At 34.9% G+C, this 72,089-nt stretch overlaps 1 protein-coding gene and 1 non-coding gene across 2 annotated transcripts; one reads left to right on the forward strand and one right to left on the reverse strand.

Annotated features, from left to right (window-relative positions):
* Positions 1 to 47,714: 47,714 nt before the first annotated feature.
* On the forward strand, positions 47,715 to 49,517 carry LOC107949241 (uncharacterized protein At3g28850). Its single transcript, XM_016883982.2, has 2 exons — positions 47,715 to 47,883; positions 48,422 to 49,517. Exon 2 carries the CDS (start codon positions 48,438 to 48,440, stop codon positions 49,284 to 49,286), a length of 849 nt encoding a protein of 282 aa, XP_016739471.1. The 5' UTR covers positions 47,715 to 47,883; positions 48,422 to 48,437; the 3' UTR covers positions 49,287 to 49,517.
* A 21,945-nt stretch (positions 49,518 to 71,462) lies between these two features.
* LOC121228463 (small nucleolar RNA R71) lies at positions 71,463 to 71,569 on the reverse strand. The gene has a single exon (XR_005926039.1). It is a non-coding gene; the product is annotated as a small nucleolar RNA R71 (small nucleolar RNA).
* Between the last annotated feature and the right edge of the window lie 520 nt (positions 71,570 to 72,089).

The raw sequence follows: 72,089 nt of genomic DNA on the forward strand, positions 1-72,089 counted from the left end.
ATTTTTGGTCGAGGAAATTAGTACAGTTTATTAGTTAAAGTCTCCCCTGTTTCAGGGTTCGACTACACTGACCTCCATGTATTACGACTTGGATATCTCCCTGTACATGGCTTCAATACTGATTCCATTTGTTTCTATAGAAACTAGACTCGAAAATGAATCTGTACATATATGGCATGACTTCTAATTACCTCTGGTTAATTTATAATGAATTTCCAAAGTCGGAACAGGGAATCCAGAAACCGTTCTGGCCCTGTTTCGCGAAAACTTAAATATCTCATATTATACTGTTCATATGATCATTTCGTTACTTTCCTATGAAAATAAATTCATCAAGGTTCGATTACATAATTTATTCACTATTTAATTCCATTCCTACTATTTTTAGTGATTTTTCACATTCACGTCACTGCTGCTATCAGCATCTATTTTTAAGGTAGACTTTACCGATTACATAGTTTCCTTGATTCAACTAGCCCTTTAGCATATATAGCACAAAATATGATCATGATGAACCATTCTAATGGCTAATCGTTGCCAAACATTTCCATGCCTCTTAATGAACATATTCATTCAAGATGACTATAACATTATGCTCAAAACATATATAAGCCATTTTCGCATGGCTATCCAAAGTTTTACAAATCCAAAGGGGTCCATGACCCACAACAAAAAGGGTAGTCCTATACATGCCATTTCAAAGTTCAACCAAAAGTGTACCAAAAAGGGGGCTTTGATAGTGTGGGCGACTTCGACACTTCAACAATCTCAAGTCCGATAGCTGACAAACCAAAATCTATAAAACAGAGAATCAAAGAAACGGAGTAAGCATTTAATGCTTAGTAAGTTTGAGCCATGAATTTAGACACAACCAAAGTATAGCATTCATGTAGCTAAACAGATAATTTCATATGCACAAATTCTCAATATCATACTTACTTCACATTACCAACCCTTATATTCATACACAAAGATCAACTTAGCCAAAGGCCGGTAGCTCATTTATCAACTGAGCGAATACTTATTTGTAAGGGCTCAACTAATTCAAAGCACATACGAAACATACCTCATCGCTGGGATTTTACGAGCGTATTAATTGAAATTATTACAGCAGATCGCTCATTCCCAAATCACATACCTTCAGAATTTAACCGGATATAACTACTCGCTCAGATGCCTTCGGGACATAGCCCGGTTAGAGTAACTCGCACAATTGCCTTCGGGACTTAGCCCGAATTTAGTAACTCGCACAAATGCCTTCGGGACTTAGCCCGGATTTAGTAATTCGCACAAATGCCTTCGGGACTTAGCCCGGGTTTAGTAACTCGCCCAGATGCCTTTGGGACTTAGCCCGGATTAGTCACTAGTGCAGATGCCTTCGGGACTTAGCCCGGTTTTCATCCAAATATTCATACACATATCAATAAATCATGACACGTCTATATTTCATTTTCATAATTGGAGTTCAATCACACGTCACGTATTAAGCAATCCCATTTTCGGCTCACTAGCCACATACAAACAGCATGGTTTAGTTTGCTTTATGACACGATCTCTATGCACATACGGCTACCCGTCACACGTATAGACAAATTAACTCAACATAAAATTCAAGTAGAATTATCATATCACCATATATTTGTTACGCTCATACGTCATGACTTAATCAAATCGTAAACTAAGTCTCGTTACTCGAAAACTTACCTCGGATGTTGTCGAATGATTTCGATGGCTATTCGACCACTTTTTCCTTCCCTTTATCGGATTTAGATCCCCTTTGCTCTTGAGCTTAATTTAACAAATAAATTGATTTAATCATTTGAGCATCGAAAAGAGGAACACAAGGTACTTAGCCCATATTTATACATTAGACATTAAAGTCACATACATGTGAAAGCATGCATCAACTCAACATATTAACCCACACTCCCTTTTAGCCGATTGTCTAAACCAAGATAAAGGCATCAATATGCTTGCCTCTAACCGAATACATGCAACACTAATCTTCTCATGTGGCCGAGTATGCATGTATATGTTGAGGCCAATTATATGCTTAATACTTCCTACAAGTATGGTTACTTGTATTGATTATATATCGTTTTGTTTCAAATTCAAAACTCGGCTAATATGCATTTATACACTAGTAATCAAATACTAACATTTTGCATTTCATCTTACTACCATTTCACATCTACTTTCTACCATGGCCGAATGCATCAAGACACCATTTACCCTTACAAGGCATAAATTTCACCATCAAAACTAACAAGCTTATAATCCCATGACCGAAACCTCTAACAACACCAATTAAAAATACTTCATGGGTTTGAGGTAAAACCAAGAAAGAAACTCATGAATATCGAGATATAAGCACTAACATTGTTCATCTAGATTTAGCATGACACAACATCCATCACCCTTATATTTACCATAGCCGAAAACCTTACTCATTCCAAAATTCAAATCTCAACTTGGGTCACAAAAATAACTTGATATCTCACCAACACAACATCAACACCAAGAAAGAATGATGCATCCATGGCCGAGTGTCATTTCCATCACATAGCAAGATTTAGACCATGGGCTAGGTAGAACTCAAGCTAACAACTAAAACATGCATGCATCTCATGGAACATCATCAAACATACCTTAGCCTAGTTACATGCATGGCCGAACCTCTTCAACCTTTCTTCTTCCTTCCTCCTTAAAATTTTCGGCCAAGGATGAACCAAAGGATGAACACTTTTTTTTTGTTTTCTTCCCTTCAACTCACGGCAATGGGGGGAAACAATCACACACATCCTTTCTTTTTTTTTTGTTTCTCATCCTACTAACACTAATATTTTATTTCCCATGCTCTTTATTTTATTATTCCTTACATAATGCATTACCCCAACATGTTTATGACATGTTTTTAGCCATAACATTTTGTCCACCCATGCTCATGGCCGGCCACTACTAATTGGTGGGGGGAATTTGACATGCAAGTCCCCTCCCTTTTGATTACATGCACTAATAGCTCTTTATAGATTACCCTATCACAATTCAAAAGTATCACGCATAAGTCCTATTAACTAAATTCACATGCAATTAACGAAATCAAAGCTTAAAACTTTCACACATTCATATTCACATATTTTAGACAATAAATATCATATTTAAATAATTTGGTGACTCGGTTTAGCGGTCCCGAAACTGCTTTCCGACTAGGGTCACTTTTAGGGTTGTCACAGTTACCCAAGCCAAGTCGAACCTATACCATGATCATACCAGCCCATATTTTTTTTTATTTCACATTTTTACTACCCACTTTTACACTTTTACAAATAAGTCTCCTTTTTAGGTGTTTTCACTAAAAATTACCTAGTAAAAGATGTTTATCATACATCAAACATTCATATTCCTCCATTAATCATCAAAACACATGCATGTTACACATGGTTCAAATTTCATAAGTGAACCCTAGCCCAAAATATAGCTAGAAATTGGTAGATCATGCTTCAAAGACTTCAAAAATACAAAGAACATTAAAAACGGGGATTGGAGCACTTATAATCAAGCTTGAAATGTTGAACAAAACCCTAGCTATGGCTATTGGAAATTTCGGCTAGCACTTGAGAAGATAAGCTCATTTTTGCTTTGATTTTCCCTTTTTATTCTTTTAATTACCAAATGACCAAAATGCTCTTAGGGTCTTTCTTTCAAATTTTTCTTATGCATGTCCATTTTTGTCCAAAATTATAGAAATTGGTCAAATTGCTAATTAGGACCCCCTAATTTATAATCTAAAGCAATTTCATGCTAAAAGCTTCTAGAATGCAAGTTTTTCATCTTATTCAATTTGGTCCCAAAAATTCAATTAGACATTTTATGTATAGAATTTCTTCATGAAACTTTCACACAAGCATCCATTCATGCTATAGACCTCATAAAAATCATAAAATGAGTATTTCTATCTTGGATTTGTGGTCTCGAAACCACTGTTTTGACTAGGCCCTAATTCGTGATGTTACATCCCATGCCATTTTGTTATATGTAATTCTGTAAGAAAAGCAAGTATGGTAGGGACATGCACTTATATGTACATAATGTGCTATGTAGTACAAAATAAACTTGGGATATTCTTTCCACATCTGATCACTGCTTTATTATGACTAGCTGGAGTCCCGATTGCACAAAATGAACATTTAAATTGTCCAATGAAAAGTTTGAGAGGTGATCCCTTGGATGAAAAAATATAAGGACTTCAACAAAAGTTGCATGATGAAAGAAATAGAAAGTGCAAAAATAAGGACAGCTCGTCAAATTCATCATTTAGAGAATCGAACATAGAAAATAATTCTACAATACTTCGTAACAAAGGTAGATGAATGGATAGGATGGCGAAAAAGCCAAATCATTACAATATTAAAGAAAGATGTGGATAAGAGTCTCATGCAAATCAAAAGAAGGACACAAACAAAGAAATGAAAAAGTAGACACTGTATCGGATAAAGACAAAATAGAAATTATGTAACCCCTAATGTGGCCTTCAAGAAAGGGGTTACTCTTGAAAGATTCTAAAGAATGGTCGAAATGCGCCTTAAAAAAAGCAGCAGTGAAGAGCAAAGGAAAATAATCGTTGATTAATGATGCTACTTTGGATTCAGATTAGTTACATGTCTTTGCATTTTATTTACTTTTAATGTGGCATATAAACTTTTAAATACTTTTGGTTTTCGTTTGTGGACTTTTTTTTATTTTTATGTTGCTATTGTTTGTTTTTTTTTTGGTTTTTATTTATTTAATTTTCTTATGTGTAACGAGTTACCCTGAAAGACTACACAATATATAGAGCTTCAATGATGAGATAGACACCCAAGCTAGTCTAATGGTCCATTCTAGGGAAGTCCGGTAACCTCCTAACCTTTATTTTGTACACATTTGGGACAATGTGTAGTCTGAGTGTAGGGGTGCACATAAGTTTTATGTCTGTTTATTTTTGTTTTTATGTTTATTTGTGTGTTTATTTTTTATTCATTTTAAATAAAATCAAAAATCCAAATATATTTTTCTTTGTTTTTAATTTTTGTTATTGCATAGTGCTTAGACTGTGATTAAGTAATAACTTAGTAGTTGTACATATCAAATGAGTATATAGGATTTCTAAACATGTAAATTTTGAATGATTCTAGATAATTTATTTCACAAAACTGTAGATTAATTAGATCATTTGGTTAATAGGTATAATAGACTAGAGGCAATAATTGAAATGAAAATGTATAAAATGTACTGTAGGATGAATAAAAGATACAAATCCTTGTAGATAAATAATTTGAATTGCTAATTGTTCGTTTGGATAGATATATGCTTAATAAAATTGTTGTTAGGTGACTAAACCAAGAAGGCCCTTAGGCATTATTTGTATAGCCTTGAGCCTAATGGACCAATCTTAAACATTACATTATCCATAGTTCCTGAATTAGAGCCTTACATTACCCTTCTTAATGAGCCTCTGTGTTTGAAAGCTTGAGCTAAATTGAGTTTAAAACTCAACCATTCATGGTCCCTGAACTTTGTAATGCACTATTGAGTGGATGCCAAGCCATGGACATCAAGGGTAAGATAGGAACATTATTGAGGTTTCTCACAAAATGTATGCAAGCGACTAGTGAAGAGGGATTGAATTAGCTCATAATTGATTCTTGCTAAATATAGTGCTTAAAAAGAAAACAAAAATGTGAAATAAAGAAAAGTGAGGATCAAAAGCATTGTGAGAGAAAAGAATAAAAAAGTGTAAAAATGCTCAAAAACAACAAGAAGAAAGGAGCATAATGTAACAACCCGGTTTTAGCTAAATCAAAACAGTGGTTTCGGGACCACAAATTCAATGTCAAAAAATTATTTTAATATTATTTTATGTGTCTACAACATGTCAATATATATGTGTGAAAATTTCGTGGGCTAATTTTATCGTTTAATAGCTCAATTTGAGAGAAAGGACTAAATCGCGTAAGATGCAAAAGTTGCATTCTATTTGTTAAAAGTGTTTAATTGCAATGATTCATTAAATAAAAGGTCCTTATGATGATATTATACCATTTATAGTGGTAATGGTCATAAATGGACATTTATTAAGGTGTTTTAATGGTTTAATAACAAGGTTAAATTTGTAAATTGGTTATTAAGGCATATTAAATAAAACCAAAATCAAAATTATGTGATATCATCATCCTTATTGTCAAAATTAGAGAAGAAGAAAAGCCAAAAGATAGATTTTGTTTATTCGGCCCTTGTTCATCTTGATTGAGGTTGAAATTTGTTCGATTTTTGATGTTTTTTATGTTTTTGTGATCGTTGCTTTGAGTACTAGCTAGCCCATGCCCTAATTTTTAGTTTTTTGGAAATTTTGTAAAATTTCATTGATGAATCCTTGATTTTTATGATAGTTGATAATGAAAAATGAATATTTGTTGATAGTTATACAAGTTTTGTAAAGTGATATTTGACAAAAATGTCAAATAGGGATTTATTTGTGAAAATGTGAAAATGTGTGGTTAAATGTATGAATAAATGATAAATATGGGCTGATATGTGCACTAGGAAAATTTGACTAGCTTGGGAAGGTATTAAATTGCATGAATTTTGTGTATTTGTAAAATATGGACTAAATAAAATAAATGTGAAACTTTAGGGGCTAAAGTGTAAAAATGCCCAAATAGGTATTTTTGGATGAAATTGAATGAACAGTGATTAAATGAGCTAAATTTGAATTCATATAGATCAAGAAAGAAAGAAATCGGATTTAGATCGGGGAAAATCGAAAGTTGTCGAGTAGTTGATCCGATCCGTTCATCGTATATACGAGGTAAGTTCATATGAAAATAAATGTCTTTAAATTGATTTATAACTATTTATTTGTCATTGAATTCCTATGAATATTGAACGAGTAAATACAAGCAAGAATCGATGAAATTATGATATCTGAAAGTCCTGTACGAACCCTAGGAATAGTATAGGATACGAATGTCATGACATTAGGATTGCTGAGATGTGAATACATGTAAGACCATGTCTGGGACATTGGCATTGTATTGTGATTACGTGTAAGACCATGTTTTGGACATTGGCATCGTTATATGATTTCGTGTAAGACCATGTCTGGGACATTGGCAACGATGTGTGATAACATGTAAGACCATTTTGGGATATGGCATTGTACAAGCTATATGTGATTTCCGAGTATCCTTAACGACTCCGAAAGGTTCAAGGGGAAAAGTCAAGTTGAGAAATAATGTGTGAATGAGTTAAGTGATACAGGCACGTACGAGATTAATACGAGTATTGAAAAGGGAAGTATTTGATGAATTCACATGTGATATTGAATATGTGTACATTTGGAAAGGTTTTTGAATATATATGTGCTTATTCATAGTTGCCTATTTGATGAAAATGATGTTGATTCATGAGATAGTTTTATGTGTATATGGCTTACTAAGCTTTTAAAGCTTACTTTGTGTGTTCTTTTCCTGTTTTATAGATTATCGAAGCTAGCTCGAACATCAAGGATCATTAGAAACCGTCATCACACTATTGACTTCTTGTTGGTACTTTTGGATGCTTTGTAATTATGGTATATGGCATGTATAGGCTAGTGATATGATAATATGTTTTGAATTATGGTATTAGCCATAAGATTTGGCTAGAAAATGTTGGTGTGTATTTGGCCAAATTGGTTTAAATCATAAATTTGGTAAGTGATATATGATGGGTATATATTTCCTTGTGTTTTGGCATGTTTGGTATGGTTGTTGTGATGGTTATATGGTTGCTCAATTAGCAAATTATCAATGATGTATAATGGTTGAGAAGTGGCATGTTATGGCTTAGTTTTAAGATGATAATTTGGTATGTTTCATGACATGAAATAGTTAATAAGATGGTGAGAAAATGCATATAGAAGTTAAGGTTATGGCATATTGATTTGGCATGATTTTGGTTGTGGATATGAGTAGTTAAATGAATGGAATTTTAATGGCATGAAATGTATATGAAATGGTCATTTTTGGTTGCCTATTGTATGTGAAAATGATGCCAAATGAATGCTTTTAGGTACATGAAAGATACGTGGGAAAATGGCTTAAATCAAGCCTATTTTCATGCCACACGAATGAGCACACGAGCATGTAACTCGACCGTGTGACCCCTGTATCCTAGTTAAAACAAGTCAATAAGTTACACGGATTAGACACACGGGCATGTCTATTGGCCGTGTGTGAGACACGGGCTAGCACATGGGCGTGTGTCTGGCCATGTGACTCAAGTCAGTATACCCTCCAGTTTTCCCACGGCATGGCACATGGGCATGTCTCCAGTCGTGTGGTACAAGTCAGTATGCATGCCCTGTTTTCACACGACCTGTAACACGGGCGTGTCTGGTGGTCGTGTTAGGCACATGGCTCGTTCACATGGGCGTGTGATCCCTTTATGTATGAAAATTTTCTAAGTTTTCCAAAGTTTTCAGACGTTATCGATTTAGTCCTGAACTTCCCCCAGGCATGTTTTAAGGCCTTGTAGAGCCTTATAAGGGACATTGTGATTATGTTTGATTAATGTTTATGTAATAATAGATTCATTATGGGAAATGTATGTTGTATGCTGTATTTGATCGGTAATACCTCGTAGCCCTATTCCGGCGACAGATACGAGTTAGGGGTATTACACATAAAATAGTCTTGAAATCATAGTGTACAAACACGAGCAAATACCAATTATCCTCTTCCGTGTTGTTAGAGAGATAAGGAAGGTGAGAGAAGGAGAAATAAGGCAGTGAGATGTAACGATCACATTTTGGGGGGGGAACTGGGAATAATATCGTGTGCTATACTATTCATAGTGCTTGAACGATTTCGATATGAACTTTCTTTGAATCCGTACCAACCTCAGCCTCAGAATGTTACAAGCCTAAAAGACCTTTGGGACCAGAATAAGTCACCGACGCATCAATTTGTATATAACTTGTTTTTGTTAGAATGAACATGGACAATTCTTTTTAAAAATCTATGAGTGATTCGTATAATTTATTTTGATGGACCACATTTGTAAATTTTCATTTCCATTGCCTCTATCTCTATTGACACTTTAACTTTTTGAACTAATAATATTTGCATCAGGAGTAGGTAAATTAGCTAGATATCATTCTTAAATTGCATGTGAAGTAATTCTTGTACAAATTTGATGTTGTATAGCTATATAACTTAATTGTTTGATTTAGTCCAGGGGTTGTCTTTTTTCATGTTTTGTGTGTTTTCTTGAGGACAAGCAAAGACTTAAGTGTAGGGGGGTAGGATCTACCACAAATTGATGTGGCAAATTAGGCTTTTTCGACACACTTAAGGAGTTTTTTCTCAAGAAAAATAGATTTTTTAAATTTTTTTCATTATTTTCTTATTTTTATATTTTTAGGGTAATAAGTGAAAATATCTCATTTTTGTCTCTTTTTTATACCCAAATTGGTCGATAGTGCCATTGGAGGTCTAATATGTATTTGAATGATGTAAAGACATGTCTGAGGTCAAAAACGAGCATGAACAACATCAACGATAAGGGTATCATGATATCCAACCCCTAAAATCATGATACCTCCAACAGTATAGAAGACCAAAGAGACCCTTCAGTGGTATCGTGACATACTCTTTGGGTATCGCAATATTGCCCGAGATATCGTAATATCCTCTTCTAGGTATCACGATATTGCCTTTTTCAAAGGGATAAACTTGGACAAAAAGGGCAACCTTTGTCTACCCGACCCACCAATCACACAAAGCCCTTGTAGGGAAATTTTGGCATCGAAAAAGTCATCAAAACACCTTTCAAAACAACCAAAAATTGCTGAGGAGAGAACCATATTTTAGCTTAGTTTTAAGTTTAGTTTTCTTTAGGTTTTCTTTAGTTTTTCTCTGCACTTTTCTAGGGTTTTTATTTTTCTCTTCTTCTAGCTTAGATTAGAGTTTATTTTTCTCATTTACTTCTTATTCTTGATGTTCTTTATGTTAGTTAAGTTAGCTAACACTGTAGCTAAGGTTTATTTACATTTCCAGTCCTTGTACCTTGTTTTCAAGACTCTTTAAGCTTTAGTTAAATTTATTTCAGTTTATTTTACTTCAAATGTGTTAAAGCTTGTTCCTTTTATGTTTCTTGCTTTAGATTTCTTTGTTAAATGCTTTTGGTTTCATGTTATTTAAGTTTTAGTGCTTAAAAATCTCAACTTTCACATTTTTCGTAAGCTTTACTTTCATAGCTTCTTTGTTTCCTATTTTTGTATGTATTTCAGTTTATTTTAGGTCAAATATGTTAAATTTTGTTCCTTTTATGTTTTTTTTTCTTTATATTTCTTTGTTAAATGCTTTTGGTTTCATGTTATTTAAGTTTTCTTGCATAAAAGTCTCAACTTTCACATTTTTCTTAACCTTTACTTTCATGGCTTCTTTGTTTCCTATTGTTTTGTTTATTTTCTTAACTTTGAGCATGTGTAGCTAAATCCTTAAGGAGGTTAGTAGATGGAGATGTGGATAAACTAAAATCTTCAGACGAAGGACTAAATTGTAACAAATTGGACAAATAGGTGCCATTATTGATAGGAATAGAGCACCAAATAGACTTTTTACTGGGAGCTGCTATTTCCAATCGTCCCCCTTATAGGTGCAAACTAGAAGAAACCAATGAGCCACAAAAACAAATAGACAAGCTCATGAAAAAAGCTTTCGTGCACGAAAGTTTGAGCTACTACATCGTTTTGATTTGCTTGTTCCGAAAAAGGACGAGACATGTCGGATGTGTATGGATTGGCATGCCGTAAACCAAATTTAGCATGCAATTCCCTGCTTAGACCATTTACTCAATGAATTGCATGAATCAAGTATGTTCACCAAGATCGATCTTAAGAGTGGTTATCAACATATCCAAATGCGGGAGGGGGACGAATGGAAAACAACATTCAAAATGAAGTATAGATTGTACGAATGGCTAGTTATGCCCTTTGGGTTAACTAACACCCCAAGTACATTTATGTGACTCATGAACCACATTCTGTGTGACACCCCTAATTTGACCCTAGTCAAAAAGTGGTTTCGGGACCACAAAATCAAGTCATAAAAATAATTAGCCGTCATATTTTATGTTTATTATATGTGAATATGAATGTGTGAAAGTTTTAAGTTTCGATTTAGTCGATTGCATGTGAATTTAGTAATAGGACTTATGTGTGACACTTTTGAAATGCGATGGGTTAATCTATAAGGACCTATTAATGCATGTTGTATAAAAGAAGGGTTTGATGTCAAATTAGCCAAAAATTTAGATAGTGGCCGGCCATGCTATGGGGAAAAACATATTATAGACATTTTATGCTAATATGTGTGGGAAGAATAATAAAATATGAGGGGAGTGGAAGGAGAAACCAAAGTTGTCTCCCCCTTACTTCCTATTGCCGTGACTAGAGAAAGGGGAGGAAAAACAAAATTCTTTCTTTGTTGTTCAACATGGCCGAATAGAAGAAACAAAGGAGGGGAAGAATTTTTGGTCACTTGAGTCATTAAAAAGGTTAGTATATTATGTCAAATTGTGAAATTTTAACTTGTTTTAGGTAAATAATCATGGTTCTTACTTAGCCCATGCTAAAATTTGTAATTTTGATGGATGATTGGAGCATTCGGCTAGGGTATAAAGGAAGGGATTTTGATTGTTTCATCTAAGTATTGATGATGAATGTGTTATGGAAAGAAATCGGTCTTCCTAAGAATATGATTTGTGAATGTTTATATTAGTAATAGCCGAAATTAAAGAGGTTTGATGTCTTGAACAAATGCTGATTATATGATTCGAAAATGAGATATGTTAATGATGAAGTATAATCGGCCATGGAAGTAGCCCATTTTGGAAGTGTGATTTGTGGTATATTTTTTTGTGGTTGATTATAAAAATTTGGCTTAAGTGAGGTAATTGGTAAAAGATGTGTTTATGATGTAATACATATGTTCTCATAAGCTAAGTTATGTATATGTGATATCTTGCATATTGGTTGTTAAGGTAAGGTTTGAGATATTAACGTATGAATATGTTTTGTTTGTGGTTCGGCAACTAATGGTTAAGTTGTTAAGTTACATGCTTGAGTTTAAAATGTGCCTTATATGTGGTTTATGAATTTGGTAAATGATAGATTGATATTTTGGATATTTCATTAGTCAAGTGATATTGTAAGTGTGGTATTATTTGATTCAGCACTTATGTGTAAAATTGGTAGTTATTATTTTGGTAAAATGTGCAAAATTTGGTAAGACCAAATTTTATACTTAAGCTTAAGTGAAGTTGTTAATGCTGTATATATATATTAACGATTAATAAATCATGTGGTTTGGCTTGACTTAGTAAATAGTGAAGAAATGCATATTTATACATAGTGTTTATGAAAGGTAGTTTTATAAATGTGATATGAGTATTTCGTTTGTAAATGAGTAGTAAATATGTTAAGAATGGTTCTAAAATGTATATGGATGCCGTGTGATTGTGTTTGATTGGGAAGTAAATTGTTTGATTTAGCTCAAGAGCTTAGAGGATCAAAGTCGGATAGGGGAAAAGAGAAAGTAAACGAATAGCCGTGGATATCTAATCGTCGACCACTTCCGAGGTAAGTTTTAAGTGATTAAACGTTGAGTAAATTCAATCATAATAGGACATAATGAGTTGATTTAATAAGGTATGATGTGGCCATGATATGTCTTAAACTCAAATGGTAAGTTCATATGTGTTTGGACTTGGAAATTTAAGAGCAAATTGTAATGATTTGCTTTGGACAGCAGCAGTAACGTGATTTTAGAAAATCACTATAAATTGTTGGTGTGGAATTATAGGCTGAATAAAATATGTAATCAAGGCTTAATTAGTCTAGTTTCTTATAAAAGAGACCTTGTGAGCAAAGAAATTTCCTATAAAGAGATATTTAAAGTTGTGTGAGACGGTGTCAGAATGACTCCGAAATCCCCTGTTCTGTTTTTAGAAAATCATTATAAATTGTACAAAAATGGTTATAAGATAAAATTTATATGCTTAGACTCCTTCATGAGTCTAGTTTCAAATGAAATCAAATACAACACATTTTGAATTCTGTAAAATGAGAAATTTGATTCGTAGTGAAGAGTGGTCAGATTAGTCAAACAGTGAAACAGGGGAAACTTTAAGAAAAATCTGGTATTGATTGGCCAAACCTAAAATTCTGGAAATTTTATGGATGTAAGATATGCGAGTTTATATTCAGGAAAAATTAACGGCGAGTGATTTGGAGTTTTGTAGCTCTGGTTATAAATAATTTAGTGACCATTGCTTAGGAAAACAGCTCGTAGTAAATATGTGATTTTGTTGTAAACATGGATAAAACTTGTTTTAGTTGCTCATAAGCTATTGATTAAACCCATACTTGAATTCTAAATCGTGATATTGTAAGCTTATGAGTATTCGAATATGAAATGATAGTATGGCGTAAAATTGAATTATTCATTGGAAAGTGATGGATGTAGATTCGGCCAAGACCAAGTCTGTACATGATAGTATATGTGGTATGTGAAGTATATTTGAATAAATGTGAAAGTGTATATATGTGATAAGGCCTAATGGCCGATGTGATGAATGTGAAAGAGTATATATATGTGATAAGGCCTAATGGCCGATGTGATGAATGTGAAAGTGTATATATGTGATAAGGCCGAATGGCCAATGTGATGAATGTGAAAGTGTATATATAAGTGATAAGGCCTAATGGCCGATGTGATGAATGTGAAAGTGTATATATGTGATAAGGCCGAATGGCCAATGTGATGAATGTGAAAGTGTATATATATGTGATAAGGCCTAATGGCCGATGTGATGAATGTGAAAGTGTATATATGTGATAAGGCCTAATAGCCGATGTGATGAATGTGAAAGTGTATATATGTGATAAGGCCTAGTGGCCGATGTGATGAATGTGAAAGTGTATATATGTGATAAGGCCTAATAGCCGATGTGATGAATGTGAAAGTGTATATATTTGTGATAAGGCCTAATGGCCGATGTGATGAATCTGAAAATGTATATATGTGATAAGGCCTAATAGCCGATGTGATAAATGTGAAAGTGTATATATGTGATAAGGCCTAATGGCCGATGTGATGAATGTGAAAGTGTATATATGTGATAAGGCCTAATAGCCGACGTGATGAATGTGAAAGTGTATATATATGTGATAAGGCCTAATGGCCGATGTGATGAATGTGAAAGTGTATATATGTGATAAGGCCTAATGGCCGATGTGATGAATGTGAAAGTGTATATATGTGATAAGGTCTAATAGCCGATGTGATGAATGTGAAAGTGTATATATGTGATAAGGCCTAATGGCCGATGTGATGAATGTGAAAGTGTATATATGTGATAAGGCCTAATGGCCGATGTGATGAATGTGAAAGTGGATATATGTGATAAGGCCTAATGGCCGATGTGATGAATGTGAAAGTGTATATATGTGACAGGGCCGAGTGGCCAACGTGATGGATGTGAAAGTGTATAAATGTGATAAGTCCCGAAGGGCATTTTTGTCAGTACTATATCCGGGTTAAAACCCCGCAGGCTTTATGCGAGAATATTATCACTGATTAATGTCCGTAAGCTTCGTGCTCGAACTATATCCGAGCTCTAAAGACCCGATGACTACGTGTAGAGATTATGTCCGGGTAAGACCCGATAACTTCATGTGGAGATTTCGTCTGAGCTAAAGGTCTCACCGATAATCCGAGTAGAGGTTAAAGCTATAAGACTTCGTAATAAGAATTGCTTATAAATATATTCAATGCGAAAGGTTAAACAGGTATGTACTCCAAGTTTATATGTGAGCTTGATTTGAACTAAATCATAAGGTAGTTATGTGATGCATACGAGAGCAATCTATGAGACTATTCCTATGATTATGTGACATCGGATCACTGTGAGAGGTTATGTGAAATCATACAATAGATCTATGTCACATGAGCTCACTTTTATGTGAAGGTTTATCTGCCTATTGTATATGATGAGATGTGCATATTCGGTAAAGGGATGGTATGCCTGAAGGAAGAGGGAAATAAAAAAAATACGAACAACTATGTTATGATTTGATTGTTATCTGTTGACACTGCTTAAAACTTACTAAGCATTATAATGCTTACTCCGTTTATTTTGTTTTCTCTGTTTTATAGATCTCATTGCGAAGCTACAGGCTTGGGGATCGTCAGCAACTAGTCACACTATCACTATCCACTGTTTGGTACTGCTATGTTTTGGATTATCTTATGGCATGTATAAAATAGGCTAGTGGCGGAAGAATATTTTGGTTAATGTATATAAGCCATGCGAAAATGGCATCTTTTGAATGTTTACTTAGAGAAGTTTAAATTTTATCCCTGGCTGTGCTTAGTACTTATCTAAATGAATGACCTTTATTTCAAGAAAAAGTTCAAAATTTTACGGTTCTGACATGAGTTACAAGCCCGGTAATGCCCCTTACCTATTCCGGCGACGGTCACGGGATAGGGGTGTTACATTTTATTGGTATCAGAGCTACGATTTAGTCGATTCTAGGACTAACGTAGCACGCGTGAGTCTATTTATACATGCCATAAAGTGATAAAATGATAGTGTGATGATTTTTGGTATTGAAATGTGTTTGCTGTATTGTAATGAATCTTGATCCCGATCGAGCTGTAGAAAGCTTCTAACTATGAGAATTTGCGATATAACTTCACTTAGATATGCCTAAATTATTAAGTTGATCAGGTACGTATCATGTACTCGTATGTGAATTTCGATTTGGAATGAATTATAAGGGTATAAGTGATGCAATTTTGAAAGAGTGTTATGACTATAAATGTGATTTTTGTATGTGGCTATGGAACTGGAAGTTGAATGGTCGATAAGCATGTTGTGTTTGTATTCAAGTAATGTAAATGATATACTAATGTGTATTGCTATATGTGTATATGTACATGAGAATTGAGAGTGATATATCCGGGCTAAGTCCCGAAGAGCATTCGTGCTAGTGATATATTCGGGCTAAGTCCCGAGGAGCATTCGTGCTAGTGATGTATCCGGGCTAAGTCCCGAGGAGCATTCGTGCTGGTGTTATATCCGGGCTAAGTCCCGAAGAGCATTCGAGTTGGTGTTATATCCGGGCTAAGTCCCGAAGAGTATTCGTGCTAGTGATATATCCGGGCTAAGTCCCGAGGAGCATTCGTGCTAGTGATGTATCCGGGCTAAGTCCCGAGGAGCATTCGTGCTGGTGTTATATCCGGGCTAAGTCCCGAAGAGCATTCGAGTTGGTGTTATATCCGGGCTAAGTCTCGAAGAGCATTCGTGCTAGTGATATATCCGGGCTAAGTCCCGAAGAGCATTCGTGCTGGTGTTATATCCGGGCTAGGTCCCGAAGAGCATTCGAGCTGGTGTTATATCCGGGCTAGGTCCCGAAGAGCATTCGAGCTGGTGTTATCCGGGCTAAGTCTCGAAGAGCATTCATGCTGGTGATGTGTATTCGGCCATTAGGCCATTAGGCCATTAGGCTGAAGTAATCCCGAAGGTACCTGGTGTTCAGCTTTCACTTGTTGACAAACTAAGCACTTTGATACAAACTCAGAAATATCTCTTTTCATTCCACTCCACCAGTACATTTTCTTCAAGTCATTATACATCTTCGTACTGCCCGGATGAATCGCTAAACAACTATTATGTGCTTCATGCAAAATCTTTTGAATCAACTCATCATTTTTCGGTACACAAATTCGATTTTTAAACATCAAACAACCATCAGAACCGATTCTGAAATCTGATCCCGTATCAATTTCACACTGTTTTCTCTTGGCTAGCAAATCTTGATCATTTTTCTGAGCTTCAAAAATCTCTTGTAAAAACATCGGTCTTGCTCTTAACTCTGCTAGAATCGAACCATCATCTGAAATTTTCAACTGAGTGTTCATAACTCTCAAAGCAAACAAAAACTTTCTGCTTAAAGCATCAGGAACCACATTCGCTTTTCCTAGATGATAATCGATAACAAGCTCGTAATCTTTCAATAACTCCAACCATCTTCGCTGTCTCAAATTCAAGTCTTTTTGTGACATCAAGTATTTAAGACTTTTGTGATCAGTATATACTCGGCACTTTTCACCATACAAATAATGTCACCAAATCTCCAAAGCAAATACCACCTCAGCCAATTCCAAATCGTGAGTAGGATAATTCTTCTCATGAGGTTTTAACTGTCTCGAAGCATAAGCCACCACTTTTCCTTCTTGCATGAGTACACACCCCAAACCATTTAGAGAAGCATCACTATACACCACAAATTCTTTACCTGATTCGGGTTGTATCAACACTGGTGTTATGTATGTAACACCCCGAACCCGAGACCGACACCGGAGTCGAACACGAGGTGTTAACAGACTTTAAACCCCTTATAAAAAATTCCCAGACACCGCCAATCTGCGTACTAGTCGCTTTAAAAATCATATCTTGAGTTTCACAACTCGAAAATCAGTTTCGTGATTTTTCCCTGAAACTAGACTCATATGCCCATCTACATATTTTTTTCTAGAATTTTTGGTCGGGCCAATTAGTACAGTTTATTAGTCAAAGTCTCCCATGTTACAGGGATCGACTACCCTGAATGTGAGTTTGTATCAAAGGCCTAATGGCCGATGTGATGAATGTGAAAGTGTATATATGTGATAAGGCCTAATGGCCGATGTGATGAATGTGAAAGTGTATATATGTGACAGGGCCGAGTGGCCAACGTGATGGATGTGAAAGTGTATAAATGTGATAAGTCCCGAAGGGCATTTTTGTCAGTACTATATCCGGGTTAAAACCCCGCAGGCTTTATGCGAGAATATTATCACTGATTAATGTCCGTAAGCTTCGTGCTCGTACTATATCCGAGCTCTAAAGACCCAATGACTACGTGTAGAGATTATGTCCGGGTAAGACCCGATAACTTCATGTGGAGATTTCGTCTGAGCTAAAGGTCTCACCGATAATCCGAGTAGAGGTTAAAGCTATAAGACTTCGTAATAAGAATTGCTTATAAATATATTCAATGCGAAAGGTTAAACAGGTATGTACTCCAAGTTTATATGTGAGCTTGATTTGAACTAAATCATAAGGTAGTTATGTGATGCATACGAGAGCAATCTATGAGACTATTCCTATGATTATGTGACATCGGATCACTGTGAGAGGTTATGTGAAATCATACAATAGATCTATGTCACATGAGCTCACTTTTATGTGAAGGTTTATCTGCCTATTGTATATGATGAGATGTGCATATTCGGGAAAGGGATGGTATGCCTGAAGGAAGAGGGAAATAAAAAAATACGAACAACTATGTTATGATTTGATTGTTATCTGTTGACACTGCTTAAAACTTACTAAGGATTATAATGCTTACTCCGTTTATTTTGTTTTCTCTGTTTTATAGATCTCATTGCGAAGCTACAGGCTCGGGGATTGTTAGCAACTAGTCACACTATCACTATCCACTGTTTGGTACTGCTATGTTTTGGATTATCTTATGGCATGTATAAAATAGACTAGTGGCGGAAGAATATTTTGGTTAATGTATATAAGCCATGCGAAAATGGCATCTTTTGAATGTTTACTTAGAGAAGTTTAAATTTTGTCCCTGGCTGTGCTTAGTACTTATCTAAATGAATGACCTTTATTTCAAGAAAAAGTTCAAAATTTTACGGTTCTGACATGAGTTACAAGCCCGGTAATGCCCCTTACCTATTCCGGCGACGGTCACGGGATAGGGGTGTTACATTCTGGGCACGTTCATTGGTAAGTTTTGTGTTTTTTATTTTGATGATATTCTTGTGTATAGTAAAAGCCTTGAAGATCATACTAATCATTTGAAATGTGTTTTTTTGGGGTACTGCAAAAGGAAAAATTGTATGCTAACCCTAAAAGTGTTTATTTTGCACGGATAAGTTTATCTTCCTAGGTTTCATAGTAAGCTCCAATGGATTTGAAGTTTATAAAGAGAAATTAAAGGTGATACTAGAATGGCTTCAACCAATGAGCATAAGTTATGTGAGAATGGATTGGCAAAATTTTACCGTTCGTCTGTGAAGGACTTTAGTACGATAGTTACTCCATTAACCAAAGTTATTAAAAATGTAGGTTTTAAATGTGGTGAAGAACAAGAAAATGATTTCCAATTAATTAAAGAAAGACTCACTAACGCCACTTGGTCATGTTTTACCTAATTTTACAAAAACTTTTGAGATTGAAAGTGATGCCTCAAGTATAGGTATTAGAGTTGTTTTAATGCAAGAAGGTCGTCTTATGACGTACTTGTAACATCCTTAACCCGTATCTGTCACCAGATTAGGGTTACGAGGCATGACCGAATAAAACACAATTCAGAACAAACATTCTTTACAATTCATGCGCCCAGTAATGTATTCTCCTTTAAAAAAATTTCCAAAATAAATTAATAAACCAACCTCTTATTCATACAAGTCAAAATCATATATTTGAATCACATATCTAACCACACAAATCATGCTTTATCGAACATTCTCTTATACGAACTATATTTCAATATTTAACCATTTCAATTCCATTTGCTAATTCAAAACTTACAAACCAAGCCATCAAATATCAAAACCAATTTGTACATGTTTCATAATTACAAAAATTCAAGTCATAAAATATCTAATTTGCAAGCTAAATAACATATCTAACATGTTATATTCAACCATATACATAACCACATACCTAATTCGCATGCTAATTATTCAAATGACCCTTTTTTCCAAACCATATTATACCAATTTTCATGCTTTCAAACTGAGTTAATTAAAAAGCCGAATATAAAATCTACTTACCACTCCTCATTGCCAAATCATATAACCAACATCACAACATATTTACCATAAAACATACCTCTCAATTAAGCTTATAACATAACCAAATATAACTATCAACGTTTGCATCATGAACAAGCCATTTTCATGTCTATACACATATACAAATTTCAAAACCAAATATATCAAAACTAGCCTATACATGCCACATAACCAAATCTCAAAGCATTTATTTATCGAAATGAATACTGGATAGTGTGATGAGATCTCCTACGACTTCCAACCCAAGCAAGTCCCCGAAACTCTATAAATATAGGAAAAACACACGGAGTAAGCTTTGAAAGCTTAGTAAGCTTTGAAAGCTTAGTAAGCTCGTATCTTAAAAAAACTTAACATAGTGAATAATTTCATTACAATGCTATAAGCATGATATACTATCACACAAAACTTATCTAAATTTTATAAAAAGTTCTCATCTCGAATTATCATCATTCAATATTATACTACATAAATAGCTAACTGTAACTTTCACAAGCTTGTTCAATTCAATTCTCATATATCATTTAATTCACATTTTCATATAGCCAAATGAGTACATTATGGGAAATAACACACTCAATCATATATCTTTCTCATATAAATCTCATATCATCATATATACTCAAATTCACCTTTCATTCATGTAGTATCTGGCAATTTCACATATGCAACTTAATAAATCACATCTTATACATTTTGTCATATTTCCTTTGCACATATTCACATTTCATTTCCAAACATTGGATACCTTTCAACGTACATGAATCGGAATGTCATTCACTTAATCATTTATTTCTCGGAATGCCCGTTGAACCGTTCGGAATCAATAAGGATACTCAGATAGTTCAAAAAGCTCGTACAATGCCGACGTCCCAAATGTTGTCTCACATGTAATCAAATATCGATGCCACTTCCCAGACAGGGTCTTATACGAAATCATATACGATGCTGATGTCCCAGACATGGTCTTCTTACACAATAACACATATCGGAATCCTATGTCATGACACACGTATCCTAACTATTCCTATGGTTCGAATGGGGCTTTCAGATGTCATCACATTGTTGATGCTTTCTCGTATTCATATATTCTGCTTCTCGAACAATTCAATATCATAATAACATATATAACTTATTCGAAATACACATATACATATACATTACCATTCGGCATTGAATTCAATCACACAAATAATATGCAGTTATAACATGATTTCGTAATGTCTATTAAAAAACAAACTTACTTCATTCACAGTAATGATAATTTAAGTCGACTAATCCGATATTTTGACTTTCCCTCGATCTAGATTCGAATTTCGCTTTTGCCAATCTAATTAATATAAAAAATTAACTTACTTATTCAACATTTCATTCAATTTCATCCAAGAACATATAAATGGAAAATTTGCATTTTAGCCCCTAACATTTCACATATTTGCAATTTAATCCCTAATTCAAAACAATACCAAATATTCAAAATTTCACTATGCCCATGTTAGGCCGAATGCTCCATAAATCCTTATAGCCCTTTATTCAATTTATTTCACATTTAAGACCCTAAACTTTCAAATTTCACAAATAAATCCCTAATTTGGATTTTTATCAAAAATCACTTAATTAAACATGATAATCAAGCATCAAATATTTCTTTTTCATCATCAAACCACAAATTTATCGCGTTATCAACAATTGAAAATATCAAATTTATTATCAATTTTGAAAATTAAAACATGGGCTAAGTAATATTCAAAGCAACGATCTCAAAAACGTAAAAATTATTGAAAACCGAGCAAAACACATACCCGAATTAAGCTTCAAGAGCGCTGAATATAAAAGCTTCATCCATGGCTTCTTTTTCTTCAACATTCGGCCATAAGATGAATGATAATGGCCATTTTATGTTTTACTTTATTTTATTACATTTTATTATACATTTACCATATTAACATTAAAATAATAATATGAAAACCATATAATGGTTGGCCACTACCGTCCATGCAATATTAAATGGCCAAATTATAACACAATGACCCCACATTATAAAAGCCATAACAATATAGCACTTTAACAATTAGCAAGTCACGTTTGCATTTTACGCAATTAAGTCCTTTTATCAAATTAACCAACCAAACAGTAAAATTATTTCACAAAAATTTCACACATGCATTCTAACATGCTGTAAACACATAAAATAATATTAAAAAAATTCTGGTCTCAAATTTGTGGTTCCGAAACCATTTTTCTGACTAGGGTCTAAAGCGGGTTGTTACAGTACTTTAGTGAGAAACTAAACGGGGCAACTCTAAATTATCCCACTTATGATAAGGAACTTTATGCACTTGTTCTGTAACACCCCTTACCGGTATTCAATGTCGAAATAGGGTACGAGGCATTATCAAACTTGTCACACGAACAAACACACATTTTCGAACCAAAAATTTCCATCCAAATTAAAAAGTTTTTACGTTCAATCGTAAAGTCACTAATACAAGCCTACGAGGCCCAAAACACGCTTTGGAAGTGGTTCGGGACTAAACCAAGAACTTTAGAAAATTTTACAAAACTTAGAAATTTTTTCACTAAATAGGGGTCACATGCCCGTGTGGATATGGGACACGCCCATGTGGTCACACACGCCCGTGTCCCGAACTCATGTAACTCTCTATTTGTCACCTAGGAACAAATTGAAGACACACGGCCAAGTCACAACCCGTGTGCTAGGCCGTGTGGTCGATTTAAAATTCATGATTTTTCATTAATTAGGTGCAGACTTCACAAACCCGTGTCCAAGATCGTGGCCCTTACACGGCTAAGACACACGACCGTGTCTCTACCAGTGTACTCAATATTGGGCATTCTATTTTGCAAAAATTAGGGAGGAGGGGACACATGGCCTAGACACACACCCGTGTGTCTAACCATGTGGACAAAAATAAGGTTATTTACCAAGCCATTTTGCCACCCTTAAATGCACACACCTACACAACATAACATAGTACCAATCCAAGCATATACATACAACCAACATCCACAACCAAGACATCAACACATCATTCATGAAAGGCATCATTATATAAATATACTTATAACCAATATTGGCTCATTTCAAATGGCCTTATACAAAATGAACTTCTAACCAATATAAGCCAACACATTTGGCCAAAACAATTATGACACATAACAAAATAACCATATAACACCCCTTACCCGTATCCGACACCGGGACAGGGTACGAGGCATTACCAAACTTGTACTCATACATTCATGCAATAATCAGGCTATAAAATTTTTCTTAAAAAAAACTTCATTCATACATACACAAATTGTCCCTACTATGGGCCTATGAGGCCCAAAACAGCTATTGAAAAAGGATCGGGACTAAATTAGGAACTTTTAGAAAGTTTGGGAAATTTTCCCTAATACAGAGCCACACGCCCGTGTGAGACAGGGGACACGCCCGTGTCCTCTAGTTGTGTAACTCTCTAACTATGATGTCAACACCAATTTAGGGTTACATAGCCGTATCACACGCCCGTGTGGCTAGACTGTGTGGTCAATTAAAATTAAATGAATTTTTCATAGAAAGGTGCAGACTTCACACGACCAGAGTACACGCCCATGTGGGTAGGTCATGTCTCTCACATGGCCAAGACACACGCCCGTGTGTTAGCTTATGTTTTTACTACTGAGCATACTGACTTGAAAAAATAGGGTGCAGAGGACACACGACCATTCCACACGCTTGTGTGTCTACCCGTGTGGATAATTTGAAGGCTACTTTCCAAGCCAATTGCCACCCTTAATCACTCATGCACTTAAGCATAATTCATAGCATGTAACATGACATACTTAGACACTCAGTATTCAACACCATAGCACTTTCACATCTTTATAATATTATCCTATTGCACATTCCCTTAATCACACCATCTGGAAGCATTTTATACAAACTTAATACAAATAAACTTAATTATCAAAATTTCAAGTCATACATTTATAACTATTGTCATCTTAGGTTATTAAACCATTCTTTATCTCCTAGTATTTAATCTGTACATGTTCATATATCCACCAAGCAATCATATTCCACATCATCAAAACAATATCTCATCATATATCCATCACACAACCACATAGAACATCATCAAGGCATCAACACATGCATGCATGAACAATTAGACATTACAACCCAAGAATCAATCATGAGCCATATCACATGGCTATTACAAAATAAATCATCAACACCATAGGCTTTCACAATTTGGCCAAATAGCATGACACATACCACAACATAACCAAGTCCCCTATACATGCCATACTCAAAATAACAAATTCACTATACCTAATGTTCTTTTGATGGTGTGATCGAATGCTCCAACAACTTTCGATCCCCGAGCTAGCTTGGCGAAACTAAAAAAGATGGAAAAAGATAGTGGAGTAAGCATTTAAGCTTAGTAAGTCCACATGCAAATAATATGCAATATTAGTAAACCATAATCATGCAAGACAAAATAGCATAACCATCAAGATTATTTATCATTCAAGCATTCCAGCTCATTTATCAAGTGTTCATATATATATATATATATATGAATATACTTTCTCATGACATATCATCTTTTAACAAGGTATCATTCATGAGTATAATGTACGTACCTGTACATATCCTTAGCATATCAAATAAATTTACCTTTATTACCATGTCCATCTTGGGACTTTTATCGTATCATTCATTATAATACCCATTGAACACTCGGAATACTATTGGATACACAGAAACTTGTACATAAGTTCCACATAAACATACGTAGCCAAAGCTACCTCATATCATGCAATGTTCACAATGTAGCTACTCACGAGCTTGCTCCTATAAGTTATCGATCAAGGTGTAACTACACGGGCTGCTCACAAAAACTGTCAAGTATCCAACCACTCAAGGATTACCTAGCCACCAGTAGGACACACAAGACCATTGCCCGGAACTCAATCACATGTATCGCATCCATTATGAACTCAGACCACTCAACGAGCTCAGATGCCACATATATCACGAACCCAGACCACTCAACTAGTTTAGACTTCTTAATTTCTAGTGACATGTCACTTGTTGTAACACCCCAAACTAGGCTTGGACACTACGGCTGAATCTGGCGATGTCACATTGAAGTGTTTTTTGTAAAGCATGATATCGTTTGAAAAGCCCAATGTTTATTTAGCCACTTGTGTGATCTAGAAAATAATTTTAAACCTTGGGTCACTATCAAAAGCATTTACTTTAAAACGTTATTAATTTCAAAATCTCGTTTATCGCAGAAGCTTTTGAAACAAGTTACGTAAGCGTGACAGTTGAAAATCATTTATCTTTTAAAAACCCGTATCCTACTACTAACAGATATAAATCAAAGTAAATAAAACCCCAAAAAGTAAAAATTATAGAGGCCTTATTACATAAAAATACCCAAATAAAACTACTTATAAATTAAAAATCCAATGAGGAAGCAAGAGTGGTTGTGTGGCCACCTTTGAGTCCCTCGCAACACCAATCCGCCTAAGACTGGGGATTACCTGTACAATTAAAACAAATGGGTGAGTTTACGAAAACTCAGTGTGTAATCCCATATAATCAATCAATCAGAAAACAAAAACAGTCTAGGTCTAATCTCCCTTTAATAACAGTGACAAGATCAGTTTGGGCTTTAGCCTATCTCAATACAGAAACAGTCATGTGTTTATTGCAGTAACAGTAATCAGTGCAGCAACAGCAAGTAGTATGCAAGTCCTACCCATCCAACCTCTATACTCCATCTCCGTCTAACCCTACACTCCATGTGGGAATATAATCAACCCACCCATCCCTACACTCTAGAATTAGAACATGTTGTGGCACTAAACAGTATTTGCAGCAGAGTTGCCAGTATAATAAGCTTAGAGCCATCAGTGATTTGCAGCAGAGCTGCCAGTACAGTACACTTCCTCCAATTATATATAAGCCCATCCACATGCAATGCATCATGCAATATGTCATGTCATATCATAATATTAAACATGTACACAATACAGTTACACATAGCATGCTAAAATATAAACATACATCACATAGGGGCAAAACAGTCATTTTGCCACATAAGGGCAAAATCGTCATTTTATCATATAAGGGAAAATCGTTATTTTAACACATAAGGGCAAAATCATCAATTTAACACATAAGGGCAAAATAGTCATTTTACCACATAAGGGCAAAACTATCATTTTATCACATAAGGGCAAAATCGTCATTTTAACACATAAGGGCAAAATAGTCATTTTACCCTATAGGGGTATTTCGGTCATTTTACCCTATAGGGGTATTTCAGTCATCTTACCCTATGGGGGTATTTCGGTCATTGTACCCTATGGGGGTATTTCGGTCATTTTACCCTCTATGGATATTTTGGTCATTTTACCCTATTGGGGTATTTTGGTCATCTTACCTTATGGGAGTATTCGATCATCTTACCCTATGGGGTTATTTCTGTCTTTTTACCCTATGGGGTATTTCGGTCATCTTACCCTATGGGGGTATTTCAGTCATCTTACCCTATGGGCATTTCGGTCATCTTACCCTATGGGGGTATTTTGATCACCATTTTGACCAAACATGGCCCATAATGGCCTAAGCCCATGAGATCACCCATGGTGCCCTCTCGTAATCCAGTACCTACGTTTAAGCGTTTGGGGTTACCACACGAGCGATCGCACGCCCATGTGGCATCAACGGTCCTATTTTTTGGCTTTTTCTGATTTACGGTTAAGATAGTGACTACACACCTGACGTGCTTTGAAGTTAATCATGCTCTGAAAACTCCTATACCTGGATACAACCAACAAGCCCTTTAATCAATACTTAACTCAATGGAATCTAAGAAGTTCCAAATCGATCATAATAAACTCCTCCTTATCGAAGGCCAATCGAAATTGCACCCTTGGTTCCTAAGTGGCGCACCAATCAACTTGCTCCATCTACAAGAAAGTCATAACCTCTTTATTAAACTTATATTAGTTTACAAAACAATCTTGACTATACCACCCTTACCAAATAATGACAATACAGAGTATGATTTGATGATGCAATGACCAAGACTGAAAAGGAGAACTGAACTGAAATAGTAAACAGAGGGGGTTACAATAGGAAGGATAGAGAAATAGTGCACAGGAATGAGAGAAGCCGAAAGGGACAAAAATGAAGCAGGGACTTACTTACCAATGTTCGACCAAGGAAAAATAGATAGAGGGAGAGGAACAGAGAAGAACCGTGTGTACCCAACGAATGGTTGAAGATCAATTGTCAAAATTGAAACAAAATAGAAAGAGGAAGAGAGATGAGGTATTCAGTCAAAGAAAATGATTGATAGGGAGGGGGAGAGAAGGAAAATTTGGCCAAAGTAAAAATGTAAAAAGGGATGTCTGATAAGAGCCGATTGAGAGAGACGAAAGTGCAGCGCAAATCAAAATAAGTAATAAAAAGGAAAACGAGTAAAAAATGCCCAAAAGACCTGTAACATAATTCTACTTCAAACTGAGAAATAGAAAGAACCAAAAGAACAATTGATAACCAACCGAAAATGGAGAGAAATGAAGTGACCACACACCAATTCGGCACCACCCTCCCCCCTTTTTACTCCCCAAATTTAGCTAACAACAACCCCATTCAAACTCATTCAAACTCCTCGGTGTTTCGGTCAAACACAACTTCCTACCATGGCCACCAGTAAAAATAATCTCTATTAGCCCAAGTAAGGATTCGAACCTCGGACCCCTTGCACACCCCACACGCCACTTACCACTAGGCCAGCAGGCCCTTTCTGTCATGTTTTTAACAAATTTTACTTATAACTCTACTGTCCAAAGATAGAGGCTTTATCCTTAAAAACCAAAATTTTGTGCAAGCCAAGGCTTGAACCCAAGCTTTCTCAAACACTCCCAGAACACTCAGAACACTTAACCACTAAAGCAGATACCCACTTGTGTCACTTTCTTACATAATTAATTATTTATGTACAGTCTCTTAACTGTTCCCATGCTCAAAATTTTATACTTCTTGGCCCAAATTCGAGGCGCTACACTTGTATCTTAAACTATTCCTAATGTTCAAACAGGGTTTTTCTCACCTGCACATTGCACCTCTATTGCACTTGCTCGTGACATCGTGGATAACGACGATAATATCATTCATGCTTACAATAGGACCATTAGACATAACATACATAATAAGCAATAAAATATTTATCACATAATGTTAACATAACATACCAAATTGTCACATTATTTACACATGTTTTTACCTCGGTACAAAAGTGATGGTAATTGAGCCTAATCGTTGTATACTTTATTCTTTCCTCGATCAAGACCCAGTTCACATTTTTCTTGATCTATAATGACAAATTTAACTTGTTTATTAATCACATTACGCAAATCAATCCATAATTCATCCTTTACTAAAATTACCTTTTTACCCCTATCTTTTCATTTATTTACGATTTAGTCCCTAGGCTCGTAAAATGAAATGCATGCATTTTCTTGGTTACCTAAGCCTAGTTGAACCTTTACTATGCTCATATCATCCCATAATTTCCTTTATTTCACATTATTACTACTCACTTTTACTCTTTTACAGACAAGTCCCCTTTTTAGGTGTTTTCACTAAAAATTACCTAGTAAAAGATGTTTATCATGCATCAAACATTCATATTCCTCCATTAATCAACAAAATACATGCATGTTACACATGGGTCAAATTTCATACATGAACCCTAGCTCAAAATATAGCTAGAAATTGGTAGATCATGCTTCAAAGACATTAAAAATACAAAAAAATTAAAAATAAAAAACGGGGTTAGGGAGCACTTACAATCAAGCTTGGAAATTTTGAACAAAACCCTAGCTATGGCTGTTGAGAAATTCGGCTAGCACTTGGAGAAGATGGACACATTTTTGCTTTGATTTTCCCTTTTTATTCTTTTAATTACCAAATGACCAAAATGCCCTTAGGGTTTTTCTTTCAAATTTTTCCTATGCATGTCCATTTTTGTCCAAAATTATAGAAATTGATCAAATTGCTAATTAGGACCCTTTAATTCATAATCTAAAGCAATTTCATGCTTAAAGCTTCTAGAATGCAAGTTTTGCATCTTATTCAATTTGGTCCTTAAAGTTCAATTAGACATTTTATGCATAGAATTTCTTCATGAAACTTTCACTTAAGCATGCATTCATATCATAGACCTCATAAGAATCATATAATAATTATTTCCATCTTGAATTTGTGGTCTTGAAACCACTGTTCTAACTAGGCCTTAACTCGGGATGTTACAAACCAAGTCCCCTATACATACCATAACTCAACATGTTGAATTCATTGATACCAAAATAATTGTTGATAGTGTGAGTGGATCTCTGACGATCTCCAAATCCTGAGCTAGCTTGGTGACACTATAAGACAAGGGAAAGGAAGAGGAGAAAGCTATATAGCTTAGTATCTCCATTATGGATACATATAGAATCTCCATCAATCAACATTATTTAAATAACAACATTTTTATCAATATAAAACAAGTCTTAATTTTATTGATAACGCAAATCATCAATCTAAAGAGACACCCACACTCGGATCTAATTGATAGGTTACTCTAATAATAATCAATCGAAGATTGAACTCGTTCCCAATGTTAAGGTTTTTTGGAATGGTATCGATCGACCCTTCATCAAAATTAGAATATGATGCGTTAATTATTAAAGAAAAAAAACATTAAAATCCCTTAAACACATACAACTTATAGGAAAAATTAGGGAAGGAATAATAGATTTCATTCCACTACCATACTTACTCTATTTCGATTAAAACGAGAGGGTCGAAGGATCACTGTGCTCTTGAGAAGGATGAGAATCTAGAATAAATGATCACTTGAAAAAGTGAGTCACTCAGTTTATTATTTTAAAACATAACATTTAAACTTATTGAAATAGGGTTGTCAATTTTTTGTTTACTATAAGGATTATAGAGGTTGGAAAATGTGAAAAAAAAAGAAAGAATGACCAAAGTCTGTGGAGACATGGTGGCGGCAGAAGCTCGACAACGGAGGCGATAGTGCTACGGTGGAAGAGGAAGAAGAAAATAATATGAGTTTGGTCACTGCTTTAAAGAAGGAAAAATGGGAAGAGAAAAGAAAACAATAAGTTACGTGGCGATTGCCACAGTGGTGGAGGACAGCGCAAGGGATGGCGCTTGGAGAGAAAAAAGGAGAAAAGTGGTGGTGCAAAGGAGGTTCGGCGGTATGATGATGGTGGTTCAAAGCTAAGAAATGGTGGAGGAGAAAGAAAAAGAATGGAAAAAGGGAGGTTGAGAGCTAAACAAAAGAGAAAAAGGGAGGAAATAGGGAGGAGTAAGGGGTAGTGATACAATGAGAGAGGGAAAGAGATAGGATTGATGGAAAGAGTGTGGTCAACCTTGTCTAGGTTCAATGAACCATTCATATGGAAAAAATGGTGGAATTGGCAAGTAAGGGGGACAATGGAGTGAAAAAGGGATCACGATCTCCACAATTAAGGTATGTTGACCAAAAGAAAATGAAATAACTTTCCCCCACTATGGCAAGAAAGTTGGCCAACAATGGGGCGTTTTGCACATGGAAAAAATCAAAAAAGTTAATTAAAAGGTTTATTAATGAGGAAACTTGAACCTAAGACCTATAAGATATTAATTAAACATTTAACCACTCTACCACTCACTTCCTTGTGATCAATTTAGCAATAAAATAAATAAAACATAGGATTATCTATGCTAAGGGTTTTAAACAAATTTGCACAAAATAGAAATTAACAAAAAGGAAGGGATTTAAACATAGATCATCAGGGGAAATTTCACCACTGCTCAATCACTATAATTGATATCTATTTATTAAAAAATGTGTGAAGATAACTCTAAAAAAAATAGAGGCATGACCACTCTCGATTTTTCAAGGTAGCATATTAACTTGTTCACACCTACTTGACCGAACATCTCCCATGCTCATTCAACTCTTTCATGAAGTCAATTATATCAGCTGATTGGGATCACCAATGGACAAAGCTGTTAGCGTCACCAAGTCTTAGAAAACTACAAGAGACACATGGGTTAGCTTAATGATTAATCAGCTCAATAAAGTTGAATTAAAAATTGTCCATATGGCTACACCTTTTTTTAGCTATAAATATTAAGCTCATTTCATGTAAATCAGACTTTTGACACATTTATGAGCAATATAGCTTTTGTGAGCTATTTCAACTCTCTTTTCTTCTTTTATGACTCAATCTGACTTATCTAGCTTAGCTAGTGGCGTCATCCTTGATTCACTTGAACTTATCACTCAAGCGAGTGTAGCATTCAAAAATATAGCATTGGTTCCTATCTCAATTTAGATAGCGGGTCAAGGTTTTATCTATCTTCCTATCCATCTTAAGTGTTGTTATAAGTTTTGGGTCAATACTGTTTATAGTATTGGTTCACTCTTCAACCTTAAGCCTATTCCATCTCATCAAATTTCCAACTTTAGATCACATAATCCTTTATTTTGAGCCGCACCCTACCTCAATTATATCTGAAACATTTTAACCCTTCTTTGTTAAATCTATACTTAGCCAATTTCAAGCTTTTAACTTTAAGTTGAACAATACTTCTCAATTTTACGATCGAGAACATTCACGACTCAAAAATACTTACGAGCACGAGATCGCATTATTTGGTATCAGAGCTAGATAAAATGGAGAAGTACGGACGTCCTAGTATTCCCGGGGTAAGTTTTTGAAAAAAAAATAAAAAAAAATGATTAAAAATATATAGAAATTTGAAGTGCAAGGTGTGAAAAATATATATAAAGGATTCAAAATTATAATAAAATAAAAGAGAATGGCTAGTTTCGAAAGTGAATTGTTTCTCAATCTCTAAATCTTCCTTTTTACAAACAATTTTGACACACTTCAAGTTCCTATCTCATTTCCTTTTTGTAACACCCTGAATTTGGGCCTAGAAGTTTTGGGCCTTGAGCATGGGAGTGGTTGAAGGCAGCTTATAATATTTTGTTGTGCGTGTAATTTCGCTAATGAAGGCTTGTTTTAGTGGTTAAGTGTGCTGAGAAGTGTTGGAGAAGTCCTGGGTTCAAATCTGGACTCTAGCAAAAATTTTGGTTTAAGGTGAATCAAACCTTGGGTATAGTAGGTAGGCCTTAAGAATATTATTGGGGAAATTGTGCCACAAAAAGCCTTGTGGTCTAGTGGCAAAGTAGTGCCACATAAGAGGTAGGAAGGTGGCGTCATAGAGTTGGTAAGGAGGTCCAGGGTTCGAATCCCATGGCAAGCAAAGAGCATTTATTTTGCTAACAGGGGGCGGCAAGAGTTGGTGTTGAATTTAAACTCTGATGATGGAGGGATCCCACATCGAGAAGCTAACATAAGAGTGGATGCGAAGCTGGCTTTAAATAGAGAGAACCATAAGGAGAGTAAATGTACCTTTCTTGGCTGATCCCTTTCGCTTTATGGCGTGCTCGTTTGGGTTGGGTGTCGGCTAAGAGTGCTCAGAGCGTGGATTAACTCCAGTCTCCAATCAGGTGTGTATTTCTCAATACTCTAGCTGTAGGATGGCTACTTCGTGTCGCGATGGGCCGAAAGGAGCCATGTGGGCCCAACGGGCCTACGGGCCCAATTGGATAAGTTGTTTGATTGTGTAGTAAATATTATACTAGGCTAGGTGAATCTCATATCTGTGGCTAGATTTGGGCTAAAAGGGCCACACGAGCGTGTGGGCCCATTTGGGCTGAGAAAGGGCTTTAGGCCCATTCGTATTTTTATCCCTATTTAAAATACTTTAGTTTACCAAATTACCAAAATACCATTGGTTTACAAAATTACCAAAATACCCTGTTTTGTAAAATTACTAAAATACCCTTGGTTTATAAAATTACCAAAATACCCCTAGTTTGTAAAATTACCAAAATACCCCTAGTTTATAAAATTATCAAAATACCCCTAGTTTGTAAAATTACCAAAATACCCCTGATTTATGAAATTACTGAAATACCCTCGACCTGTAAAATTATTGAAATACCCTAGACTTGTAAAATTACCAAAGTACCATTGATTTACAGAATTACCATTTTACCCTCGATTTACAAAATTACCGAAATACCCTTGTAGGGTAGAAATACCGAAATACCCCTATAGGGTAGAAATACCAAAATACCCTTGTAGGGTAGAATTACTAAAATACCCCTGTAGGGTAGAATTATCGAAATACCCTTGTATGGTAGAAATACCGAAATACCCCTGTAGGGTAGAATTACTGAAATACTCCTGTAAGGTAGAATTACCGAGATACCCTTGTGGGGTAAAATTACCATTTTACCCCTAGGGTGTTAAATGACTGTTTTGCCCTTGTGGGCAAGTGACTGACTTTGACTGTGTGGTTGACGGATTTGATTGTGAATATATGTTGGTGATATGAATGAATTGACTGTGATTGTTTGATTCAAATATGGACATGATATTCTGATTCTGTATGTTGTATGCCATGACATGTATATCTGTTGCATGGGATATGGGTTATATTGATGGAGAAAGCGTTCTGGCAGCCTCGCTGCAATCTGGTGGCCTCGCCACATATATCTGTTCTGGTGACTTCGTCATAATATCTGGCAGCCTCTTTGCAATCTGGTGGCTTCGCCACACACACACACACACACGCATATATATATATCTATTCTGGTGGCCTAGCCACAATATCTGTATCTGGTGACTTCGTCACAATATCTGGCAGCCTCGCTGCAAATTTTGTGGTGTGTAGCGGATGGGTGGGTCGAGTTGTCTCCCCACATGGTGTAAGGTTGGCACGGGGGTGTATACGGATGGATTGGGTTGGGTTTGCATTCACATTCTGATTCTGATTCTGTTACCTGATACTGATTCTGATTCTGTCACCTGATTCTGATTCTGATTCTGATTCTCATTTTCATTCTAGTTCTGATAATGTTTCTTATTCTATAATGGGTTAAGGCCCATCTGGTATTGTCTGTTATAATGGGCTAAGGCCTAATTCATACTGAAACTGTAAGTAGGACTGGGGCCAGACTTTTAATTCTTCTATATGACTGACTGTTCCTTTTTATAGTAGGAGATTTCACACTGAGTTTTCGTAAACTCACCCCGTTTATTAACCTTTAAGGTAATTTGCAGCCTTAGACGGATCGAAGCTGCGAGGGGCTCGGAGGAAGCCACACACACTATTTATTTTATAGTTTTGATTATTACTTTTAAATGTTTTATGTGGGTTGTAGTAAAGCCGTTGTAATTTTCTGGATTTCAAATTTGAAATTTTACTTATTGTTCTTATAATTGCTAGTATTAGAACACGGTTTTCCAAAGCAACTACTGTTGTTCAAAACATCACGTATCCGCAATTGTTTTTAAATCAAGCTTCCGCAACTGCCAAGGTTTTTACAAAGTTGTTAAGAATGTTATTCAGCTGAGGTTTCTAACAAGGTTTAAAAAGGGTATAAGTTTTTAATTATTAAGAAGGGTTTTTAATGGAAACATGGTTTTTGAAAAACACTTCAATGTGACATGCCAGATTCGAGCCAAACTTTCAGGCCGAGTTTGGGGTGTTACACTTTCAACCTATTCTACACCGATATCAATCCTTACCCTTTGCAACATTTTTGAAGCCGGCCCACAAAGATTTGCTGATAAGTCTAATGTTGTCACTTATGAACTTAGAGAGGTGAATAAGAGTGGAAAAAGGCAAGAGTGAGTGAGAGCATTAGTGGGTAAAAAAAAAACGAGCGTAAACATGAGTGGAGTGGACAATAATTTTCTTTTCGAAGCCCAAAAAGAAATGCGGTGGAAGGCAGTGGTTTACGTTCTATAAGAAATGTTTCTGCCGGTAGAGGAGTACCCGGTTTTACATACCAAGCACTTATTTGTGAGATGGAATGGATGCTCCAAAGACAACTAGAACCCATGCAAGTATGCATGGATCAATTAGAAAAATGGGTCCAGTGAGAAAGAACTCCCTAAAGTCCGAGAAGGGAGCGAGGCTGACCGAGGCTCAACCAATACGATCTCTACGATCCTAGTGATGTGGATAGCAATTACATACTAAACAGAGCGAAAGATGACGAGGCCATAAAAACTGAGGGCCTAGGGAGAAAAAATGAGTAAATAACAATTTAAAGAACATCAAGATGGCTATAGCTCCTTTTCACGGAAAAACTGATCCAGAGGCATTCCAAGAATAGGAAAAGAAGATCGAGCTTGTCTTTGAGTGTCACAATTACTCGGAGAGTAAGAAAGTCAAGCTCGCGACTATCGAGTTCTCCGACTACGCAATTCTATGGTGGGATCAACTTACTATGAGTCAGAGAAGAAACGGAGAACGACCTGTGTCCCCATGGATCGAGATGAAAGCCATTATGTGTACAAGATTCATTACCGCATATTACCATCGAGAGTTGTATCAAAAGCTTCAAAATCTTACGCAAGGAAACCGGAGCGTGGAGGACTATTATAAGGAGATGGAAATTGCCATGATTCGAGCCAATGTTGAAGAGGATCGAGAGGCCACCATGGCGAGATTCTTAGCCGGATTAAACCGTGATATTGCTAATGTGGTGGAACTACAACACTACGTTGAAGTTGTAGATATGGTACATATGGTTATTAAAGTGGAGAAGCAACTCAAAAGAAAAGGTACCATTCAAGCCTATTCCAACCCTACTTCAACTTCAAAATGGGGTCAAGGTACCAGTAAGAAAGATGCTTCTTTCTGGGCAAAAGAACCCTTGGTGTCCATAAAGCCCAACAAGCCGAGTGGAAAACATAGCAAAGGTTTAAAAAAAAGTCGTGTCTGACTGCTCGAGGGATATAAAGTGCTTCAAGTGCCTTGGAAGGAGTCAAATCACGAGCCAATGGCCAAATAGAAGCACCATGGCTACAAGACCAAATGGCAAGATTAAGTCAAAGGAAGAGAAAGAAGATGAATCTGACACACCCACCGAAGAGGAGAAAGATCTCGGGTATGCTGTTGATGGTGAGATCCTTGTCATCAAGCGAAGCTTAAGTCTTCAAAGTATGGAAAACGAACAGCAACTTGAGAATATCTTTCACACACGTTGCCATGTTCAAGACAAAGTGAGAATATCTTTCGACGGTGGAAGTTGCACAAACGTTGCAAGCAGCATGTCGGTGGAAAGCTTCAATGGCTTAATGACAAAGGTGAGTTAAAAGTCACCAAACAAGCTATTTTTGCCTTTTCAATAGGCAAATATATCGATGAAATTTTGTACGACGTGGTGCCAATGCATGCTGGCCACTTAATTTTGGGAAGGGCGTGGTAGTTCGACAGATGGGTTATTCATGATGCCTATACAAACCGTTACACGTTCAAGCATCTTGGAAAGAATGTTACGTTGGCTCCTTTAACACCAAAACAAGTGTACGAGGATCAATTGAAATTGAAAGAATCTGTTGAAAAATTGAGAGAAAAAGAACAAAAAGAAAAAATAGCTAAAAAAAGAAAGGAAAAAAGAGGGAAAAGAATAAAGAAAGTGAAAAAAATGAGAGAAGAAAAAGAAAGTAAAGATGAAAAATAGGTTGAAAAACTAAGTGTTTATGCAAAAGAGAGAGACATTCGAAAATCATATTTGCTGAAACAGCCAATTCTTGAACTCATGTACAAGGATAATTTTCTCAATACTAACGAATTGGATGTCAACCTTCCTTCTTCGATTTTTCTTTGATACAGGATTTTGACGATGTATTTCCGGAAGAAGTCCCTAGTGGGTTACCACCTATTCGGGGGATCGAGCATTAAATTGTCTTCATACTTGGAGCTACGATTCCAAAACTGACTGGCTTATCGAAGTAATCCATAAGAGACCAAAGAGCTTCGAAGGCAAGTATTTGAGTTAATGGAGAAGGGATATATTCAAGAAAGCCTTAGCCCTTGTGCAGTACTTGTGCTTTTGGTGCCAAAGAATGATGGAACTTGGCACATGTGTGTGGATTGCCGAGCGGTCAATAAGATTACAATCAAGTATCGACATCCCATACCACGCATTAAATACATGTTAGACGAATTAAGTGGGCACAAATTTTCTCAAAAATCGATCTTAAGAGTGGATATCATCAGATTCGAATGCGCGAAGGAGATGAATGGAAAATTGCTTTTAAGATGAAACATGGTTTGTATGAGTGGTTGGTTATGCTTTTCGACTTAACTAACGCACCTAGCACCTTCTTGCATCTAATGAACTATGTGCTGTGTGCTTTTATCGGTAAATTCTATGTAGTTTATTTCGATGATATCTTAATTTATAGTAAGTCCTTAGAAGACCATTTGTTTCATTTGAAATCTATTTTGGAAGTTTTACGAAAAGAGACCTTGTATGCCAATATTAAGAAATGTACATTTTGTACTAACAAGGTTGTCTTTTTAAGATTTGTGGTCAGCTCGAAGGGACTCGAAGTTGATCAAGACAAGTTTAAAGTGATTTGAGAATGGCCACGACCCATGAACATAAGACAAGTGAGAAGCTTCTATGGCTGGGCGAGTTTCTATAGATGGTTTGTTCCTAATTTCAGCACTTTGGCTGCTCCATTGACGAGTATAATCAAGAAAACCTCTGCTTTTCATTGGAGTGAGGAACAAGAGAATGCTTTTAATTTAATTAAAGATTGTTTAACTAATGCCCCATTACTTGTCTTACCTAACTTTAGCAAGACATTCGAGATTGAGTGTGATGCTTCAGGTATAGGAATTGGAGCTATATTGACTCAAAATGGGTGTCTCGTAGCTTACTTTAGCAGAAGCTAAATGGTGCCACATTAAACTATCCAACCTACGACAAGGAGATGTATTGCTGATTCGGGCATTGGAAACGTGGCAACATTATTTGTGGCCCAAAGAGTTCGTAATCCATTCTGATCATATGAGGCGTTGAAACACCTCAAGGGCCAAAACAAGTTAAACAAAAGACACACCAAGTGGTTTGAGTTTTTGGAGTCCTTTCCTTATTTTATCAAATATAAAAAAGGTAAAGAAAACATTGTTGCCGAAGCACTATCAAGAAGGTATGCACTTTTAAATCATTTGGATTTGAAATTTCTTGGTTTTGTGTATTTCAAAGAACTTTATGCACATGATGCTGATTTTGGTGAATTATATAAAGTTTGTGAAAATAGTTCTTATGAAAAGTTTTATAGACATGACAGATTTCTTTTCTAATAGGGAAAGCTTTGCATCCCTCAAGGATCCGTTCGGGATATATTGGTGAACGAGGCATATAACGGAGGTCTCATGTAACACCCCTTACCCGTATTCGACGCTGGAATAGGGTACGAGCATTACCGAACTTATACACAAGCAATCATGCAGAGCCGAGACATAAATTTCCATCCAAATTGAAACTTTTCATATACATTCATATCGTCCCTTAAACGAGCCTATGGAGCTCAAAATACACATTGAAAGTGGTTCTGAACTAAACCGAGAACTTTGGAAACTTTCCCAACACTTAGTAAATTTTTCATAAAAATAGGGGTCACACGCTCGTGTGGCTTGGGACACACCCGTGTTGGTAGGTCGTGTGGTCACACACACCCATGTCCCTAACCGTGTAACTCTCTATTTATGACGTCATTAATAAATTAGGGTCACACAGCCATAGCACATTCCCGTGTGCTAGGCTGTATGGGCAATTTAATTTTCATAATTTTCCCTAAAATAAGTGCAGACTTCACACGCCCTAGGCACACGCCCATGTCCGTGGGCCATATCCTTCACACAGATGAGACACATGGCCGTGTCTCCGTCCATGTGGCCAATTAGAGGCTAAAATTTATAATACAAGGGACACACGGCTGGATCACACACGCATAGAGCAAGCCGTGTGTCACACACGACCTAGGCACATGCCCGTGTGTCTACCCGTGTGGACAACAATAAGGCTATTTACCAAGCCTTTATGCCACCCTTAGGTACACCAACCTACACAACATCAAACCTCACTAATTCAAGTATATACACACACAACCAATTCAGCCACAACCAAGACATCCACATATCAATTACATGCTATTTTCTATGACATACAATGTCTCATACTTATCATCATAGATCATACAAAAACCACATCCATGAAAAGCATTATCATATGTATATATATACTTAACCAACATTAGCCAATACCATATGGACATTTACAAAATGAATCAATCACCATTACAAGCCAACACACTTGGCCAAATCAATAATGAGACATGTCACAAAAAGACCAAGTCCCTATACATGCCATACTCAAAATGCGAAATCATAAATACCCAAAGGATTAATTTTATAGTGTGAATCAAGCTCCGACGTCCTTCGTTTCCCAAGCTAGCTTGGCGATACTATAAGAAAATGGAAAGGAAGGGGAGTAAGCATAAAGCTTAGTAAGTTCACATGCAATAATAAACAATATAAAGCAACATTTAGCATGAATATCATACAATTTAACTTAATATAAATCACATATTTATCATCATGGTTTCATAAGCATAAGTTTATCATTCTTAATCTTACCAAAAGCTCATCACTTAACTAACTCATTTTTATGAGTTTTTTGTACATACCTGTACCAATTCGTGACTTAACATACTTTTTCTTGTTCTTAACATACCCGTTGACACTTGGAATACTAAATGGATACATGGAAGGTCTTTGCACACAAGTGCCACACATGTAGCCAAAGCTACCTCATATTTCATATCATATAAAGGCTCACTCTGGAGCTAATCACGAGTCTACTCACACAAGCTGACGGTCAAGATGTAGATACACAGGCTGCTCACACAAGCTGTTAGGTAGCCGCAACACATGCCAGACTACCTAGCCAATGGTAGCACGTACATGACCAGCACCCAGGTCACATAATCATATACATCACTTGGGGCCCTAGTGACATGTCACTCGTATCCTAATGTTTCCATTGAATCAATTATACAATCCATACAATATTAGTGCATTACAAATATGATCATAATATTGCATTATTTACACATGAACTTACCTCGGTAAAAATTATGGCTAATTAATTCGCTTTAGTCCACAACTTTGTTCTTTCGCTGGTCTAAGTCTGGACTCCGTTTTTCTTGATCTATAATAACAAATTTAGCTCATTTAATTACCACATATTTCAAATCAGCCCAAAAACCATACTTTGGTAAAATTATAGTTTTGTACCTAAACTTTCACATATTTACAAATTAGTCCTTAGGCTCGTAAATTGAAATGCATTCAATTTCTTTGTTACTCAAGCCTAGCCGACCCACACACATGCTCATATCAGCCCACATTTTTCATCAATCAAATTTTTACTACACATTTTACAACTTTTACAAATAGGTCATTTTTAGGTGTTTTCATGAAAAATCACTTAGTAAAAGTTGTTTATTACACATCAAACTTTCATTTTCTACCATTAAACATCAAAATACATGCATGTCACACATGGTTAAATTTTTAAACATGAACCCTACTTCAAAATTAATGGTAGAAATGGAAAGATCGAGTGAATATGACTTCAAAAATGTAAAAAGCATTAAAAACGGGGCTAGGATGCACTTACTATCAAGCTTGAAAGTTGAAGAAAACCTAGTTATGGTGTCTTAAAAATTTTGGCTAAGGGAGGAAGGAGATGGACACAAATTTGACTTGTTTTTCCCTTTTTACTTTTATTTACCAAATGACCAAAATGCCATTTTTTTCTTTCTTCGAAATTTTATCTCTCAATGCCCATTTTTTTCCAATAACTTAAAAAATGGTCTATTTAATATCTAAGGACATCTAATTTAAAATCTCATATCAATTGAACACCTCTAACATGTAGAACTCAACTTTTGCACTTTTTACAATTTAGTCATTTTGACTAAACTGAGTGCCCAAACGTCAGAATTTTCGAACGAAATTTTCATGAAATCATTATATGAAACTATAGACCATGAAAATATAATAAAAACAAGATTTACTATGTCGAATTTGGGGTCCCGAAGCCACTATTCTGACTAGGCCTAAAATCGGGATGTTACATCTCATGGGCCATTTCGGAGTTGCAAAGACATTGGCCATACTCTGTGAGCATTTCTTTTGGCCAAGGATGAAACGAGATGTAGAGCAGGTTTGCAATCATTGTGTGGCTTGCAAAAAGGCCAAGTCGAGGATTAAACCTCATGGGTTGCACACGCCCTTGCCCATTCCCGAGGAGCCATGGGTTGATATATCAATGGACTTTGTCCTTGGTTTACCTAAAACTAGAAATGGGAAAGATTCAATTTTTGTTGTGGTTAATCGTTTTTCTAAAATGGCACATTTCATAGCTTGTAATAAAAAAACGATGCTTTAAATGTTGCTGACTTATTCTTTAGAGAAGTTGTTCGTTTGCATGGAATCCCGAAAGCGATAGTGTATGATTGAGATGTGAAATTTCTCAGCCACTTTTGGAGCTCATTATGGGGGAACCTTGGCACAAAATTATTGTTTTCTACGACATGTCACCCGCAAACGGATGGACAAATGGAAGTGGTGAATCGTATCTTATCTACGTTATTCCAAGCTATCATTAAGAAAAATCTCAATACATGGGAAGAGTGTTTACCGCACATAGAGTTTTCTTATAATCGTTTTGTGCATTCAGCAACTAAACATTCTCCCTTTGAAATTGTTTATGGTTTTAATCCACTAAATCCCCTTGATTTGATTCATTTGCCAAATGATAAACTTGTGCATGTAGATGCTAAACGGAAGGCTGAGTATGTGAAGCAACTACAACAAAAGGTGAGGATGGGTATTGAAGCAAGAACCGAACAATATATGCACAAATCTAATAAAGAAAGGAAGCGAGTAGTCTTTGAACCCAGAGATTGGGTTTGGGTTCATATAAGGAAGGAAAGATTTTTAACTGAAAGGAGGCCCAAATTATTACCAAGAGGAGATGGTCCTTTTCAAATATTGGAACAGATCAATGAAAATTCCTACAAACTTGACCTTCCAAGTGAGTATAATATTAGTGCAAGTTTTAATCTCTCTAACCTATCTCCCTATGATGTAGGTGATGATTTGGGGACAAATCGCTTCGAAGAGGGAGGGGATGATGCGACCACGGCCCAAAACCAACCCAAAGCTGGCATAGAACCTATGGAGCTACCAATGGGGTCGATTACCCGAGCTCGAGCTAAAAGGTTCAAAGAAGATGTTGTGAGTTTAATTGATCGAGTTTAGGGGGAAACTGTTGCGAGATTTATCGAACGATCATGGACAAGCAATCCATGCGTGCCTTGCAACCTGCTTCAAGCTCATTTAGCTCAAGTTCAGCTTTTTTAATCTTGTGCATTTTATTTGTTGGAATAAACAATTAAGTTGGTTTTGGTTAATTCTGTAGCAACCCATTTTTTAGTGAAATCGGAACAGTGGTTTCGGGACCACAAATTCAATCCGAAAATAAGGTTTATTTTTATTTCATTATATGGACCGTTTTATAATTGGCATGTCATGTGAAAATTTTGATACGAAAATTTTATCGATTAAGTGTTTAATTACGAGAAGGACTAAATTACATAAAATGCAAAAGTTGAATTCTAGTAGCTATAAGGATTAAATAGCTATAGAATTCAAATCTAGAGGTCTTTATATGGTAATTAGACCATTAAAGAAAAGTATGTAGATTCTTGGTGACTCATCAAAGAAAATATAGAAAAATGGCAAGGACTAAATTGGAAATTGCAAAATACTTAATTAATTAAAAGATGAAAAGAAAATAGCATCTTATTTTTTCACCATATTCAACCTAAAAATACATGGAAACCTTAGGAGAGAGAGATAAAACTTTCAAGGCCTAATTGGGTAAATTTTCTTGTCCCGTTTTTAGTAATTTTGATATTTTTGAAATTGGGATTACTTAATCTCTCTATTTGAGGGATTAATTTGAAAAGTTATCAAAGTATGGAAAATGGGTCAAGGACGTATATGTTGAAAATTAGAAATTTATGGAAGAAAATAAAAGGTTGTTGATAGATAAACAACTTTTACAAAGTGATTTTTTATAGAAACATGATTTAGGGATTAAAATGTAAACTTGTGAAATTGAAGAAAATTTTTGAATTTTTATGAATACAAGTGCTGTAAAATTTGTAATGGGATTTTTGTTAGGCTTGGAATAGGGAGTAAATTGCACAAGTTTTATTTTTGAGACTAGGGACGAAATCAGAATTTATAGAAAAGTTAGGGGCAAAATGGTAATTTTGCCTAGGACATAAATTGAGTCCATTTAAATATGAAATGTGTGAAATTGATGATTAAATTCATTTATATAGATTCGGACAATGCTAATTCGAGGTTAGATCAAGGAAAAGAAAAGGTTTCAGATTAGTAGATTTCTAACGCGAACAAGTGTCGAGGTAAGTTCGTGTAACTTAGTCGGGCATATAAATATGTTTAATTGAATGTTGTGTTGTAAGGAATGTGATTTATATTGATGTACATTACTTGAATGCTATAATGAGAAATTTAATACATCCTTGATATGGTGAAAAAGGTTTAAGTCTCGATTGAATATTAAATTCCGATGAATATATGCACTTTCCCGAAACGAATAAGGTCCTGCATTTGTTGTGGATGGGATATAGCTCAGACGAGTAATCCTATTGACCTTATTATAGAAAGGATTTAGCTTGGATGGGTAATCCTGATATAATACCTCTCGAGCATACGTTACGATTAAGGTTTAGCTTGGACTGGTAATCCTAATTGAGCTCTTTTGAGTTTACGTTATATAAAGGATTTAGCCTGGACTGGTAATCCTGTTATACGATAGGTGGCTCGAGAGAGTGTACCTTGATTAAGTGTCCTAATGGGTACCTTTGAATAAGAATTGATGGATTAAGGAACCGTACACCTCGAGTGTACTACTTGAGTATCTATCAGAATTTCAATAATTCAACGAACTTAAAACTATTAACATGGCATGAGAATTAAGAGATGAAATGATAATGTCTTGAAAGAGTAGTGCATGATTAGCTCATCTATCCTTACTTGATGTATATGTAAACCTTCTGACTAACATGTTTGATTGAATATATGTGTTTAGGCAATTTAGCCAAATGGATGGAAAACATTATCTTATATGATTAAATTTAATAAATAGGATTGGTAAGTTTAGTTTCCATTATACGAACTTACTAAGCATGTAATGCTTACTTCGTTTTAGTTTTCTCCTATTTATAGTGCTCGGAAGCTCGCAAAGGTTGGAGATCATTAGAGCGTCGTCACACTATCAAGTAGTTATTTTGGCATACTTAGTAAAATCATTTTGATAGGACAACTTGGCCATTAGTGGCATGAAAATGATGTTTTTTAACCTATCCATTGGAATGGTTAGTAATGGCTTATTTTGGGATGATTAAGTAGGTTATTATGATATATTCATATGTGATATGTTAAGTATATGTGATCAAATGATGTTAATGCCTAAGTTAATCCAAGGTAAGTTTATAATCACATATGCATGTAATGGTATGCCATGATGAATGATGGAATTTTTTAATTTGAATGCTTGGATTGGTTGGTATTGGATGTGTGTTTCAAGTGTAGGTCTTGGGTAAAATTTTGGGTGAGAAATGAAGCTAGAAATGACTTCATTTGTCCACACAGGCAGACACACGGGCATGTGTCTAGACTGTGTGTGACACACGACTTGGTAACATGGGCATATGGTTAGGCCGTGTGTCCTCTGCACCTTAATTTTGAGAAACAGAATGCTCAAAATTGAGCACACAGGCATAGACACGGGCTTGTGTCTCAGCCCTGTGTGCTACACGGGCATGTGTCTTGGCTGTGTGAAACCTGTACCTAATTTTGAATTGAATTAATTAACCACATGACCTAGCACATGGACCTGTGGCATGGGCGTGTACAAAAGTCAGAGAGTTACACAGGTCGAACACGGCCTCTAGCACGAGCATGTCCTAGGGTCACACGGGCGTGTTCCTTGGACCACACGAGCGTGTGAGCTCCGCACCTTGGAAAATTTTTGTAATCTCACAAAAAATTCTTTGAGTCCCCAATTAAGTCCTGACTTGATTCTAATGCTCGTATTGGGCCTCGAGGGTTCAATTAAAGGACGTTCTGAATAATCTCGGTTAATGAATAGTAATTTGTATAAATTATTTGTAAAATGTTCTGAAACTTTCGGTAATGCTCTGAAACCCTATTCCGACGACGGATACGGGTTAGGGGTGTTACAAATTCAGTTTAATTAGTTTAAGTTATTAATTAAGTCATAATTTAGACAACTTTAATATGAGTTTAATTATGTCATAATGTGAACATATTAACTAAGGGTTTTAATTATGTCTTAGTTTAGTACATATTAAATAGACGTTTTTAATGTGTCTTAGTTTTAAACATCTTAATTACATGATAGAGTTTCAGACCACTTTAATGTGTCTTAGCCGAATTTAATTTGTCTTGTAGGATTATGAATGGACAGCACATGTTTTTAGACGGCATTAAAAGAGGGAGTTGCTGGTTGCTTTCTTCCATGCAACCTTTCATTCATTGCAAAGGCCACAAGTTTTTCACACTTATTCATTCAGCTGAATAATCATGTTCACATTAAGTGACCATCCAGCTTTAAGTGTTCATACCAAAGGGTTGTTTAATTTCATCTGTTCACATTGGAAACCATATCTGTGCCCCATGCAACCATTAAGAGCTGCTTCTCCATTCGGTTTTTCAAGGCAGCATCTTAGCTTGTTCACACCTACTTGACCTAGCATCTCCCATGCTCATTCAGCTCTTTCATGAATTCAATTAAATCAACTGATTGGGATCGCCAATGGACAAGGCTATTGGCGTCACCGAGGCTTGGAAAACTACAAGAGACACATGGGTTAGCTTAATGATTAATCAGCTCAATAAAGCTAAATTAAAAACTGTTCATTAGGCTAGACCTTGTTTTAGCTATAAATATTAAGCTCATTTCATGTAATTCAGACTTTTGACACCTTTATGAGCAATATATCTTTTGTGAGTTATTTCAACTCTCTTTGCTTCTTTTGTGACTCAATCTGACTTATCTAGCTTAGCTAGTGGCATCATCCTTGAGTTACTTGAACTTATCACTCAAATGAGTGTGGCGTTCGAAAATATACCATTGGCTCCTATCTCGATTTAGATAGCGGGTCAAGGTTTTATCTATCTTCCTATCCATCTTAAGTGTTGTTATAAGTTTTGGGTCAATACTATTTATAGTATTGGTTCACTCTTCAACCTTAGGCCTATTTCATCCAATCAAATTTCCAAGTTTAAATCACCTAATCCTTTATTTTGAGCCGCACCCTACCTCAACTATATCTAAAACATTTGAATTGTTCTTTGTTAAATCTATACTTAGCCAATTTTAGCTTTTAACTTCAAGTTGAACGATACTTCTCAATTTTACGATCGGGAACATTCGCAACTCGAAAATACTCATTAGCACGAGTTTGCATCAAGGTTCAAGAGTTAAGCGTGTCTTTGCTTTATTATAGCTTAGGTTGTTTAGTTACAACTACTATGGGTCAAGGTTTTCATCCGCTGAACCATTTCAAGACGACCTATCCTATTCGAGCTATTTTACAAACTGTCCAAGTTCGAGAAATCGCATCACTCTATATCTATGGTTAACACCTTCTACCTTCACATATAATTTACTAGTTTGTAAAAGCCATTTTCTCAACATAATCATCGCCATTAAGCATGACTACAACAAACAAAACACTTCCTCTGGTATACCCCAACTATCTATACTTTAAATAGGACATCCTCTTTCTATTTCGGTTCCATTTTCCTATAAATCTTTCATTTCATTTCCATCGGTTTTAAAAATAATGTTAATATTCAATTTAAACACAATCTCTATATCAATCATTCTATTTGATCTATTATATAGAGTCGAAAAATAAATATCAATTCAAGTCGTGAAATGTTAAATGGTAACACTAGAGATAACTACTAACAAATTTGACAAATTTCTAATAATATTAACAAATTCAATAATACTATAAACACAATAAAAATAACATATTTTAGGCATTTTTAATAATACTAATAAAATAATAATACTACAATAACAATACTTACAAATTCAAAAATTTTAATAAAATATCATCCAACATAACATATAAAATATCAAAAGCAGCCCGACATTAATAGTTTCCACGTAAACCTCAACATTCAGTCCATTATGAGAGATAATCCAAAACAGCAATATTCCAATAAAAATCTCCAAGTTATTCAGGACAAGCCAAATAGCCTGAACCTAGTCAAGCTTACCAGACTCCATGATTAACAGGGTTTTGAATTTTCTTTTTCCTGCCTATCTCACCTTTATTCATTTAATATTTTAAAAAAATAATAATAACTTAAGTCAAACCAAATTACTGAATATACATGAATCCGACAAATAACTCAATTATTGGGCGGGTCTACTCTCTTTTCTAATTGTTCTTTTTGAATATTTAGAAGATGCTATTAATATGACATTTTATCACATATACCTTTATTAGTTGGCAATGGCAAAATTCTAACCAGATTAAAGCTTTTATTTTTATTTTTAGATACCAAGTATATAGCAAGGACTAAATATAAAATAACAAACTAATAGTGCTAATAAGGGATTAAGAAAAAAAGAAATTTAAGATGAAACAAAAGCCATTGCAAAGCTTGCTATAAATAATGAATGTCTCTCTTATAGCCTATTTTCTTGGCTGACATTTGGCTGTTCATTTTTAATTATACCATCATCTTTAGGGCACTCAATTGATCAACTTTTCAACACTATGAAAATGGGAGGAACGAATTCAGGTTTGGGACTTCATTCATTCATTTTATTTATTTTTGACATGAAGCCTGGTATTATCTTCATTCCATTCAATTATTTTTAAAAAAGATAATATCTGAAGAATCTGATTTTCAAGTAAGGGGTTTTACTTGTTTTAACCAACTAAAGTTTGTATTTTTCTTTCTTTATTTTCAACTTGTTTTAACAGAATACAATTGGAAATGTTATTTAGTAGGTTTAGGATAGGGACATTATTTTAATAAAATCCTTTTCCCATAAATTACATATTTGCTGGAATTGGAGTATAGGTGTGGGATTTGATATTGTTGAATATGGGTTTATTTCTTAAAATGTTGGGTTTTTATATTCACTATTCGTCAAAATCAAACCAAGTTTATGATAGGCGTCAATGGTGAAGGGGTTACCCCCACTGTTTGAGTTTTAAAAGCAACCCAGCACAAAGGTTTTGAGTTTTGACTTTCATTTGGAAACCAAAGCAGAATCCTGAATTCAGTCATCCATTCTCAATTTCGTTTCAAGTTTTTTCCATTAAATTGTCAGGGCTTCAGTATAAGAGATGAAAGGCTTCAAGGGAAGATTGCTGAAGAAACTCAAATTCATACCTGCTATCAAGTCTTTGAGAAAAAGCTTTGCCTTCCACCCATATCACAAACACCCTTTCTCCAATCATAATCGCCACAGTCAACCAGTTTACAAAGACCAAGACTGCAAAATCAGCATTCATATCCCTGACCCAGTTATTCATTCTAAAGATCAAAAGGGTAAAGGAAGTGATTTGGATCAATTTGATGTTGGCCACCAGGATAATAACAAGCCTGCACCTAAGATTGAGTTCAAAGAGACTGCCACTAAAGAGGGTCATTCTCAGCTTCCAATCGCCTCAAACGCCTTTGACAAACTTGAAACTGTGAAGATTCATTCACCCTTGAAAGATTTCGAAGAGAAATGTCCACCAGGTGGGGAAGATGCAGTGGTTTTATACACAACAAGCTTGAGAGGGATTAGGAAAACATTTGAAGATTGCAACGCTATCAGATATCTTCTGAGCAGTTTCAGGATATTGGTCCATGAAAGAGATGTCTCAATGGACTTGGAGTTCAGGGAAGAACTCTGGAGGTTATTTGGTGAAAAAGTAATCCCTCCAAAGCTGTTCATAAAAGGAAGATACATAGGAGGAGCTGATGAAGTCATTGGACTCCATGAGGAAGGAAAGCTTAAGAAACTCTTCGAAGGGATACCTTCAAATATCCCTTGCAGTGAGTGTGCCAATATGCGGTTCTTGGTTTGCCCCAACTGCGATGGCAGCCGCAAGGTTTTTGCAGAAACGGATGATGACGATGAGATGTGCTTGAAATGCCCTGATTGCAATGAGAATGGGTTGGTTAAATGCGCTGCTTGCTGCTGAAAAATTGTTTTACCTTCTTTGACGATATGTTTCACCTTTTGACTTTATGTTGTTATATACTTCCCTTTGCCTTTATATAACAGATCTCATTTGCAGGCCTCAAAATAGTTTGTTTTGTTTGTATATGAAGAAAACGACCAATTGCGTCTTATTTTCCATCAACCCATATAACAATGGTATCGATTGTGATGTTTTTGGTATTTGAAATATCTAATTTTCCTTCATTTGCCATCAGGTATTTGAAATATCTAATTTTCCTTCATTTGCCATCAGCTTCTGCAATTTTTTCAATATTCAAATTTATTTGGATGGGAAAATTAAAAACAAATGTGTCTTATACTAGGAAGCACAGACACGACTAATCCCCTTATATCGGTGTCGTACGTGTGTCCGATACGGACACGTCCGAATACTTATAAAACACACCGAAATACGTTAAAAACAAAAAGAGGTTGAGCACAGTTTCGACACAGATGTCTAAAAATGGACACGTGACAGAAACAAGAAAAGTAGATGGTGGCTGAAATTTTGGCTTTTGGATGTAGCAGATGAACTCAATGACAGGAAGAAGATGATGTAAAGAAGAAATGTGAAGCTTAGGATTTACTATAAATGAATGTTGGATTCTCATCAGAGCTGGGGGAAGAACTAGGTTTTTTGGTGTATGGTTTTGTTTACTTTATTGCTCCGACTGTAGGCTTAATGGGTTGTGGGGCCCAAGACTTGGGGGCTGTGGAACAATAATCACACTTTTTTATTCTTGATTGTTTGAATGTAAATCTTAATCAATTTAAAAAAAATAAACTTATTTGATAAGCTTTCGAGCTTTGTACTTATTTTGCTGCCTTTGACGTAAGTATTTTAACATAAATATATATATATAAATATTAAAAATATTTTTTTATTGTTATATCTTGCTATATTCATATTCTCATTTTTTTTAAATTACAGTGTTGTCGTGTCTATATCATATCGTATCCGTATTGTGTGTCTGTGTTCTTGATGACCCTTTTTTTAATATTTACAGGAATGAGCTAATTTAGGTATTTCAGGGAAAATCCAGAAAAACGTTAATGCTTTCTATGTGTCACTAGTAAAACGCGCTTTTTACCACATTAACACTAAAAGTGACAGCATCTCTCTCTCTCTCTCTCTATCTATATATATTTGGCAAAATAGGCTTTTATATAGACTCAAATTCTCATTTTTTTATTTTCTTAAATAGTGTGAAATATGAGATATATGTATATATAGACTTATGAATAAATTTGCAGTTTATTCCTAAATAATGTGGGATTGCTTCCTTTTTTTTAACTAACAACATAAGATTAAAAGTTACACTATATTTTATAATTTTTTTTATTTTCTTTTATTTTTTATCATGAAAATTTTATACATTTGTATCATATTTGTGTTATTTTTCGTTTTATAATCATGTATTAATTTATATTTAAAAATATTATTTACAATTACAATTTTTTTTATCTTTTTTTTACAAATAACAACATAAGATTAAAGGCAATGCAAATCCTTTTTCTCTATAGAAATATAAAGAGTATTCTAGAATACATATTAAATTGAAAATAAATAGATACAAATGTAGAGTGTTGTATTTTTGTTTTTATATTGAAATTTTATTTATTTTTAATTGTTTTTGTTGAGCTCATTTCACTTAACTCATAACAAACTTTGGAATTTTAGTATTTGTGTAAAACTAATAAAAAAGTATCATATGATCTTGTAATTATCACTGATAGCCATGCTTGTTTGGTTTCTTTTATTATTACCATTACCTTTTGAATTTGTTATAAATATTAGATGCCCATAACTCTCAAAGTTGTAACCTCCATTGTAGCAACCCCCAATAGAATTATGAGGGTTTTATATAGTAATTAAACCACTATTTATTCTTTGTAACTTATGGGATTGTATTATGTTAAAAGGTCTATAAATATAGGCATGTACAAGGCTTGTAGAGATGCACAATAAATGAAATAAAAAGTTCTCTTTTTTATCTTCTATTTTATTACTTTTTTGTATTGATATTTTCTCTTTAGTTTGTTCTTTCCTTTCATTATTTCATAACATGTTATTAGCACAAGCTTCTAGGAGTTTATAGTGAAGTTCACGTCATTTCGACTTTATATAATTTGCTCGTATAACCTCGTTAAACTATATACGGTATACGTATTTTCATAATTCTTTTATTTTATTTTCTAGATGAAATATTTGCTTTGGGTAACATTTGCACATTTATTTTTACAACTAAAATCTAATAATGATAATTATATATACATATTTTTTTAAAAGAAATTTCAATTAATGTAATTTGTGTTAAGTTATTATTATTACTATTCCTTTTTGTGTTAAGTTATTATTATTACTATTGCTTTCTATGCCAATATTTGACATACATATTATTATTTAGCAAATTTGGTATATATAATTGAATTATTTTATGATTGAGAATACTTATTATTTTACTAATATTTTTTTATTTTCATTCAAGTGATTATAATGTCAAATCTTACCAAACTTGAATTTGTGGCCTTAGACATCTCAGGCAAGAATTATTTATCATGGGTATTAGATGTTGAAATTCACCTAGATGCTAAAGGTCTAGGAAATACTATATTAGCAGATAAAGAAACATCTAATCAAGATAAAGAAAAAGCAATGATTTTCATCCGTCATCATCCACGTGAAGGATTAAAAGTGAAATATCTCACTGTGAAAGACCCTCTTGAGTTGTGGAAAAATTTGAAAGAACGATTCGACCATCAGAAAACGGTGATACTCCCTAAAGCTCGTTATGATTGGATGCACTTATGGTTGCAAGATTTTAAAACTGTAAGTGAATACAATTCAGAACTTTTCAAAATTAGTTCTCAATTAAAATTATGTGGAGGAAATATAATTGATGAGGACTTGTTAGAGAAAACATTTTCAACCTTTCATGCTACTAATGTGCTCCTACAGTAGCAGTACCGTGAAAAAGGTTTTAAAAGGTATTCGGAATTGATTTCATCCATTTTGGTGGCTGAACAAAATAATGAGCTGTTGATGAAAAATCATGGAATTCGTCCCATTGGTTCTGCACCATTCCCTGAAGTGAATGTAGCAATACACAATAATTATGAAAATAGAAAATATAGAGGTCGTGGCCGTGGTCGTGGACGTAGTGGGGGACGTGATTGAGGAAGTATTAGTAATCGTTATCATTGTGGTCATAACAATGATAATTCTAACCACCAGAAAAAGAATAACAATAAAAGACAAGAAAGAAGTGGTCAAAATAATCCTTCAAAGAGTGTTGAGAATATATGCTACCGATGTGGTATGAAGGGGTATTGGTCACGTACCTGTCGTACGTCTGACCATTTAGTGAAACTTTATCAAGCATCCATTAAAAAGAAGGGAAAGCATATGGAGACAAATTTTATATCCCAAAATGATGAAATGGAGGCAAAAGATGAAGATATTCACTATAATACTAAAATTGACCATACCTACGAGGGTGATAAATTTAATGACCTTAATAATATAACTCACCTAGATGTGGCAGATTTCTTTGAGAATCATTAGAAAAATTGATGTCATTTTGACATTTTATATTGTTTTAAGTATATTTTATTTTCTTGCATAAAGAATAACTTATATATTTAATAAATATTTGCAATGTTTTTCATATTATATTTTGTTTGTTTTTATGAAGAATATGAATATTAAACAAAATTTCGATGGACCTAAAATCAATGGAGATGTGTGTCTTGCAGATAGTGCTACAACACATACGATACTCAAAGATAAAAAATATTTTTCTCATTTAACAATGAGTAATGGCCATGTTAATACAATGTCGGGTAGTTCAAAACTTATTGAAGGCTCTGGAAGAGCTATTATATTATTACCTAAAGGTACAAAATTTGTCATTGATGATGCTTTATATTCCACTAAGTCTCAAAGAAATTTATTGAGTTTTAAAGATATTCGTCTTAATGGATGTCATATTGAGACCATGAATGAGAAAAATATTGAATATCTATATATTACAAATGTTGAATGTGGAACGAAATATGTTTTGGAAAGGCTACCTGCTTTTTCATCAGGTTTATATTATACACATATTAGTGCAATTGAGTCAAATGTTACTACAAACCAGAAGTTTGTAGAACCACATACTTTTACTTTTTGGCATGAGCGATTAGGCCATCTCGGATCTATTATGATGCGAAGAATCATCGAGAATTCAATTGGGCACCCATTAAAGTACCAAAAGATTCTTGAATTCAAGGATTTATCTTGTGCCGCTTGTTCTCAAGGAAAAGTGATTATTAGACCATCACCAGCTAAAGTTGGGATTGAATCTTCCGCATTTCTGGAATGTATTCAAGGTGATATATGTGGGCCCATTCATTCACCATGTGGACCATTCAGATATTTTATGGTATTAATAGATGCATCTAGTAGGTGGTCACATGTGTGTTTATTATCTACTCTGTAACACCCCGTACCCGAGACCGTTGCTGGAGTCGAACACGAGGTGCTAACCGACTTAATTCATTTACTTTCACAGTCCATTTTAAAAATTTCTAGGCAGTTGGCTAACTGCGTCACTGTCACCTTAAAAATCATATCTTGAGTTCCAAAATTCGAAAATCAGTTTCGTAATTTTTCCCTGAAACTAGACTCATATGTCCATCTACATATTTTTTTCTAGAATTTTTGGTCAGGTCAATTAGTACATTTTATTAGTTAAAGTCTCCCCTGTTACAGGGTGCAACTACACTGACCTTCATACATTATGATTTGGATATCTCCCTGTACAAGGCTTCAATACTGATGCCGTTTGTTTCTATAGAAACTAGACTCAAACAGGAATCTATAAATATATGGCATGACTTCTAAATGTCTCTAGTTAATTTATAATGAATTTCCAAAGTCAGATCAGGGGATCCAGAAATCGTTCTGGCCCTGTCTCACGAAAACTTTAACATCTCATAATATACTGTTCATATGAATGTTTCGTTACTTTCCTATGAAAATAGATTCAACAAGGTTCGATTACATAATTTATTCACTATTTAATTCTATTCCTACTATTTTTAGTGATTTTTCACATCCTCATCACTGCTGCTGCCAGCATCTATTTTAAGGTAAACTTTACCTATTCCATGATCCTCCATGGATCAACTAAAGTTTGTCATACATATTCCAAAGTGATCATGAATAACCATTCCCATGGCTAACCGTTACCAACATTTCCATACCTCTCGACGGACAACATACAAAACGATTATAATGCTATGATCAAAGTATATTTAAGCCATTTTCGCATGGCTATCCAAATTTACACAAAACCGAAGGGTACATGACCAACAACAAAAGGGTAGTCCTATACATGCCATTTCAAAGTTCAACCAAAAGTATACCAAAAGGAGCTTTGATAGTGTGGGCGACTTCGACTTCAAAAATCCCGAGTCCGATAGCTGAAGAACCAAAATCTATAAAACAGAGAATTAAATAAACGGAGTAAGCATTAAATGCTTAGTTAGTTTTGAGCAAAGAATTTAAGCGCAACTGAAGTATAGCATTCATATAACTAAACGGATAATTCCATATATACATATTCTCAAATCATTCCTACTTCACATTCCAACCCCTATATTCATACATAAGGGATCATCTTAGCCAAATACCGGAAGCTCATTACTCGACTGAGCGAATATTATTCGAAGGGAATCAACTATTCCAATGCACATACGAAACATACCTCATTGTTGGGATTTTACAAGAGTATTAACTGAAATTTTTTACAGCAAGATCGCTCATTCCCGAATCACGTACATTCAGAATTTAACTGGATATAGCTACTCGTTCAAATGTCTTCGGGACATAGCCCGGTTATAGTAACTCGCACAAATGCCTTCGGGACTTAACCCGGATTTAGTAACTCGCACCAATGCCTTCGGGCTTAGCCCGGAATTAGTAACTTGCACAAATGCCTTCAGGCTTAGCCCGGAATTAGTAACTCGCACAAATGCCTTCGGATCTTAGTCTGGATATAGTCACTTAGCACAAAGCCTTCGGGACTTAGCCCGGACATCATTCGAATAACCATGCACATTTATCAATAAATCATGACACATCCGTATTTCATTTTCATTACCAAAGCTCAAACACAAGACACTTATCACACTTGCAATTTCGGCTCAATAGCCACATACAAAGAGCATGATTTTGATTTGCTTAAAACATGATCTAATCAAATCATAATGTAAGTTCCATTACTCGAAAACTTACCTCGGATGTTGTCGAACGATTTCGGCGGCTATTCGATAACTTTTTCCTTTCCCTTATCCAACTGTGGTCCTCTAAGCTCTTGAGCTAATTCAAACAAATTTAACTTATTAAAGTCTCATTATGCTAGCTTATGGCCGAATATGACAAGGAGTTTAATAGGTCATATGGCCACCCTTTAGCTCAAATACACAATGGTCATGCGCATTTTTAATCACATTAAGCAATTTAACACAATTCATTTGAACATCAAAAGAGAAGCTCAAGGTACTTAGCCCATATATACATTAGACATTAGAGTCACATATGTACGAAATCACGAATCGAATTCAACATATTAGCTAATATTCCCCTTTGCCGAATTTTCTAAGTCAAGATAAAAGCATCAATATGCTTGCCTCTAACCGAACACATACAACACAAATCTATTTCATGTGGCCGAATATACATGTCTAGGTTGAGGCCGATTATATGCTGAATACTTCCTACAAATATGGTTGCTTGTATTGACTACATACCATTTGTTTCAAATTCAAAACTCGGCTAATACACATATACACACTAGTAAATCAAAATTAACATTTTCTCTTCACTTTACTACCATTTCTCATCCAAACAACGTGAATAACAACCATATTTCTCCTCTACTTTCTACCATGGCCGAATGCATCACAACACCATACCATTTCAATTTTGGTCATGGTTAAACAAAGAACTTAATGTCTCACTCAAAAATGCTAAAAAGAAGATTCAAAAGTCATCAATCCACCATCACATGCATCATTACAAAGCTTCATTTTTAGCATGTAAATGACATCAACTCCAATCCACCTTAGCCGAATACCATCTCCATGACATAGCAAAGATTTGAACCATGGGCTAGCTAGAACTCAAGCTAACAACTAAAACATGCATGAATCTCATGGCACAACATCAAACATACCTTAGCCTAGTTACATGCATGGCCGAACCTCTTCAACCTTTCTTCTTCCTTTCTCCTTAAAATTTTCGGCCAAAGATGTTCAAGGATGAACACTTTTTTTTTTGTTTTCTTTCCTTCAACTCACGGCAATGGGGGGGAAACAATCACACACATTCTTTCTTTCTTTTTTCTCATCCTATTAACACTAATACTTTATTGCCCATGCTCTTTATTTTATTATTCCTTACATAATGCATTAACCCAACATGTCTATGACATGTTTTTTAGCCATAACATTTTGTCCACCCATGCTCATGGCCGGCCACTACTAATTAGGGGGAAAATTGACATGCAAGTCCTCCCTTTTGATTACATGCACTATTAGATCCTTGTAGATTAGCCTATCACATTTAAAAAGTGTCACACAAGTCCTATGTACTACATTCACACGCAATTAACTAAATCGAAGCTTAAAATTTTTGCACATTCATATTCACATATTTTATACCATAAATATCACATTCAAATAATTTGGTGACTCGGTTTAGCGGTCCCGAAATCGCTTTCCGACTAGGGTCACTATAGGGCTGTCACATACTTACAACCTGGCGTTTACGAGACTACTTGCTCAAATAATTCGATTAAGAGCATAATTTCCAGATTATGCAATCAAAACTATTCATCTTGATAATGTTGGTGAGTTTACATCCCAAGCTTTTAATGATTATTGTATGTCAATTGGGATAAAAGTTGAACATCTTGTAGCTCATGTTCATACATAAAATGGTTTAGCTGAATTGTTTATTAAACGCCTTCAACTAATAGCTCGACCATTTCTTATGAGAACAAAACTTCCTGTTACATCTTGGGGATATGCTATTTTGCATGCAGCAGCACTTGTGAACTTAAGGCCAACAAGTTATAATAAGTACTCCCCATTACAATTGAATTTTGGTCAGGAGCCAAATATTTCCCATCTTAGAATTTTTGGATGTACAGTATATGTTCCAATTGCTCCACCACAACGCACAAAGATGGGTCCTCAAAGGAGGTTGGGAATATATGTTGGTTATGATTCTCCTTCTATAATTAAATATGTTTAACCATTAACTGGAGATTTATTTACTGCACGATTCATTGATTGTCATTTTAATGAAACAACATTCCCAACATTAGGGGGAGAGAAAATACAACTGGTAAAAGAAATTACATGGAATGGATCATCATCATCTCAATTAGATCATTGTACAATTCAATGTGAACAAGAAGTTCAAAAGATCATACATTTGCAAAACATTGCCAATCAACTACTAGATTCATTTACTGACCTAAAGAAAATTACAAAATCTTACATACCAGCTAAAAATGCTCCAATACGAATTGATATCCCAATAGGGCAAATTGTTAGTGCAAAAGAAAGTAATCCACGCCTGAAGTGTGGAAGGCCAATCAGCTCCAAAGATAAAAATCCTCGTAAAAGGAAAGGAATAATTATTCAAAATGATAATATTTTGGAGGCAAGTGCCAAAATAAGTGGCTAAAGATATAACTAATCAAAAAACCCCAAAAGAGGTTCAGGTACCTGAAAATGGTGATAACGAAGAAATCTCAATAATTTATGTTACTTCGGGAAAAAGATGGAACCGAAAAAATATAGTTGTCAAAAACAATTTTGCTTATAATGTTGCTATTGAAATAACAAAATAAAATGAGGATCCTGAGCCTAAATCTATTGAGGAATGTAGAAATAGAAAAGATTGGCCAAAATGGAAAGACGCAATTCAAGCAGAATTAAATTCACTTTCTAAACGTGAGGTTTTTGGACCTATAGTCCAAACAACTAAATATGTAAAGCCGGTAGGATATAAATGGATAGTTGTGCGAAAATGAAATGACAAAAATGAAGTCGTAACATATTAATCACGACTTGTAGCACAAGGATTTTCGCAAAGACCCGGCATTGATTATGAAGAGACATATTCTCTTGTGGTGGATGCATGCATGTTTAGATACCTTATTAGTCTGGCAATATGTGAAAAACTTAACATGCGTCTAATGGATATTGTTACAGCTTATTTGTATGGTACACTTTATAGTGAAATTTATATGGAAATCCCAGAAGGATTTAAAATCCCTAAAGGATATAGAGTTTCCCGGGAAAATTGCTCAATTAGATTAAAGAAAAGTTTATATGGATTAAAACAATATTAACATATGTGGTACAATCATCTTAGTGAATATTTGTTAAAAGAAGGTTATAAAAACGATCTAATCTGTCGATGTTAAAAAGGTCTGAATCAAAATTTGTGATAATTACTATTTATGTTGATGATCTAAATATTATTGGAACTGCTGAAGAGCTTTAAAATGCAGTAAATTATTTAAAGAAAGAATTTGAGAAGAAATATCTTGAAAAAACAAAGTTTTGTCTTGGCCTGCAGATCTAGCATTTAAAAGATGGAATTCAAGTCCATTAGTCAACTTATATGAAAAAGATTTTAAATAAATTTTATATGGATAAAGTACATCCATTGAGTACCTCGATGGTTGTACGATCGTTAGATGTGAATAAAGATTAATTTCATCCTTGTGAGAATAATGAAGAGTTTCTTGGTCCTGAAGTACCATATCTAAGTGCCAAAGGAGCATTGATGTATTCTGCAAACAACAAAGAACTGATATAGCTTTTGCTGTAAACTTGTTAGCAAGATTTAGTTCTTCTCCAACACGTAGACATTGGAATGGAATTAAACATGTATTTAGATATCTTAGAAGGACCACTGAGATAGGGTTATTTTATTCAAATGATTCAAAATCCCTATTAGTTGGTTATACGGATGTTGGATATTTATCGGATCCACATAAAGGTCGATCTTAAATGAGATATTTATTTACATATGGAGGTACTGCCATATCATGGCGTTCGACAAAGCAAACATTAGTTGCTGCCTCTTCGAATCATATTGAAATACAATGCATGAGGCAAGCCGAGAGTGTGTTTGGCTAAGGTTATTAACCCAACATATCCAGAAGATATGTAATTTGCCTTTGCAGAAAATATGCCAACTATCTTATACGAAGATAATGCAGCATGTATAGCTCAATTAAAAGGTGGTTATATCAAAGGTGATAGAACGAAACATATTTCACCAAAATTATTCTTCAGTCATGATCTTGAGAAGAAATGTGACATAGAAGTTCAAAAAATTCGTTATAGTGATAATTTAGCAGATCTTTTTACCAAGACATTACCAACTTCAACATTTGAAAGACTACTAAACAAGATTGGAATGCGTCGACTCAAAGATATAATGTGCTGTTGCCATGAAAGGGAGTCAAAAACACGTTGTACTCTTGTCCTTTAACCAAGGTTTTATCCCACTGGCTTTTCCTGGTAACGGTTTTTAATGAGGTAACTTGTAATAGGAGATTGTGTTCTCTTTTTCCTTCATTAGGTTTTTATCCCATAGGGTTATTCCTAATAAAGGTTTTTAATGAGACATAGTTTTCTCTAATAGACATCCAAGGGGAAGTGTTATAAATATTACTTAGATGTCCATAACTCTCAAAGTTGTAACCTCCATTGTGGAAACCCTCAATGGAATTATGAGGGTTTTATATAGTAATTAAACCTCTATTTATTCTTTTTAACTTAAGGGATTGTGTTATGTTAGAAGGTCTATAAATAGAGGCATGTACAAGACTTGTAGAGATGCACAATAAATGAAACAAAAAGTTCTCTTGTTTATCTTCTATTGTATTACTTCTTTGTATTGATATTTTCTCTTTAATTTGTTCTTTCCTTTCATTATTTCATAACAGAATTATACTTTTATACTATTGTAGTATAAAGTGAAAGTTAGAATAAACAACCTTCAAATTATATATATTTTTTGGTTAGATATTTAAATTAATTTTTTTGTAAAAAAAACAATCTAAACTATAATATCATCACTATTATGGCCTATACTATTATATTTGTTAGAAAAATTCTTTCAACTAATTAAAAGTTGATACATGAAATTTTTAATAATATTAAAAAATAAAATAAAATAGAATTATTATTTAATAATATCTTTCTCTCTCACATCTTCTTTTCTCTCTCCATTTATTCACAACACCAAACATGGGAAAAGATGTTGGTATAAGAGTAAGTAATCCCACATTGTATAGGAACAAGCTACAAACCTATTCATGAGCCTATATATACACATATATCATATCTCACATTGCTTAAGAAAACAATGGAAATGAGACTTCAGGTCTATATAATGACTTATTTTGTAGGTTTTATTTCCATATTAATAAGTGGCACCAAAAAATAAAAAAAAATATTGGTGTTGCCACTTTTAGCACTAATATGGAAAAAAATGCTTCAAGCTGGAAGCATTTTTCTGTCAATATGTTGAAAAAATGTCCAACTGGAAGCGTTTTACTAGTGACACACAGACAACGCTTCCAGTTGGAAACGTTTTCCCTAAATCGGCCTATTCTCATAAATATTCAAAAAAATGACTATTTTTATAATTTTTTAAAAAAAATGGATTTAGTGATATTTTAATCTTGTTTTTTTTAGTTTCAAAAGAGGAAGTTGAGTTTAAAGTCTCAACAAAAACAAAATCACTACTTATTGCTGATCGCGTATCAAAATATCCTGCACTATTAGAAGTGTCTGAGTGAATACGTGCAACTCGATTGCGCAATCTCTAGCCCATTTAGACATTGCATTTGCTACCATGTTTGTCATCCTTGCCACATGCCTGATTTGAACCTACCAATCTCGCTTCATCCAATTTCAAGTCTCCAATCCCACCTTATGAATCCCAATCTTCTCAATTCCAAGTATTAAATCCACTGCACTCTTGCCATCACTTTTGACTAACAGCCTACGCACCCCTTTGTCACATGCTATTCTGACTATATCCAATATCGCTTGAAGTTCAACGTCCATAACTGAGCTCAATCCTAAGTTGCGACCATAACCAAATACCCAATCCCCCTTAGGACCTCTTACCAAACCCCAATCGTGGCATTACTAGAATTAACATAAACTCCACCATCCAAATGCAATTTAACCAACCCAATCGGAGGTTTTTCCTAACAAATAGAAATTTTTTCCTACATAGTCGCCCCTATTTTCATTGACATCATAGCCCAAGACCAACTAGTCATGACAATATAGCACTCAGATGTTGATTAGCAAAAATTTCCAAGTTCCTACCTTTCCATAACCTCCAAACTACATTAAAGAACATCATTTCCCACCTTACCCCTTAACTAACAAATTATCATCATTCTTGATGTTAACTACTAACCAATGTTCGAAATCAAGAATAAAGAAAACATTAGACAGACTATCCGGAACTAACCTTTTCCAAGCTACTTGCGCTAATGGATAAGTTCTTAGAGCATGTTCAATATTTTCTAACACATGGCCACACATATAACAGGATTTATCATCGGATAATCTCCTTTGGCATCTTTCTTCATTAGTCAACACTCTACCGGAGATGCATAACCATAGGAATTGCCTTATTCGCTGTGGCACATTTACTCTCCAAATCATTTTCCATTTTGCGTTCACCCCCATCCAAGAATTTTGATTAAGAGTTTTATAACCCCCTACTACTGTGTAACTCCCTGATTTAGTCGCTTTCCAATAGCAAATACCTCTTCCTTCTCTTTCCAAGTGTGGACAAGATTTGACCAGCAAATGAATAATATGGTAAGGTAATTCACCAATAAAACATGACCAATTCCAATCGCCTTCTAGTGTCACCATCGTGTAGGCCGTAGCATTCAGAAATGTTGGTTGTAGTACAGTGCAATACTCGCTTAATGGACCCAAGTCCCTAAACTAGACATTTGTCTAGAATTTTACCTCTCGACCAGTTACTACCTTCCAAGCCATATTCCTCTGTATGTCCTTCCAAATGCTCTTCAGTGACCACCAAATATAGTTGCAGCTACTAAAAGGTATATTCTCTAGTATATGTTAAGCTAGCTTATATTTTGATCGTAAAACCTTCACTCATAAAGACTTCATGTTGTTAATGAAATTAACTCCTAATTTCATCAACAAATCTTTGTTTTGGCTATGTATATGCCTAAATCCAATACCTCCTCTATCCATTGCCATACAACACTTGTCCCAACTCACCAAGAAGATCTTCTGTTCATTCCTCATAGTTGCCCTATACAAACTTCTTTATTAGCTTTTCAATTTCCAAACACACCCCTTTTGGTATGAGAGCTGACTACATAAAATAACTTGGAATAGTAAATGTAATAACTTGTTTTAAGGTCAAATCAAAATAGTGATTTTGGGACCACAAATTCGAATTCAAAATGTTAATTTTATTATTTCTTTGAGGTCTACAGTATGATTGATTGATTGCGCAAAATTTTCGTTAAGAAATTTTATCGATAGGGTGTCCAATTTGACTAATTGGACTAAATTGCAATAGGTGCAAAATGTGTAATCTAAAAGCTAGAGGTTTCAAGTTGTTATAAAATTTCAAGAAGACATAGCTAGGGTTTTCCAAGCTTTCAAGCTCGATTGTAAGTCCGTTCTAGCCCTGTTTTTAATGATTTTCATGTTTTTGAGATCCTTGCAACCTAATCTAGCTTATTCAAGGACTAATTTGAAAGAAAGATGAAGTTTAAATTTTACCCATGTTTAATATTTGTGTATTTTGATGTCTAATGGTAGAAAATGTATGTTAGTTGTAAGATAAACAACTTTTGCTAAGTGATTTTCGGTAAAAATGTCAAAAAGGACTTATTTGTAAAAGTTATAAAATAAGTAGTAAAAGTGTGATTAAATGTTAAATGTGGGCTGGTATAAGTATGAAAATGGTTCAGATAAGCTTGGGTTTTGAGGGAGTTGAATACATTTCAATTTACGAGCCTAGGGACTAAATTGTAAAAAAGTGAAATATTAGGGGCAAAAATGTAAATTTTCCATAATATGATTATTGGGATAAATTGAATAATGTGAGTATTAAATAAGTTAAATTTTTTATTATAGATCAAGAAAAACGAGGTTCGGACTTAGACCAGAGAAAAAATAAAGTGTTTGACGATTAGGTCAAATTCCACTATTTTTGTACCGAGGTAAGTTGTATGTAAATAATGCATTGTTATATTTATGTTTTAAATGATTTAATATTGTATGAATTGTGATTGAATCTTTGGACGTATTCGGCAAAGTTTCGATAAGCGAGAATTTCGGCTTGAGCCTTAGGAATAGAATAGGATACGGGTGACATGTCACTAGGAACCCATGTGTTTAGGTGATCCAGGTGTTGGTCTTGTACATCCTACCAGTGGCTGGGTAGTCCGGCATGTGTTGCTGATACCTAGCAGCTTGTGTTAGTAGCACTGTGTAGCTACGTCTTGACTGGAAACTTGTGTGAGCAGGCCCCTGAGTGAGTAGCTCGATAACCAGCCTATATGTATTATGAGATGTGAGGTAGCTTTGGCTACATGTATGACACTTATGCGCAAGATTCCCGATTATCTATTAATATTCCGAGTGTTTAATGGGAAATGTCAAGTTGTGAAAGGCTATGGTATGTTACGAGTTGGTACAGGTATGTACATAAAACTCATACGTAATGAGCTCGATATGTGATGAACCCTTGGTAAGGTTATGATTGAGTAAGTTAAGACTAAAGATTTTAGTATCATTCATGTTAATTTTTATCATGCTAATTATATGTTAAATGTGTGGTTATGATGCATAGGAACTTACTAAGCTATAAAGCTTACTCCCCTTTCCTTTCTCTTGTTTTATAGTGTCACCAAGCTAGCTCGAGAATTGGAGATCGTCGGAGATCCACTCACACTATCAACAATTATTTTGGTACAAATGATTTCAACATTTCGATTTACGGCATGTATAGGGAACTTGGTCATTTTGTTATATGTCATAATGGATTTGGCCAAATGTCTTGGCTTATATTGGTTGAAAGTTCATTTTGTATAAGGCCACTTGAAATTGGCTACTATTGGTATAAGCAATTTATATGATGATGTCTTCCATGGATGTGGGATTTTACTTGTTTTGAATTGATAAATATGTGATGTTTGTGTATGATAGATGGTAGCATGTGAATGATGTGTTGATGTCTTGGTTGTTTATAAATGTTTGGATTGGTGCTATGCTGAGTTGTGTAGGTGTGTGCAACAAAGGGTGGCAAAATGGCTTTGTAAATAACCTTATTTTTGTCCACACTGGTAGGCACACGGGCATGTTCCTAGGCCGTGTGTGACACACGGTTTTCCCCAAGGGCATGTGTTTAGGCCATGTGTCGACTGCACCCTAAATTTGCAAAATAGAATACTCAGAATTGAGCATAAGGGCAAAGACACAGGCTTGTGTCTCAGCCGTGTGGATGACATAGCCTCAGGCACAAGTGTGTGTCCTTGGCATGTGAAGTTTGCACCTATTTTATGAAAAATCATAAATTTTAAATCGACCATACGGCTTAGCACACGGGCGTGTGACTTGGCCATGTGTCTTCACTTTGTTCTTGAGTGACAAACAGAGAGTTACACGGGGTCGGGGCACGGGCGTGTGTGACCACACGGCCTGCCCACACGAGTGTATCCCTTATCCACACGAGCGTGTGACCCCTATTTAGTGAAAAATTTCCTAAGTTTGGTAAATTTTATTAAAGTTATCAGTTTAGTCCTGAACCACTTCCAAAGCATGTTTTGGGCCTCGTAGGCTTGAAATAGGGACATTGGGATTGAATATGAATGGTTTTTAAATTGGACACAAATTAAAGCCTCAGAATTGTATGAAAGTTTATGTGATAAGTCCGATAATCCCTCATTCCCTGTTCCAGTGTCGAATACGGGTAAGGGGTGTTACAGTAAAAAGCACTAATTTAGCTAAAGTCACTTGGCCAGCTAGAGATAACAACTTTGCATTCCAACCACTCTACCTTTTCTAGACTTTTTCAATTATGAATGAGTATATTGAGTTGGTAACACACTTATGGAACAAGGTACTCCAAGATATCTCCCTAAATCCTCAACTCGCTCTATCCCAAGTTTGTTAGTTATTTAGGTTGCCAACGCATTTTCCACTACTGTCAAAAAGAAAAATTGGGATTTAGATTTGGATTTGTTTACTTTATGTCTCGAGCATCAATTTCATTCACCATGTTGGTTTGATGTATGTCTGCCTTACAAAACAAAACTAAGTCGTCTACAAAGAAGAGGTGTGAAATACTCAGTCCATCCTCTGATAACCGTATCGCCTTCCACATTCCATTTTCAGTAGCTTGTTTAATACAGTGTCCAAGCCTTTTCATGCTGAGAACAAAAAGATATTGTGATAAGGGAACACCTTGCTTAACCCCTCTTGATGGTTGAAATTTGCTCTTATACTCACCATTCCAAGATATATACATGGATGAACCCGTAATAATATTCATAATCACAAAAATTAATTGAATCGGTAAACCTATGTACCTCAAAGTTTCCACAAAAAAGTCCCATCTGATTCGATCATATGCTTTTTTAATATCTACTTTAATGGCCATCCACTGAGGTCTCCTTCTATCTCATCTTATTGAATGGACCACTTCTTGCGTCACCAACACATTATCAATAATAGATCTTCCAGTCACTGGAAACACGTACACACTTTTTTCATGCCCTTTTAACTCAAATTCATGCAATTTCGTAGTAATTCTTGTCAAAAAATATATAATAATTATAAAATAATTAAATTGTACTTAAATTATTAACAAGTTGAATTTTAATTAATTTTGTAATAACTTTTGATTAATTTTGATTTATTTTCAACAAATTCACACAAAAAGGTGAAAATTGGCTCGACAGATACTACTAGAAGCGCAAAATCGAGAAACGATTTTTGAAGCATTGAGACAAACTAATTTTTCAGCTTAAGACGGTCCAAATTACAAATATTAATTCATAATACAATTAATTTTAATTATAATCTAATTTATTTTGGGTTAAATAATTATTATTAATTATTTATAAAAAGAGGCCCAATTGTGCCAAACCGAGAGACTGATCCAATTGAGCATCTGGGCTGCCCAAACCCATCCAACATGCTGACCCAATCAGCTTATTTACCTGATTATTTGGCTTGCAAAATAGCCCTTTAAGGTTCCTTAAATTGCATTCAAACCCCTCTACTATTCAAGCCTTCGTAGATTTTCCCTTAGCTAAATTTAGCAAGTTTGAAAGCTTCAAACTTGCCATATGTATGGCCGGCCATGGGGGGAGTCTATAGCTGATGATTTTTGATATTTTTAGCAGCCTTCTCAACCTATAAATGCCCCCATTGGCTGCTCATTTCAAACACACCTCTCATATTTTCATTCTTCACTTCTTTCTTTCTTTCTCTCTTCAAATCCCCTTCCTTTGTTTTTCTTTTTCCCTTCCATTCCCTTGCTGATTTTCCCTCTTAGAAAAAAGCCTTTCAATCACCATTGGAAGTAGCATTCAAGTGCTTGTAGAAGCCTCGGTTCAATAAGAACAAGCAGAGAAGGAGAAGTGGAGCAAACTAGTCAAGCCTCGGAGAAACAACGATTTGATTCTAGTTCCCTATCCTTTAATTTTTATTGTTGTTGTTATGAACACATCTATGAATACTTGTTATGTTGATATGTTTAATTTAATTAATATGACTGAAATTTAATTCGTGATAGGTTGATTGCATTTCGTCCACTTAAGTTATTAAAATTGTGTTTGTGTTGTTATAGGCCTTGGTAAGTTGTTTGATTAAGTAAAATCATGATTAAGTTATTCTTTCATTATAATTGTAAGGTAACTAATGAATTAATTATTTAATCGTGTTGAAATTGTCATTAATTAACACAATATGATAGGAATATCGTATAAAAATTTTGTTAAGAAAAATTTTAGCAATTACATGTTTAATTGATAAAAGGACCAAATTGAATGAAATGCAAAAGTTGAGTTTTAGTAGCTAAAGGGATCAAATAGCTATGGAATTAAAAATTGGAGGTCCTCATATGGAAAATAGACCATTAAGATGAGTTAGTAGATAAGTATGATGATTCATCCATGGAAATTTCAGAAAAGAAAAGGATTAAATTGGAAAGATGACAAAATAAAGATGATAAATTAATTAAATACTAAAATATCACCATATTTCATCATCTTTCCTAAATAAAAAGATGGAAACCCTACCCATGGAATTTGAGTTTTGAGAAAACTTATTTAGCTTAATTAAGTATGTTTTCTTGTCCCGTTTTTAATAATTTTCATATTTCCAATATCGTAATAGCTTAACCTAGCTATCTCGGGGATTAATTTGTAAAGTTATCAAAGTGTTAGGATTTTTGGATGGATGAATATAGTTGAATTATGAAATTTTATGGTAAAAAAAATGAAAGGTTGTTGATAGATAAACAACTTTTGTAAAGTGAATTTTGATGAAATTGTGATTTAGGGACTAAATTGTAAAGATGTAAAATTCATGGAAAAATTCTAAATTTTATGAAATACATGGGCTGTTAATGTTGCATGTAAAACTCGGCTAGGCTTGGAATAAGGATTAAATTGCATGAATTTCATTTTCCGAGCCAAGGGATGAAATTGTAATTAAATAAAAGTATATGGGAAAAATATTAATTTTGCCTAATATGTGAATTGGATTGAATTGAGTATGAATTGTATTAAATTGAGCTAAATTTACTCATATAGATCCGGATAGACCAAATACGGTATTGGATCGAGGAAAAGAAAAAGTATCGGATTAGTAGATTACAATTCACGAACACTTATCAAGCCAAGTTCATGTAACTAAATTGTGTATATTTATATGTTTTAATTGAATGTTATATATTTGAATTGTGTAATTGCTAATTATATGAAATTGATTAAATATCCGACAAAGCTCGATAAATGTTACGTTCCGTTTCAATAGATGAAATATCGATGGATACAGGGTTCCAGAATTGGTTATGGTCCTGCATATGTTGCGGACACACCACAGCTCGAAAGAGCGTCTCGTTATTAGGCCTCTCGGAGCTTACCATTATATGGTTCTTGTGAGCTACCCGTTAATAGCTCTTTGGAGCATCCTGATCGATTGTGATCCTACATGTGTTTTGGACACACTACAGCTCTTATGAGCGTCCTGATATATGGCTCCTCGGAGCTTCTCGATTAAAGGCTCTTTGTGAGCTTCCTGATTAATAGCTCTCCGAAGCTTCCCAATATGGCTCACTTGAACTTCCCGATAAAAGGCTATACGGAGCTTCTTGATTAATGGCTCTTCAGAGCTACCCGTTATTGGCTCGCATGAGCTTCCTGAATATGGCTGTTATGAGCTACCGTGTATCCATCGATATTTCAAATAAATTCAACGGGAAAAATTCCGATATGGAATAATCTGAATTTGAGATGAATTATTATGGAAATGTATATGTTATATGAATATATGATGTGAAAAACATATGTATATGAAAAATTTTACGTGATGAGCTCATCCTTGTTTCTTGATATTCACATGAAGTACATAATTAACATGTTTCTTGAAGTTATATGTGTTTAGGAAATTTGTCAAATTTCCTTGGATGAATTTTGCTTGCTTACTTTAAATGTAAAGAATGGTAAGTTAATTTCCCATTATTCGAACTTACTAAGCATAATATGCTTACTTTGTTTTATTTTCCTCTTTTCTATAGTAATTTGGAAGCTCATTAGGTTGGAAGCTTGGTAGAGATATCATCACACTATCCATCGGCTCATCTCGATATATTTAGTAAATCAACTTTTGTTATAATGGCATGTATAGGTTAACTTGGCCAATGTTAGCATATAAATGTTTTGGTTGTAACTAGCCATTGGAATGACTTGTGATAGACATGTTTTGATGTGAATATAAGAGGCTATATCATGTTTGATATGTGTTTGAAATGGTTGATTGATAGAATCATATTGGTATATTAATGATTAAATTGAGTTAGCATATTTGGTAAAATATGCGTATATGTGAATTTGGTAAGTTAGGTAAGTTTGTGTACTTGGTTATAAAAGGTATTATATCATGTATAAGACTTGATTTTGAATGGATTTGAATGTCTAGTATTGGCTTGAGAATATGTTTAAGTGTTTATGTAGGTAGAAGGAAAATTCGAGTCAGAAATATGGCTTAGAAATGGCCTTATTTTGTCCATACAAGCAGAGACACAGGCATGTGTCTTAGCCGCGTGTGACACATGGCCTAGCACATGGACGTGTGATTTGGTTGTGTGTCCCTTGCATCTTTAAAATTTCAAAACAGAATGCTCAGAATTTGTCACACGGCCTAGCACACGGGTGTGTGGCTTGGCTGTGTGACCCTTGCACCTAGTTAATGCAAATTTTTATGTTCACACAACCTAGCACACTGGCGTGTGACTTGGTATGTGACCCAAGTCAGAGAGTTATACGGGTACTAACATGGGTTGAGACACGACCATGTGCCCTATTTCAAATGCCCACATGGCCTGAGACTTGGGCATGGCTCACACGACCTGACCACACGAGCGTATATTTTGGCCTCGATGGCTTATATAAGGGACTTTATGAATAATATTTGACATGAATGTTAAATAATATAAAATGCATGTATTTGATCTGTATATTTTGATAATGCCCCGTAACCCTGTTCCGACGACAAATATGGGTTAAGGGTGTTACAACTTAATCAGTGCATGTTTAATCTTCTAAGGTAGTTGACAGTTAAATTAGTGACAGTGTTAGACGGTATATTAGCCTTGCATAACTTGAAAGATTATTGTGATTAAACTGTTTTAAGGTAGGAATACATTGTTACCTCACTTAATCTTTTACGCGCTTATGAAGATTGATTAATTGTTTGAATTGGCATTGGAAAATGTTCAAGAGATTAGTTAATTTAATAAGTATGTATGAGCAAAGTAGGTAGGAAATTACTGAGATGCCGTGAATTTATTCGTAACAACATGAACATGAGTTTAGTAATTCTAAGTTAAGAAATGTAATTAATCTAACACAATTATGTCATCTTGATTAAAATGATCTTTTGAAATCGTGCATTGGAACATTTATTTTTATTTTATTTTACTTAGTTAAATTTTATTTTTTAATCACTTTCTCAAAATCAAAATATTTTTCTTCACCAAAGTGTTTTTAATTGCATTCATAAATAATTCTTTTCACAGTCCCTGTGGGCACGATAACTCGATATTTACTTGTCATTTTATTACTTATTGCGATTGTGTACACTTGTACATTTTCATCGTTCCAAGTTTTTGGTGCCATTGCCGGGGATTGTTTTTAAAAGTCGTTATTTTTGAATTTGCATTTTGGTTTACTTTTCTGTTCAATTTTAACTTAATTAATTTTTTTGTGTTGTTTTAGGAGTTTATGAGTATTGATCGAATTATCGATGTACTCCCATAGTCCCTGAGATTGAAAGAACTTTTCGACAACGAAGAAGACAAGCAAGTTAGAGAAGGACCGAAGAGATGAACTATGAAAACCTGAATCAAGGAAATAGAACAAACCCTGCTCAAAATCCTATCATTATTGCTGATGTTAGGGATAGAGCTCTAAGACAGTATGACGTGCCAATGTTTTATGATCTTAATCCAGGTATTAGAAGACCCGACATTAAGGCATAATAATTCGAGCTAAAGGTAGTCATGTTCCAGATGCTTTAAATAGTGGGCTAATTCAGTGGAATGCCTACCGAAGATCTTCAGCTTCACTTAAGACTGTTTATAGAGGTGAGCGATTCTTTCAAGTTAGGTGGAGTACCCGAAGATACACTACGACTAAAACTATTCCCATATTCACTAAAGGACAAAGTTCGAGCCTGGTTGAACTCATTACTACCAAATTTCATTTCCACATAGCAAGAGTTAGCAGAAAGATTCCTCATGAAGTATTTCCTGCCTAGCAAGAATGCTAAGTTAAGGAACGAGATCACTACTTTCCAACAAACGGTTGATGAGTCCTTATATAAGGCATGAGAAAGCTACAAATAATTATTATGGAAGTGCCCTCATCAGGACTCCTTGCACCCAACTTGAGAGGTTCTATAATGGTCTCAATGCTCACACAAGGATGGTAGTGGACGCTTCTGTCCTTTCTAAGTCGTATAACGAGGCCTATGAAATCATTGAGAGGATTGCTAGTAGCAATTATCAATGACCAACCAATTGAACAGTGTTAGGAAGACGAGTCACTGGAGTCCATGAAGTGGACGCTCTCACTTCACTTGCATCTCAAGTATCTTTAATTTCCTCAATGCTTAAAAATTTTACCACTAATGGGTTTAATAGTTTTGTAGCTTAGCCACCCAACAGTTTGAAAATATAGGCTATGTTTATTGTAGGGAAGGACATTTGTTCAAAGAATATCCATCAAACCTAGAATCCGTATATTACATGGGTAATCATAACCAGCATCGAGGAAGGTAAGGACTGCAATCCAATTTTTATAACCTATCTTGGTGAAACCACCCTAATTTCTCTTGGAGTAACAGGTTGGACCCAGTAACACTTATGCCCAACCTAGACCGACCGAGCCACCTA

Source organism: Gossypium hirsutum, chromosome A04 (assembly GCF_007990345.1).
Source record: "Gossypium hirsutum isolate 1008001.06 chromosome A04, Gossypium_hirsutum_v2.1, whole genome shotgun sequence".
Classification (NCBI taxonomy): Eukaryota; Viridiplantae; Streptophyta; class Magnoliopsida; order Malvales; family Malvaceae; genus Gossypium; species Gossypium hirsutum.

Bases quoted from the DNA above. Each gene is read 5' to 3' on its own strand.
- LOC107949241 (XM_016883982.2), top strand. From the start codon at position 48,438: ATGAAAGGCTTCAAGGGAAGATTGCTGAAGAAACTCAAATTCATACCT.